The 72,089-nt window shown below is 40.6% G+C and overlaps 4 protein-coding genes across 4 annotated transcripts; all 4 read right to left on the reverse strand.

The window, feature by feature from the left end:
- Positions 1-16,083: 16,083 nt before the first annotated feature.
- On the reverse strand, positions 16,084-18,285 carry LOC121638668 (perforin-1-like). The gene is made up of 3 exons (XM_041983582.1): positions 18,272-18,285; positions 17,650-18,185; positions 16,084-17,414 (listed from the first exon to the last, which is right to left on the reverse strand). Exons 2-3 carry the CDS (start codon positions 18,183-18,185, stop codon positions 16,220-16,222), a joined length of 1,731 nt encoding a protein of 576 aa, XP_041839516.1. The 5' UTR covers positions 18,272-18,285; the 3' UTR covers positions 16,084-16,219.
- Positions 18,286-24,184: 5,899 nt separating this feature from the next.
- Positions 24,185-36,701, reverse strand: LOC121638670. Its single transcript, XM_041983585.1, has 7 exons — positions 36,645-36,701; positions 33,643-33,860; positions 32,822-32,909; positions 32,068-32,728; positions 30,221-30,380; positions 25,879-26,033; positions 24,185-24,377 (listed from the first exon to the last, which is right to left on the reverse strand). Exons 2-6 carry the CDS (start codon positions 33,857-33,859, stop codon positions 25,903-25,905), a joined length of 1,257 nt encoding a protein of 418 aa, XP_041839519.1. The 5' UTR covers position 33,860; positions 36,645-36,701; the 3' UTR covers positions 24,185-24,377; positions 25,879-25,902.
- An 11,696-nt stretch (positions 36,702-48,397) lies between these two features.
- On the reverse strand, positions 48,398-50,609 carry LOC121638669 (perforin-1-like). The gene is made up of 3 exons (XM_041983584.1): positions 50,579-50,609; positions 49,957-50,492; positions 48,398-49,731 (listed from the first exon to the last, which is right to left on the reverse strand). The coding sequence occupies exons 2-3, from the start codon at positions 50,490-50,492 to the stop codon at positions 48,588-48,590; spliced, it is 1,680 nt and encodes a 559-aa protein (XP_041839518.1). The 5' UTR covers positions 50,579-50,609; the 3' UTR covers positions 48,398-48,587.
- Positions 48,398-64,099, reverse strand: LOC121638667 (perforin-1-like). The gene is made up of 4 exons (XM_041983581.1): positions 63,564-64,099; positions 61,914-63,299; positions 58,374-58,377; positions 48,398-48,603 (listed from the first exon to the last, which is right to left on the reverse strand). Exons 1-2 carry the CDS (start codon positions 64,097-64,099, stop codon positions 62,105-62,107), a joined length of 1,731 nt encoding a protein of 576 aa, XP_041839515.1. The 3' UTR covers positions 48,398-48,603; positions 58,374-58,377; positions 61,914-62,104.
- Between the last annotated feature and the right edge of the window lie 7,990 nt (positions 64,100-72,089).

The following is a 72,089-nucleotide window of genomic DNA, read 5'->3' on the forward strand; positions in this document are numbered from 1 at the left end:
GGTTGTTTAGTCACAGTGAGGTCAGACAATCTTTTTCTAAGTCCTTATGGACTTTTTCCGCCACTTGTCTTTAAAGGTGCAGCGTGCAACAACATCAAAAGTCAATAACAAAAAATGTATACATTATAAAAACTATGTACCTATTGGTATTTAATCAGCTTACTTAAAAAATTGTTGTGTTTTAATACTCATGAACCATTTATATCTCCTTGTCATGCTGCCATATTTGTGCTGCCATTTTAAATACGGTGTCTCTGAATGGACAAACAACATTGTGTGTGAAGTGAGAAACCTCGGCTTTAAAGCTGCAGTACTAGCTTTGTAAGGTGCCAAAGCACCGTTGGCGATAAGTAATGCTTTGACGCTCATTAATGCTCGACGTAGAAGATGGATACCCAGTCAGACGGACACTTCCGTTCATCTGCTGCTTTGTTTACAGGTTTTCAGGGGCCTTGTAGATCTGTCGCTTGATGCAGCAAACTAAGCAATACTACCAGAAATCGTGGGGCCAGTGTTGAGCAGTATAGCTGACATGCAAGTAATAAAAGGAACAAACCCGAGAAGAAGAAGAGGAACAGGAGGAAGAAAGAGAAGATGATGATGAGGACAACTGTAGAGATGGTGGGAGCTTTTGAATAAAGGCTGTGTGAGTGTGTCGGGTGTGTTGCAAACAACTTTGTAGAGGTGCATTGCTGCCACCAACCAGTGTCCAAAACTAACCTCCGATCACAGAACTGACCTCTGAATTTAACTCTGCCCATTAGTAGAGGAATTGACGTCAAAGATGCATGGGAATATCTATATAGTACGTCCATCTTTACCACTATATGCCAGTAATTATTAGACACTGTTACTTTAAAGTAGCACTTTTTACCTTTCTGACCTTTAACAATATGTGTTTCTGACTTGTTTAGACATCACAGTGACATTTTTTAAGTACCTTCCTGAGGCACTGTTGCCTGGCAACATCACGAGGCGAAGCTTTACTATTGAGTTTTGTTTGACGCACCGCGTCACGCGTTAGCTAGTGGATGCCAACACACTGGCCATTTTTAATGTGCACCGTGACTGATTCTTCAGAAAAATGCAATAGGAGAGAAAAAGACAGAGCAAAATCGTTAAATAGCGACAAGCAATCTTTCTTTTTATTTATTTATTTATTTTTTTTTTAAATTAAATTATCATATTTTGTGTATGTATTATTTTTGAGTGGTATTTTTTGGGGGTATTTTTGAATTATCTGTTGAAGAAAAAAGTTTGAATTTAAGGTTTGAGCTTTATTGACATGGATGAAAATATCAGGTGAGATGATGATGATAGTGTTTTCTATTTGGAAATGTAAAGAACTCAATGAGAAAAAAATGGTTCTGGTTGCTGTTTTAACTTGCTAACTTGATTAATTGATGCAATGCTTAGAAGTTTTTATTCTTCAGATCATCTGTGTAAATATTTGTTGTCCACTCTATAGAATATTTTCTGGAAGCCTTGAAAACACAGACTGGAGCCAAACAGAAACACCTGCATCCTGAAAGGGGCTTTATACAGTCCAGCTGTAAGAAGAATGCGTGGAAAATATTTGTAGTTTTTTCTAAAAAAAAAAAAGGTTGTGGCAACATTTCATGTTTTCACCTCAAATGAACAATAAAACATAAGAAGTTTATAAAATGAAAGCTAACAATAAATCCTGTAACTCTGATGAGGAGAGATATTTTCTTATCTGGGCCAGCAGATGGCAGCAGTTACAGGTTTTGAATCATCTTTTCAGTGTGTAGTTTTAGATATGAGGATCTTTATTAGAGGAGGTAATTTAATAATCATGATAACGTAGAGCCATCAGCTAATGCAAAGTTTAGTTCTAGATGTAAAACTATGAAACTGCCATCTAGATATAAAAAGGTAGATTTTTCTAGACTTTAGTTTGTTGTAATTCATGTTGGATAAAGTTAATAGATAAAAAGAACTTTATATGGAGTTCAGTATGTAAATGAAATTTTAAAAGAGTGTGTTTATGCAGGTGTTGCAAAGATCAACAGCAATGATCTGATCGTGTGTCTCAGTAAACCAGTCTTTAGTGTCTTCTGCACATTTAAGCCTGGACTGTTGCAGCTCACCAATCTGTGTGACAGGCACAGAGACTGAGTGGGAGTATTGTTGTTGTATCTCTGAGCTGGAAGTTGAGCTAGTCTGAGAGCCGAGTAGACACCTGTATGACTGGCAGAGCTGGCATGAAGAAAGACGGCCCACACAGGAGAGATGTTGTTGTGTTGCAGATCCTGCTTCTGATTCTGGAGTGCTAGCATGTTGAGAGGAAACACTGCTCCAGCCCTGCTTGGGTCTGTGTGAATAAGTAAATGTGAATAAAGAGGAGGTAGTCTAAGTGGAGTTAAAACTCTGTTTTCCCCACTTATATTTTATATGAAGCTATTTGAGTACAGTATATATACACACTGACCTCTGTATCAGGTGCACTTTGCTAGTACTGGGTTGGACTCACCTTTTTCCTTCAGAATGACCTTTATTCTTGGTGTCATAGATTCAACAAGGTGTTGGAAACATTCCTCAGAGGTTTTGCTCCATATAAACATGACAGCATCACACAGTTGCTGCAGGTTTGTCGGCTGCATCCATGATAAGAATCTCCCGTTCCACCACATCCCAAAGCTGCTCTACTGGACTGAGATCTGGTGACTCAACGGAGGCCGTTGGAGTCCAGTGAACTGATTGTCATGTTCTTGTTGGAAAGCAGTTGGAGATGGTCTGAGCTTTGTGACATGGTGTATTATCCTGCTAGAAGTAGCATCAGAAGATGCTACACTGTGGTCATAAAGGGATGGTCATGGTCAGCAGCAATACTCAGGTAGGCTTTGGTGTTTAAACCTGAAGTATCTAAACATAGCATTGTGTAAGACACACTTACAGTAGATTGTTTCCTTATAAGGGTCTGTCTTAAAGGACTGTACTCTGCAACTTAGAGAAGTTCCAGCACAGGATGTAAACATGAAGTTCGGAGAAGCACACCTACATCCTATATGTAAACATATGTGTCTGATGATGACTGGAGGATTCAGGACTGAGGAATGCTCTTTGTTTAAAAGCTATATAATAGAGACTCACACAGCAGGTCTTTTAGATCTTTTTTTTCTGATCCAGGACCTCCAGATCTTCTGCAGAGATTTGTTTAAGATGTCACCTTTTGCAATAAACCATATTTTTTTATACATAAAGCGGACGTCCGGAGCTCTTCTTTTACTTGAAGGTATTTTGTCACATGATGCTTAAAGTAATTTACTACAAAATAACATGATCCAATGGAGAAGATCTTCATATGATGAAGTCATCATATCAGAGAAATGACTATGAAGGCACCAAGGACACCAAAGAAGAAACAACAGTACAGCACCGAGAAGAGAGGAGTTGTGAGATGGCTTCACAAAACTACAAAATGTTGTCAAGGTCAATAAACTACAAAATGCCATCACAAACTATTTCTCCACATTACCTGCTTCCACAAAATACACCACAAACCATTGATACAAAGCAGGATGAATCAATACTTTCATAAAGCTGGATGTTGATGATTTTTTTCATTTCCAAATGCTGACTAGTAATTATAATTCCCAATCATAATTTCCAGTCAAACACATTTTATAAAGTTGGTTACAAACATTTTTTAGAGATTCAGTTCTAAATCGGACCATGAGTGGCACTCTTTGCAGCACTTTGCAGCACTTTGGGCACTAGGCCCCAGCCAGTGTGCACGCTGCACAGTGACATTAAAACATTTAATGTTCGGAAAATGATGAAAAATTCTAGTTCATCTTCAACTGCTGTTTTGACTTCAGATCCATATAAAAACTTTTTTTTCAATCTGTGTTTCTCCTTTAAATTAGACTGAATTAAATTAATATTTAATTAAATTTGGCGGTCACAACAATTTAGTTGGTCTGATTGGTCTCCCAGTCCTTAATGCAAGCAGTTTACTTCTTGATGAACTTCATCTTCACAAAACATCTCCTATAGAGGCTACAAGAGGATTTTCTTAGCAACATCCCTCCTTTCAGTTTGCTTTATGAAAGTGCAGACATTTGTTAAATTATCCACCGAGGGATGAGAAGAACCAGAAGTTGGTTTTGAAATCTCCATGATGGAAATGCACTTCCATGTTATGTATGTTCAAATTTTAGATTAAAAGCAGATTGCTGGAAGCATAAACTAGTGTACCCGCATTGTTTGTGTTCCAGTGGGACTTTACTTGATGGATGGGTGCAAATACTTCTATGTTGTTCTTGTTTGTGTTTCTTGTGTATGTGTGTGTGTGCTTGCCTGCATGTAGTCATGTGGGCATGTAGCAACCTCTACCAAGCCTTTCCCCTTTGCCTCAGTTCCATGGGAACCTGTGTGCAGCTAATCCTCCTTTCTTTTTTTGGAGAAGGCTTCTCCAAACAAATCACCCAGTTCTAAGACCCACTGCTCCTCAAGTGGGCTCCTGGCTCTCTTTGCCAAGTCCCACCATAAAAAAAAACAAAAAGAGAAAACCTCTTTTTTCATATGCTACACATAAAACAGCTACCTACCGTGAGGCAAATCCCTCAACTCTTTCTCTTTTCTTTTAAGAGGAATGGCAGGAGAAAGGAATGGGGTGTGGATAAGCCGGACCAGCAGGAGACTGTCAAGTTGAAGGACTAAGATGACCTGGTTTAGAAGCAGGGGTGAGTCTGAATAATGGCTGCTCATGAAGGGGGTCATTGTGTGATAGCAGACTGAAGGAAAGTGAGGATAAAGGCATGGATCTCAATACTTTGATGTGGCTCTGTCTGCTTTCCTTCATTATGCATCACAGTGTGTGTGTCTGTATACAGTATAAATCCCTCCGTTGTGTCTGTTTACAGTACAGACCTGAGCCAGACTTGTTTCCTCTGCTGTGCCCATTATTTTTGTATAAAGGACACCTTGGGAAGAATCTATATGTATGCAAAATCAGTGAGCATTTACCGCTATAGATACAAGCAGTAATTATCATTGTTTGGTCATTTCTACACATTTAAGTTCATTTCCACCCCAAGTTTTACAAATTGTTTAATTTGAATTCATACAGCTAGTAATTAGGCCTCCTTTGCACAAACAAAAAGAGAAAGGGGTGAAAAAAATCCCCAAACTGTCATCTGTGTCCTCGTAGCCACATTTGCACTAATGTCATAAAGACAAAAAGATAAATACTTGTTCATCCCCTTGGTGAAAATTTGAATTGTCCTGCAGCTCACAGATTTACACATATGCACATATTTGCAACAAGATAAGTAATTAAAATGAATGAAATAAGCATATTAGTAAAGGATGTGAGAGATATACGAGTGATAGTTGCCCATTACAGGTTATGTTGTACAGTCTAATGGCTGTGCTGACAAAGGATTTCCTAAACCTCTCAGTCCTGCAGCCTCTCACTGCAGCTGCCTGTCTGTCTTGTCATGGAGGGGGTGTTTATTAGTTTCCAAAATGGATGCTGGTTTATATACTTTTCTTAATTTATTATTGCTATACTTTTATCTCTTTATACAATCTCTTAAACTCTGTTAGCCCTAAAAACACTCACTTCCATCATTCAAATCACAACTTAAAACTCATCTGTTTAAACTGGCCTTCTCACCTTAATGTTTTTAACTGTCTGCTGCATGATGTTTGTTTTGATGTTTTGTCTTATGTTTTAACTGATTTTAATTGTCTTTTGTGAGGTGACCTTGGGTCTTGAAAGGCGCCTTGAAAATAAAATTTATTATTATTATTATTATTATTATTAAAAATGCTTTTATAAAGTAAATTAATAATTGCTCCACAATGATAAGGCTCATATGTTCTTGGTATCATTTAAGGACCTCAGAGACGGGAAAGGGTGTCTATATTACTGTCTGAATAAACTGCATTAAAACAAAGGACAAAATGTAAATTTTTATTGATGCCTGATTGATTTTCCCTATTTGACAGGATAATGCCATGCTAGCAATGATACCAAGCTATTTTTTCATAGTAGGTGATTATATCTGTAATTGTTTCAAACTTTATGCAGGCTGAGGGCTTCAAGGGTTCAAACAAACTGTTCATGCACACGAGTCTATGCAAACAGTGATCAGTAGTTTTCTCTAAGCAGATCTAAATCTCAGTTTTTAATATGTGATAAATAACTTTGTGTAATGCAGTTAGATGCATATTCAAGACCTCTGTATAAACTAAACATTTAAAAGTAATCACGTAGGCAGCAGTGTCTTTGCTGGCCATTTATGGGTAGAGTTTACAGCATACATGTTGCAAAGCAGGAGCCTAGAAATGCAAAAAATTAAAAATATTTTGGATTAAATTTAGGCAGTTACAAAAATCCAAAAATCACTTTTTTGCAGAAAATTTTAAGTACATGTTCAAAGGCAAACACAAAAACAGCAATGGTTATAAAAAGATGTTGAAATTTTAAAACTTCCCTTTATTTTTTAGAATATTTTGTACCTGACTTTCCAGAACAGCCCAGGTTTTGTCGTGGAGGACCTAAGCCAAGAATGGACTAACAGGTGTGGGAACATAATCTTGACAGTGACCACCACCAAGATTCGGGGCACACACCAATTCGTATGAAAAGAAGGTGCCGTGAATTAACATGCAGCTGTCTGTCACATTTCCTTTATGCAGATTAAATGAACACCGTCCAAGCAGATCACTGTTCCAACGTGTCCTCAACATAAATAGAGAAAATAAGCTTGTTCTTGTTTATATCAATGGAGCCAAACTCAAATAAAACTGATGGTTCTGTGGAGGTTAGGTATGGTAAACAGGTGAGGTGCACTGCCATCATGCCCAATATCACCATACAGACACAAGCACATGGGTCTCTGGGGTTGGACCTGTGGCCAGTCGGACAGCTTTCTGAACATTTTTTCCACAGTGCATTTTTCATAATATACCTCTCCACCTTTTGTTTTAGCCCTGCTCCGTCAGGATGCTCAGGAGGCAGTATGTTGTGTAGGGGCTTCAGGCTGTATTGGACCCCATCTGGTACAGTTTTCAGAGAGCTGGTCCACTTGAGGTAAACTGAAGGATCTGATTGCCCCTGAAAGAGGATGTAATGCTGGTTCACATGTCCACCAGTGACTACTGTGCTGCGGTCATTAAACAAGCTGCTAAAACTTTTATTACAATAACTGCTCATATTGTCATTAGTGAAAATACATAACATTCAGCTTAAGATCTTAAGGCTTACAATTCAAGGCCACACACTAGGTTGATGAAATGCAGTTATCAATAGTTTAGTTTAGTTAGGCATATTTTTAATTGAAAACTATGTTGTTTTTATGAGAAGGATAGGAGACCATTTGCTTGTTTGATCATTGCGCTTAATTTAATTTATTTATAGCGTGATCCAGACAGCAAGACAGGGTTAAGACACACCATCGGCCCATTTCGGTGCATTTTATTTTGAAAATGTTTTGCGTCTATAGTGGAGGTGGCCTGAGAGTGAAGCCTACACCAGCACTGTTCCCACAGTGGAGCTCTGCAGACAGTTTTGCTTCTTTTAACAACAGTCTTGAAGTCATGCTGTTGTGATGGATGCAGGGTGTGGTTTCAGCATTGTCTTGCTGAAATCTGCAAGGCTTTACCTGAAAGAGACGTCGGGAGGAGAGGAGATGTCCTAAAACCTCCATGTACTTTTCAGCATTGATAGAGCTTTACAGATTTGGAAGCTGCCCATGCCAGCACTATACTGTTGAATTCACCATGTCACTTTTGCATTGGACACCTATTTATGTTTTCCCTAGCCTACATTTTCTCAACCAGAAAATGTTGTGTGCAACATACAGTATGTGCAAAAATCCACATACCCGCATGGTTACTTAGATTAGTTTTGACATTTTTAGTTTTAGGTGGCAACATTTCTTTCTCTGTTATTTATTTTCTTATAAGCTTGACCTACTGGTCAGAAATTCTCATTAACTTCCTAAAACAATAGAGCAGTGTGTGCTGTCTGTCACTGGTAAAACACTAACTTCTTATAATTAGCCTGCTTCACACTCTTAACAATTTATATATACTATATATATATATATATATATATATATATATATATATATATATATATATATTCCTGTAACTGCTTATTAATGCAAAATTATGAACATTTTAGCTTACTTAGCATCAAGCTAAAACACAGCTGTGTCTAAAAGTCCCACCATGTGATGAAGAAGGAAGTTGGGTGGTTACGACCATCTGCAGTGGCTAAAATTGGTATTTAAGTGTCTCTTTACTTGGTACTTTAGTGCTGGATGCTGAAAAGCATTTCACAGCTTTTGTTGGGAGGTGACATCACACATAAGCAGGAGATGTAATAACAGGGAGTGTTCACACCAGCGTTTCTCACTTCTCCGTCATCAACACCACCTTTAATGGTGCAGGGTGCGCCTCTGTTGATGTAATGTACAAAATGTGATGCTGACTCTCAGAAAGTCTATGTGTTGTCTGAGGAGTTTAGTGCTAAAAGTTTCTAAAAGCTGAACAAAGTAATGTATCCATACCTTGAGATGGCCTGTTTTCACAGATGACCTTAAGTCAAGAGCTTATCGACTCATGGACATTTTCTTCTCAGGTTTTTTTTAATATTCAAACCATTTTTCTGTAAGATATTCCAGATTAATTAGAAATACTGAACAACACACACACACACACACACACACACACACACACAATACAACAAATTCTTTTGGTTGATTATGTATGGACTGGAATGTTTGCAGAAGCATTGTGAATATATGCCATTTTATCGAGTCGACCTTCTAATACCAGGTCAGACCCCTTTTTTTTCTCCAGAAATGCTTTATTCCTGGTCTCATTGATTCAGCGAAGTGATGGAAACATTTCTCAGAGGTTTTGTTTCATATTGACATGACAGCATCACACAGTTGCTGCAGGTTTGTCGACTGCATACATGAGAATCATCGTCATGTTCTGGAAAGCAGTTGGAGATGATCTGAGCTTTGTGACATGGTGCATTATCCTGCTAGAAGTAGCCATCAGAAGATGCTCCACTGTGGTCATAAAGGGATGGACATGGTCAGCAACAATGGGCTGCAGTGTTTAACACATGCTCAGCTGGTACAAAGGGACCCAAAGTGTGGGAAGAAAATACACCCCCCCCCCCATGATTTTTTCATTCTTAGGACAAATTCTGACCCTACACTCAGAAAATAAAGTATCTTATTGTACCTTGAGGGGTGCAAAGGATTGTCACTGGGGTGGTACCCTAAAAGATACTGCTTTTGTCATATTCAAAGTCAATAAAGCCCCATTTCCACCAACAAGTGCCAGGCGGGATGCATTTTTTAGCAGTTCCACACATAAAAACTGGGATGGATACCCAAATATCTGACCTGACACATCCTTCTTTTTTGGAACGATTCCATTGGGTTACCAATCTAACCGATCCAACCCGAAAGGGTGGAGCTTGACAGACTGCAATCCGTTGATTGTTTGAAAAGTAAAGTCACTAACCCGTGCGACCTGGCATAAAAACAAAACAGGAATGGCTCCTTGTTTAGAGCAACAGATTTTCTTTTCTTTTTTTTTTTTTTTGTTGTTCCTGTTGGTTGGCACCGCCAAGAAGGATGAACACAAACTGTTGGATGGCCGCCATCTTTTGTTTCTGAGTCGTGTTTTGGTTATACTTTCAGGAAGGCGTTGGCCTGCGATGGCGTCATGCTATTATGTAGCTGAGGCATCAACTGCTATCCGGCTGGTACTCCACCTCTCAGGTAAAGTTATGGTTGGCAAGGTAAGTTTATTTGTTCAGCGTAATTCAACAACAGGGTGATTTAACGTGCTTCACAGAAACATTTGAAAATAAGAAGCATGATTTAAAATTTAAAACAAAAGAGGAAAAAAAAAGATAAAAAAAAAACACTATTAAAACATGATCATGTTTAAAAATTCAAGCTCAAAAGAAACAGATGCCAATTTTTTACTTTTAAATAAAAACTACTGAAATGCAGCAGAGAACCTGGATGTAAATAAACTGTGTATTTCAGCTGATCTGAGCTTTTCTGGGAGTTTGTTCACATGTGGAGCATAGAAGCTGAATGAGGCTTCTCCATGTCCGACAGCCAGTGTAAAGACCTCAGAGTTGGACTGCTGTGGTCCACTTTCTTGCTCTTAGTGAGGACTTGAGCAGCAGAGTTCTGAATCAGCTTCAGGTGTCTAACTGATTTTTTTTTTAGGTAGACCTGCAAAGACACTGTTACAATAATCATGCCTCAGTCAAGCTCAAATCTGACTTTTTTGCCTATATGTGACCCATTTTTCATGTTTTTATTACAGTCTGAACAGCACAAATCCATCTTTTTTTTTTCAAATCTGATCCAAGCCTCTTTCATTTATGGTACCAACTTGGATACATATCCAGACTCTGCAACTCGTCCTGAGTCTAAACGGTGATCTCACTTTTCATCTGACTTTTATGTCATTTGAGTAAGACAGCCATCAAAATTCTTTGCCAGAGTATGTGGACAAAGTAAGATCACATGTAAACAAAGCACAGAAAAATGTGAATATTCTTTCCACCTTTCACTGCACCTTCAAAACTAATGCACACATGCTAACCGGTGTAGGATCAGTCTTCAAATTCAAATCCTTTATTGTCCCCAGAGGGAAACTGATTATGCAGTCAGAACACACACATAGGACAGAACCAATGGCATATGTCAAAAAGAGATTCTTCACCACCATGAACCCAGTGTGCAGCATCTTCTTCCTGTATGCATGCAGGTCACTTCAGGGCTGTGTGCAATTATCACTGACAGGTGATGGAGGTCACATTTAAATGATAATGTGAACAACCATGCAAAAAAAAACAAAACAAACAACAACAACAACAACAACAACAACAACAACAACAACAACAAAAAACAACAACGTATATATCAGATGAGCCTTAAAGCCTGCAGTGTGAGCATAGTCTTAAATTCCCTTTAACCCATTCTGATGGTCACTTTGACCTTCAAGTCATTGTGACCATGTCTACACGACTACATGCATTGAGTTGCTGCCATGCGATTGGCTGAAGAGCTATTTGTATTAACAAGCAACTAAAAGGGTGTAACTTATGAAGTTTCCGTGAGTGTATCTGTATCCGGCTACCCTCTAATGTCGTTAAGGCTCCATAAAAAAATGTATTGATGTCATTATTGATTTTAATGATTGTATCAATAGCAATTGATTGATCTAGGTTCCGCAAGTGATGTCTGGAACCCAGCACGGTGAAATTTCCCATGTGAAGTCCTGGCAGCCAAATCAGGCCTATTTATTATCGCTCCACGTTTTCATTCTTACCTTTCACTCCAGCTGCAGCTGCACCTGCATGTAACTGTGATTCTGTGATTAAAACGGATATATGAGGATTTTTTTAACAAGATGAAGCTAGTAGTCAATAATTCCAGCCAATTAAACAGCAAAAGTGAGGTTAATATTGATAAAATAGGCGCTTCCTGTTTTACAAAATAAAATACTTGCTAGTCCTGTTAGCTTGCTAACACATCTTAGCATTATGTTGAGTTCTGTTATTGTTGGATTAGCTCATAAATAGTAAGAGGTCCATTTGTAGCTGTTAGAAAAGGTGTAAATAATTATCACTCCATCACTTTTATTACTGTGACTGAGACAGGACAGGGAAAGAGAGGACAGAGACATCTGCTGAGGATGTGAGTAGGATAGACAATTAGAAGTGTTTCATGTTTTTAGGAAAGGAAGACATCAGTGTGACCTCCAAAAATATGGGGTTCTATTACTATATTTACCATATTTAAGTAATTTAAATAGCAATAATGATGTTAACTTTCCTATTAGAGATGACACAGAGACCCAGAGACAAGTTCAGCACATGTATTGAGACAGAACAGATCCAGATAGAAGAAGTAACTCCTTCCACAAGTGGGTTTGGTTTGGTAACAATGCCACAGGGGCCAAGCAGATGACACTGAATTAGCTACACATAACAGCTTTTTATCCCTTTTCATGGCAATAATAAGGTGAAGACAGCCCAGATTATAAAATCTGGGCTCATAAAATTATATCCCGGTTGAATAAATCTGCAGAGCAGCAGTTGGTGTAATTAACTTTCTTTAGACCTGCACCAGGCTGCTCGGTGGTGTAGCGGTTAGTTCTTTGAATCCTGGGATCTTGGCTGGTGTCTATGTGGAGTTTGCATGTTCTCCCTGTGCCTGCATGACTTCCTCTCAATGCCCAGAAAAGTGCATGTTAACTGGTGATTCTATATTGACACTCAAAGTGAGTGAGTGACCCCAAAAAGGATGAAGCAGGTGTAGAAGTGGATGAATAGACCTGAAAGGTATCTAATAAAGGTGGAATTAAGTGTGTGTATGTGTCTTTTAAGTTATTGGGAGAACTCAGCTGTGATCATGGTAACTTCCCTCATGTTTCACATAGTTTTGTGCCTGAAATAACATTACAGTAACTAAAAATCATTACAATAACTGCTCTTTAATGTTGCTTTTAACTCATCGTCCCTGCTTCTAATGAAACCTTTTTGTTTCCTATAACAATTATAACTAAATAATAATATTACTCATGTTTTGATAAGATGCTGCTTTAGTCACTTTGGCGTTTGTTGAGAAATTGATTATATATCTGTGTAAAATGATAATTATAATATGGATGGGGTTACATTTTAGTCTTTATAGACCCGTTAACAATTCAAATAAACATTAGACATTGTTTATGAGTTATTGTTTATCTTTGTGCTTTGTGTCTTCGCTCTTCTGTCAGTTTTTGAACTTGTGGGGTTTGACACAGGGGAGTTGATGGAGCTATCCATCATGTATTTATAACTCAGACAGCAGGTGTGCGTTACAGAGAGGCACAGTGATTGGTCGGGATCCTCAGAGGACCCTTTGTGCATGTGGAAGTACGTACAACACACATGGAACACGCCGTACTTGCATCTTCCTCCTGAAAATATGCATACATGCAAAAAGACACATATGTACTTGACTGCTTGTTTTCATCATGGTGAGTTACAGTTTCCTACTGGAAACTGGAGAAATACCCAAAAGAAGTTGTTTTAGCAAATTACCTTTAAGAGCTTCAATGGTTGAAAGAATTTAGTTGTGTTTGCGTTTCCATTTTGATAATTTAATCCTCCAATATTAGGATTAGGTTTATTAGGAGGTTGCACCTATGTAACATGTATCTGTATAGTTTTGTTCACCCTTACAAGTCTTTTTTTCCCTCTTATTTGGGTGTGCTATTGCCTTTATATTTTATTTCAACCTCTGTATTGTAAGAAATAAAAAAGAAACCCTTCCTGACATCCAAGCAAAGAATTAATACATTAACTGAAGATAATCTTATCACCCCCATGAAACTAGAGAAAGAATTTGTTTCTTACCAACGTATAGCATGCTTCGACTGACCAATATTAAGCTTGTGTAAAAACGCTCTACCTGATCAGGATCATTTTGCAATGAGCTGTTGTGGTCAATTATGCAAACCCACATTTCATGGTGATTGATTTAGAATGAAAATGTTACATTATTTCTATTTTTCTTGTCATTATTGGACATAAAAGCATTGTAAAATGCATTGCTCTATTGTATTGTGGCAACATAGATTTTACAGATCTGCTGTTGGGTTGTGCTTCAATCACTGAGCCAATGAGCAACTGTTTCATGACACTAAATATGCTGAATCAAGTGCAAAACAAAATATTGCTATTTTGACTCTTTTTTTACTTAGAAATAAACAAGTGTGCCAAATTCCCGAATAAGTGTTGCTGTGTTGTATAGAGGGTGAAGACGACATCATGCATGGTCCCTTTTAACCTTTTAATCAATGAATTAGCAAGAAAACGCCCAACATGGATGCTTTACATACAATATTTTACTTCTACAGACATATGCAGTGATGCTTTTTTATTTCTTAATAATTTACTTTTTATTTATTTGTGTATTATTTAAGTAGTTTTTGTAAATAAAATATTTATTTAATTTTTCTATAACATTAAATATTCTATAAAAATATCTGTATTATTTTCTCGACTTGTTTATTCCTTAAGCAACTTTTAGTGTGTTGGATGACTCACTGATGGCCACTGAAGCAGCAGATTTACAAATATAGTAGAATATACTAGAAAAAAGCTGTCAAACAGCTGTCTGACACTATGCATTAAAGCTTAAAGACCATGTTGTATTTTCACTCAATAAAGCTTTTTTTCCCCATGTCATCTTCTTATGGGCAAGTTTTCACCACCTGTTAGTGATCCAATAGCATGAGTCAGGTGAGCTGAAGCACAGGAGGAGAGACCTGAGCACCATGTCCTGAGTAAAATCACTAATATGTTCTCTTTCACACTTAAACACACCTTCATAAGAAGTATGGGTGGTTTATTTTGCACATACTTCTGAACTCAAAACTCATTCAATGTTTAATGCTTTGTATTAAGTGAACAAATGCAGGATGCATTTTCATGCATGCATCCTCTTACATACTTAAGAGTAATAGCATTTAAAAGAAAATAGACAGAAATAAATGTTGCACGCAAATAAATGTTAAATGAAAATGACTATATTGCAAAAGCAAAACAAGGATTGTCAGCAAAAGAAAGTTGTAAAACTGTAGGATTTCACCCTACAACTGGCTGATTTGGTACACTGCTCACCACTGTCTCATAACAGGATCCCATTTCTGGTGTAGAAGATCTTGGCCAGAGACGGGCTCATGGGGGAAGTTTTAATAGATAGTCTTGACATCGATCACCAGTAAGACTTGGTGCACAAATGACATTGTAGGTAAAATAAAGGTACCATGTTGTAACGTACAGGTATCTTGATGTACTGCTCCACCTCTTTCTCCAGTCCAGTCTTGGCACAGTGATCATTTGGCAGTATGCTGTGCAGGGGTTTTAAGTTCTATCGGACCACATCAGGTATAGTTTTTAAAGAATTTATCCACTTGATTTCCATTGGAAGAGGATTTCAGTCCCACCAATGTCTCCACTAATGACTTCTGTTCTGCGCTCATTAAACACGTGGCTAAAATCTCAACCAGGACTCCACACCTAGCACAGGAACATGAGTTCCCAGAACTCTGCCATCTTTAAAATAAATACAAAACAAAGTTTTAATAGAAGAGTTTTAGTACAGGTTGGCAGTCTTGAATACTGAATATGAACATGATAAATTACCTTGAATGTTGACAGCAAACTCTGCTCAGAGGCTCAGAAATTCAATCTGAAATACTGATGTCCAGAAGGAGGAGTTTCAATTGGTCAACTAATAATTACAATATTTAATATCTGAGTTTTTTTAATCACACATTTCTACTCAGTCCACACCCGGCATGTGTCCTAACACGTTTATTAGTGCTATAAACTTTGTGAGTTACTTACAAGGAAACAGGGTGTTTCCTGTAACATAACAGAAAACACCCCGACATTCACATGGAAGACGACAAAGGAGAAGATTATAACTTTTTCAAAAAGAGAGAGAGAGAAAAAAAAACACACAAAAAAGAGAAAATCATTTTAAGTCCCATTATAACAATAAGATTTCATGTTTTTTATATTATGCTGCAGTGTCTGTGTGAAGCATCACTGTATTTAGGCTATGCTCCCCAGATACAGGATCGTTATTATCATATCATGTGTCAACGGCACACAACCTGGAGAATTTGGCCCATTTTAGTTTTATTTAGTTTTATTTAATTTTATTTTATTTTATTTATAAGGACACACCTCCAGCTATAATGACTTTTTGGTCTCTTTTCCCCTCAAAAGTGTAATGGTACAAAATCTCTACAGACACATAATATGAAAGGATAAAAGTTTCTGCTAAATGCTTGAATGCTTTCCCCTTAAATCTTTGAAAGGTTTATGCATTTAGGACTGCATGATAAATAAATTCATGTTAAAATTATTCAGAAAATCTACTGTAATTTATAATGTACAACAATCTTCTGTTGTCTGATTATCATTCCTTATACTAAAATCAGACAGACACATGTGTTGCCTTTGTTGATGCTTTAATGCGAGATTTTGCAAACAAAAGGAAAGAAACAGCAGGTGTGTAATCATGTAATCTACAAATATATATTTAGATTCCAATCAAGACGTTTTCTTCTCTGAATATGAAAATTCAACTTATAATGATAGAAACTGCAAGCAAAGTGTAAATTTAGATCTTTATTTTCTCATTATTCCAGCAGACAGATGGTCTGAACCTGTGTCTGACTTGATGAATTTCAGCCTTGATTCTCCGAGCAGGACACCATTTCTGGTGTAGAAAACTTCAGCCAAAGAGGGGTTCATGGGTGAAGGAATGTACTCCTGACACTGACTACCACCAAGACTTGGAGCACACTCCACTAAGAAGGAAAAGAAGAAGGTACCATGATCAAACATGCAGCTGTCTGTCACTCGCCCACTACGCAGCTGAAATGAACATTCACCAAGCAGATCACTGTTCCAGTAGAAATCCTCATCATAAACAGCAAATTGAAGTTTGTTTGCCATGTTGATGACTACGGGTCCAAATTCAAATGTTTCTGGCCATTTAGGGTTGTCATTGTTACTGATGATAATTGTGCGCTTTATCTGGTTGCCATATTTAACCTCAACTGAACCATCTGTCTCTGTCCACACGTCACCATACAGATTTTTTGCATAAAGACCGAACACCTTTAATGTTGCAAGACCTTTCCCAGCAGGGCAGCAGTTTGACCTGAGATTCTGGTTACTGTTACAGACACAAGCACATGGATCTCTTTTGTTGGATCTGTGTCCAATCTGACAGGATTCAGAGCATTTCTTCAGCACTGCATTTTTCTTGATGTACTGCTCCACCTCTCGCTTCAGTCCCATCTTGGCATGGTGATTATCAAGCAGTATGGTGTGCAGGGGCTTTAAGTTGTACCGGACCACATCAGGGGTGCTTTTCAGTGAGTTGAGCCATTTGCTGCAAGTGCTAGATGGGCCTTGAAAGAGTACATCTCCATCAATATCTCCTCCAATGACTTGTGTTTCACGCTCACTAAATTCAGAGCTGAAACTTTGTCCAGAGTTCAGTTTCTTTTTCTTGTCCTGACAGTGTTTGGTCATGGCATTTACACTGCCAGTATTTACAACGTTAACAGAGGCCTCAACTGTCAAACAATCACCAACTTCTGTTGCCGTCAGTCCATTCATGGATGCCATGCAGGTCTTGAAAGAAGTCAGCGCTTTTATTTCTCCACCTAGAGACACCTGTGTTATGTAATGTGTGCCATAGGTGTCGATCAGATTGCGATAAGGTAGCAAACTGGCGATGGAATAAGGAGGAAGAGAGTTCACAGCTGATAGAAATTCATGGCTCAGCGGAGGATTTGTTCTCAGTCTGTACCTGTAGATTGAAGCACAGAAATTGTATTAAAAGAGGGTTGTTTTTCTTGGGGTTTTTTTTATATCCCACTTTTTTTTAACAATCCTTTGTGTTCTTAAATTAAACTAATGGTCTTTTTTATCAACTATTTAAAAAAGAAAAAAAAAAAATAATTTTTTTTTTTTTTTAATTTACTAAACAGATAAACTTGTGTACAACATAAAGTGTACAACATTAAATCTGTCTGCATACTCACCCGTAGAAGACACAGTTAACAGAATGCTGAACAAAGGTGTAGCGGTCTTGTTTGGACTTTTTCATACCAAATTCAGAAGCCCTGGAGTGGGAACCTCCAAGACCAACACCAACAGTGGCTGAAGGGTCCACGGGGACATCAAGACCAATTTTCCAATCATTGGAGACCGATGATGTGGAATCATTGACGAGAGTTTCAACAGAATCGTAGAGAGTACTGGAAACCTTCAAGCTGCACTGGGGGAGGACTCTCCAGTCCACCACAGAAGCTGGGACCTTCTGGATCTCTCTGTTCATGTAGGTGTTTCTGTACATTCTGCATGTGCCGTTTCCAAGATTCCATGTTTCAGTGTCGATGACGTAGGCGCCTTTCCTCTCCATTGAGACGATGTCAAAGCCTTCTCCTCCGAGGTTATAACCTGGGACAAAGTGAGCCTTCTCACACTCCTGGGATGAACCGATGAAGCTCACTGTGGATGAGAGACTCAGAGGACTCCACACCCAGCACATTAACAGGAGCTCCCAGAGTCTCGCCATCTGCATGGAAAGGGTTAAACAATGAGAGGAGATAAAATGGAAATAAATGACAAACATTTGAAGCAGACAAGAAAAGAGGGTCTTACCTTGAGTGTAGACAGCAAGTTCTGCTCAGTTTTTTACAATCTTTAATCTATATTATAGGGTCGATGTGGAGGCGGAGCCTAAAATGTTGAAGCTGTTCTCATAAATCCACAATGCCCACTTTAACACCCACACCAAGGACAGGAACATGAGTTCCCAGAACTCTGCCATCTTTAAAATAAATACAAAACAAAGTTTTAATAGAAGAGTTTTAGTACAGGTTGGCAGTCTTGAATACTGAATATGAACATGATAACTTACCTTGAATGTTGACAGCAAACTCTTCTCAGTGGCTCAGAAGGTTCAACCTGAAATACTGATGTCCAGAAGGAGGAGTTTCAATTGATCAACTAATAATTACAATATTTAATATCTGAGTTTTTTTAATCACATATTTCTACTCAGTCCACACCCGGCATGTGTCCTAACACGTTTTATTAGCGCTCTTACTTACAAGGAAACAGGTTGTTTCCTGTAACATAACAGCAAACACCCTGACATTCACATGGAAGACGACAAAGGAGAAGATTATAACTTTAAAAAAAAAAAAAACACACAAAAAAGAGAAAATCATTTTAAGTCCCATTATAACAATGAGATTTCATGTTTTTCAATACTATGCTGCAGGATCTGTTCGAAGCAACGCTGTATTTAGGCTATGCTCCCCAGATACAGGATCATTATGATCATGTCATGTGTCAACGGCACACAACCTGGAGAATTTGGCCATACAAGGAAACTCAGGAAATGTAATTACATGGTGATCAGGTTGTTGAAAACAAACAAACATAGACAAACAATCTTAAAAGTGAGAGTAGAGACAATTATCCAGTGGTTTCCAATTCTTTCTGCATAAAAATATTAAAATGCTTTTTCAGCTTTGGGTGATGTTTAAGGCAACGATGACTTGTTTTAGACAAAGCCATATTTAATCTGAACTGAACCATCTGCTCTAGTGCACCTGTCACCATACAGATTCTCCACTTTAAATCTAAACACTGTTAACGTAAAGACCTTTCCCAGCAGGGCAGCAGTTTGACCAGAGATTCTGCTCACGGTTAGAGACATGGTCTCAGAAGGGAACTTTGTTGGATCTGGGCCCAATCTGACATTTTTTCAATGTTTTGTTTCTTTATTGGTGGGCAGTATTGTGCAAAGTGGTTTTCAGTTGCACAGGACCACATAAACTTTAGTTTTCATAGAACAAAACTTTGTGATGACAAGAGAGAGAAATGGTCAGACTCTTGCAATGTTTTTAAGATGATAAAATCCAGTTTTTGTTATATTTCTGATTATTCATGTGTACAGCCAGGTGACATGAGAAAAGTATGTAAAACAGAAAGTGTGTGCTCTTTACATTATATTACATTATAGGACACGGGAGGATGTGCAGGAGGTACACAGAGCAGCAGCAGAATTCACAACAAAGATAACACGTCGTGATGCGTTCAGGGTCCTTGCTGTAGTTTTGCTACTACTGACAGCTGTTCTGAGCTCAAGCCTGGATCCAGTAGGATTCCTGTGTTAGTTAGTAAAATAAGGAATCGAACACGGTCAGCTTGTGGGGTGAATTGATCTAATCTGTTAACTGTACCTTGTATAACTCAGAATACAACAGAGACCAGTGTAAACTTCATAAAGCTGCTGTACTTAATGTTAGATCTCTGTCCAACAAGTCACTGTTAGTTAATGACTTCATCATTTCTCACAGTTTAGATTTTCTTTTTCTGACAGAAACATGGTTAACAGAAGACACAAGTGCTACAGTTCTTAATGAAACAGCACCCCCTCATTATAGTGTTATGAATAAATGTCGAAACAGTTTGGGATTTGAAATCAACAACATGCATTCTGGACATGATACCATCCGACTTTTTAAAAACAGTTTTTACCTCAGTAGAAAGTGATCTCCTACTGATAGTTAACAGCTCGCTGGCATCAGGCATTTTTCCCAAGTCACTAAAGATAGCTGCTATTAAGCCTCCTAAAGAAAAGGACTCTAGATGCCTCTATAATGAACAACTATAGACCTGTTTCTAACCTCTCTTTTATTTCCAAGATTATTGAAAAAGTTGTATTTCACTCCTTCTGACAGGGGACTCTGCCAGACGTTCCCAGCAGACCCTCACAACACGCTTGGGCCTGCCAGGCCTGACCGGCATCCTCCCCCACCATCTGAGCCAACCCACCACCAGGTGGTGATCAGTTGACAGCTCCGCCCCTCTCTTCACCCGAGTGTCCAGGACATGCGGCCGCAAGTCCGACGACACGACTACAAAGTCGATCATCGAACTGCGGCCTAGAGTGTCCTGGTGCCAAGTGCACATGTGGACACTCTTATGTCTGAACAAGGTGTTCGTTATGGACAATCCATGACGAGCACAGAAGTCCAACAACAAAACACCACTCGGATTCAGATCAGGGGGGCCGTTCCTCCCAATCACGCCCCTCCAGGTCTCGCTGTCATTGCCCACGTGAGCATTGAAGTCCCCCAGCAGAACGAGGGAGTCCCCAGAAGGAGTGCTCTCCAACACCCCCCCCAAGGACTCCAAAAAGGGTGGGTACTCTGAACTGCTATTTGGTGCATAGGCACAAACAACAGTCAGGACCCGTCCCCCCACCCGAAGGCGGAGGGAGGCTACCCTTTCGTCCACCGGGGTAAACCCCAACATACAGGCGCCAAGTTGGGGGGCAATGAGCAGGCCTACACCTGCTCGGCGCCTCTCACCGGGAGCAACTCCAGAATGGAAGAGGGTCCAGCCCCTCTCGAGGGCAGTTGTTCCAGAGCCCAAGCTATGCGTCGAGGTGAGTCCAACTATATCTAGCCGGAACCGCTCAACCTCGCGCACCAGCTCAGGCTCCTTACCCGCCAGAGAGGTGACATTCCACGTCCCTAGAGCTAGCTTTTGCAGCCGAGTCAACTGATCACCACCTGGTGGTGGGTTGGCTCAGATGGTGGGGGAGGATGCCGGTCAGGCCTGGCAGGCCCAAGCGTGTTGTGAGGGTCTGCTGGGAACGTCTGGCAGAGTCCCCTGTCAGAAGGAGTTTCAACTCCCATCTCCGGCAGAGCTTCAACCAAGTCCCGGGTGAGGCGGGGGACATTGAGTCTGAATGGGCTGTGTTCCGTGCCTCTATTGTCGAGGCGGCCAGCCGCAGCTGTGGCCGTAAGGTCGTCGGTGCCTGTCGTGGCGGTAACCCCCGAACTCGTTGGTGGACAGTAAGGGATGCCGTCAAGCTGAAGAAGGAGTCCTATCGGGCCTTTTTGGCCTGTGGGACTCCAGAGGCAGCTGATGGGTATTGGCGGGCTAAGCGGAGCGCGGCTTCGGCGGTCGCTAAGGCAAAAGCTCGGGCGTGGGAGGAGTTTGGAGAGGCCATGGAGAATGACTTCCGGACGGCTTCGAGGAGATTCTGGTCCACCATCCGGCGGCTCAGGAGGGGAAAGCAGTGCTCCGTCAACACTGTGTACAGTGGGGATGGGGGGCTGCTGACCTCGACTCGAGACGTTGTGAGGCGGTGGAGGGAATACTTCGAAGACCTCCTCAATCCCACCAACACGTCTTCTGATGAGGAAGCAGAGTCTGGGGTAGCTGGTGCTGGCTCGCCTATCTCTGGGGCTGAGGTCGCTGAGGTGGTTAAAAATCTCCTTGGTGGCAAGGCCCCGGGGGTGGATGAGGTCCGCCCAGAGTTCCTTAAGGCTCTGGATTCCGTAGGGCTGTCTTGGTTGACACGCCTCTGCGGCATCGCGTGGACATCGGGGGCAGTCCCCCTGGACTGGCAGACTGGGGTGGTGGTACCCCTCTTCAAAAAGGGGGACCGGAGGGTGTGCTCCAACTACAGGGGGATCACACTCCTCAGCCTCCCCGGTAAGGTCTATTCAGGGGTGCTGCAGAGGAGGGTCCGTCGGATAGTCGAACCTCGAATTGACCCAGCCAACATTTTTATGTGGGGCCCATGTGGGTTAGAAGTGGGCTGAAACAGGGGCCCCAAGTGGGATTGTCTGATGGGACCCATATGGTATTGTCCGCAGGTTCCATGTTGGCCCCATGCCAATTACCCATGTGGGAGTCATGCAGTCTTACACTTGGTCTTGGGTTGGTCCTATCTGGGAAAAATACACAAGACCCATCTTGGTTCTAGCTTTAAATCTTAAGTGGGTCCTAAATGGGGACGACATGGGCTGGAATCTGGGTTGCAAGTGGGATTGTCCATGGGTTTCATGTTGGCCCCAAGTTGACTGCCCATGTGGGTGTACAGTAGGATTACACTAGGTTTTAAGTGGGCCCCATCTGGGCATAACATGCAAGACCCATCTTGGTCCTAGCTTTAAAAATCAAGTGGGTCCTAAATGGGGACGACATGGGCTGGAATCTGGGTTGCAAGTGGGATTGTCCACGGGTTTCATGTTGGCCCCAAGTTGTCTGCCCATGTGGGTATCAAGTATGATTATACTAGGTTTTATGTGGGCCCCATCTGGGCATAACATGCATGACCCATCTTGGTCCTAGCTTTAAAAATCAAGTGGGTCCTTAATGGGGACGACATGGGCTGTAATCTGGGTTGCAAGTGGGATTGTCCACGGGTTTCATGTTGGCCCCAAGTTGACTGCCCATGTGGGTATCAAGTATGATTATACTAGGTTTTATGTGGGCCCCATCTGGGCATAACATGCATGACCCATCTTGGTCCTAGCTTTAAAAATCAAGTGGGTCCTTAATGGGGACGACATGGGCTGTAATCTGGGTTGCAAGTGGGATTGTCCACGGGTTTCATGTTGGCCCCAAGTTGACTGCCCATGTGGGTATCAAGTATGATTATACTAGGTTTTATGTGGGCCCCATCTGGGCATAACATGCATGACCCATCTTGGTCCTAGCTTTAAAAATCAAGTGGGTCCTTAATGGGGACGACATGGGCTGTAATCTGGGTTGCAAGTGGGATTGTCCACGGGTTTCATGTTGGCCCCATGTTGACTGCCCATGTGGGTATCAAGTAGGATTACACTAGGTTTCATGTGGGCCCCATCTGCGCAAAACATGCAAGACCCATCTTTGTCCTAGCTTTAAATGTTAGCTGGTCCTATATGAGGGCGATATGGGCTGAAATATGGGTTGTAAGTGGGTTTGTCCACAGATTCTAACGGCCCTGTTCCAATTGCAGAATTACATTGGGAGTTAAGGAAGCCCTGAGAAATATGCATAAAACCCTTCTGGGCCCCATTTTAGGCTCCATGTTGGCCCTAGCAGATTGCACATAGGTAGGTTTTACACTGGATAGATACACTGCTACACATTTACGGTGGGGTATAACTAAACCCCAGCTTTGTGAGTGAAGGTTTTTAACAGAGCAGGAGAAAACCAATCTTGACTATCAACTAATATCGGCTTCACACAATGGATTACTCATGTGTGTTAATACTTTTTGGGAATGAAAACCTGCAGCCACATACGCTCCCTGAAACAGACTTTAACATTCTTTTCTCGAGAATTTATTATGCTCACAAAACATTTCTGGGCCGCATCGCCAATCCGTGGTCTATGCTGCCCCATTGACCAGAATAAGGGTGTTTTCACACCAGGATAGTCAGAGGACTCCAAACGTACGACCCAAACAATGATCTACCCTGTTTCCTTTTACTTTAAACAGAGGGAAGCAGGGTACAGACAGAGCATGAAGAAGCTGTTTCACAGTTGGAATGTGCCACTTCTTCCTGTTCCACCACATAGTCTGTTTGCAAGTAAACTGAGACCCCCGGCTTTCAGGTGGACCAGAGTTTGCTTGTTAGGTGCCCAAAAAGATGTGTTTGGTGTTCAGACAGCACCAAAAGAAGTGGACTATCCATGGAAGCGGACCACGTGTCCGTTTAAAGTGGACCAAACAGCCGCAGGATTTGAACAACTTTCTGAGCCTAATTTATTTCCAAATTCAGCTTTTATTATACATGGACAGTATAACTTCTATCATATGAATTTTTTTAAAACAAGTTTTCAGAGGTGAATAATGACTGAACAGGACAACAGATCAACATTGCATAATCGTGAGGAACATGGATGAAACTGTAGAGGGTCTAGACAGAACCACTTTCCAGGACAGTCAGGCATGGAGCAGAAGCTGAGGGGGTAAAATGGATTAAATGCTGATTAAAACATTTGGAATTTATTAAACACACACTAAGTAAAAGATTTAGGATGAAGATTATATTAAGAGCTTAATGAAATCAAGGTATCATACAATAATTAAAGTTATACCGTGTAACTTTTTGGCTAGCATAAGCAGCAGACCTGTAGCTTCCCACCGGCACCACAACTGTTGCAAAATTAATGAGTCTCTATCTGTGTTTTGGAGTCATGTTTGCAGAGACCACTTTGAACAGCTGATTTAAAGTCATCAAGCCATAAAACAAAGCGTTTTAGGTTACATGATCCAACAAGAGATGGCCCACTCCTGCAAATTTACGATGTCTGGTTTTTGAGGATGGCAGCCTTCTCGGAGCATTAACATGCGTCAAGTGCTGCATATTGCCCTAAAAAAATCATCTATTATTACTTACATTAATCATTATATTATGATATACTACATTTTTCTTATATTTAGGTCAAAAGTTACATGGTATAACTTTAATACAAAGCAATAATAATTAATGCAATGACACCAGTTATTTTAGTTTTAAGTTACAATTTGTAACTGAGTAACATTTTAAGAACATAACTATACTTGAGTGAAAATTTCCTGTACTTCTACTACCGTTTAAAATGGCATCAACTCTTTTTACATGACAGATTAAAGGAACTATACCTGATTTTATCTCGCTCAGAACGTTTTTTTACATGGTATATTTTCTGGTAAAAGGATTATTCGATAAATATAAATAACTCATTGATAACTTATAACTCATAACTTAAAACTCATATGTACGAGTCCAGGCCTTTTTAGATGGCAAAGCTGCCAATGGCGTGACGCTCTCTCTGCCAATGGGGTAATTCTAGAGATCTTCCGGTTTACAATCAGCCTGTAAGAGCGTTCCCTAACGAGGGGTGTTCTCTCCCAGCGCATGCGCAACAAATCTTGTAAACAGAACAGCATGGCTACCGAGAGGAAAGCTAGGATATCTCAACGGGATGTTACTGTATATACGGCAAAACAGACTAAACGGATTAAAACTGGGCGAGAAAAGAAAGATCTGGAACACAAGTGGGACCAAAATAGGAATAGAGCTCGTGTAATTCTCGGTTTAGCCAACTGGATGTGGACAGCATTTCGAGATGCCTGTGACTGAATTTGGACTCAAAACTGGCTGTAGTCCTCCTAGACAGGGATCTGTTTATTACTTTCTTCTTTAGGAATGTTTCATGAGGAACGTTTAGTATTTTTGCTATAAATGTAGGAGTGTCTCTTCCTGGGGAAAATTGTCAAGGGCGGGGCGTGAAGTTCAAACTAAACTGTTTTCCTCGTTCACGGTTCAAAATTGTGCAAGATCAGGTATAGCTCTTTTAATGATTAAAACAATAACAGATCAAAGCAGATTACATCAAAGCAATACAATTCAATAAAATGGATTAGCACCTGTACTTTTAAATGAGTAATAAGTAATAAGATCAATTTAATAACATACCTGTACCCGAGAACACATTTCTGTTTAAGTTTGCATTGGCTGTCTGGACGCCCTTCGTCCTCCTCTGTCTCTTGCCCCAGTGAACCATTTTGACAGTGCCCTCTCAGCTTCCTGCTGGTTCACTTGTGCCGTCAATGTGTTCTTCTTAAGAGCCTCTGTAAAACAAACGCATCACCCATTACCATGGTACCCAGACGCCATTCTAGCATATGTCTCAGTCTGTCAGTAGTATTGAGGATTTGCAGCTACGTCACAAAAACCACGTGACTGTATACTGCCATGCCCCCATGGTAGACAATTTTGGTAGGCTGTAAGCATAGAGAGCACTGCAAGTATAGCGTGGAAAGCGTTCAGTTTTCTAGAAATATCAATTAGTATGAAGCGGAGTGTCTATATAGCCATGGTTACCACATGTGTAGCAGTGGGTTGTCATAACAGAAAAGATAAGAGATCATAGAAGTCTGATTACTGATTTCCAGCCGAACACGAAAAAAAATAATTGTGTATCGCAGCGGAGGACGGTCCGTGTATAATCTGTCCATGTTATCTTATTTTCTACTGAAAACAAATGATAAACAGGGAAACTAAATTGAGATAATACATCTAATATTTGTGTTTCTGAGATGTGCCAGAAAGTGATGATCTGCCAGAACCCGATGAAGCCACCGCAGGTCTGTTGCTGTTCCTCGCCACAAAACCCACAGGACACTAAAATCCAGGTGACAACGTGTCCTGTTAAACAGAAAACGCACGTTGTGTTTACAGATTAATAACAGCAGATGAGGAGATGTGCTGTAATGAGAAACTATATTCGGACATGTTGCTCACCGTGACTGGAGCACCGACAGAAACTGAGCGACCCACGGCCGCTTGTTACATTTCGGGCAGATGATCACTTCCAATCGTAGACATAACATGCATAGATTTTATCCGCTTAAATAAGGTCCAGCGATGTTCTTGATTTATGCAATTTTCCATCTGGAAAAAGCATCATGGTACCAGTAAGCCCCTTATACTGTGCATGTTTCATGAACGAGGATCACAATGAACCTGTTCATACCGCCCGCCGGTATAATATATATATATATATTAAAAAAAAGATACTGAACTCAAACGCTGAACACGAATGACTGGATCTGCATACAGGCTTGTCTACGCTTCCATCCAGCAGTGTGGGAGGATTATGAATAATATAAACAAGTAATATCGTCGGGTAGCAAACTGGTTAGTTAGCTGCACTCGAGACTGCTGTGATCGTATTCAATTGGCTTTATTTTCTCCAGATAACGGGAGAATGTCGATTATTCAGATACTTGGTGTTGTCAGGAAGAGAAATAACAATGAGAATAATTTGTGCTGCTATTTTCAGGGGGTGGGAGAAAAAGGAAAACGAAGAACGCATCCAAATGTACACTAGTGAATACACTATTGGGAAAGCTTGCCTACCAATGTGGCGGACATGGCAAGGTCACGTGATTCGTGACGACACGTGCAAATCCTCAATATATGTGTCAGTAGTATATTAATGGTTAGCTATAGCAGTCACTCTAACATAAGGTGGAGGATTTTTTTTCTCCACCTCCTTCACCTGAAAGCACGAACCACAGTGATGATACTGAGGACAGACACTCCTTCCTCTGCTCTGCAGTTCTTTACCCGGAGAGCCAGAGTATGTATGTATGTGTGTACATGTGTACTAGACTTGCACGGGACTGTTTTTTCAATCCCACACCTGCTTGCTCCCGCAAATTCTGCGCCCATATCCACCCACTCCAGCCTGCACCCACTGGCCCATGTGTACGAAAATTGGTGTAAGTATACATTGTGCACGGTGGTGTGGTGGTTAGCACCGCAGCCTCACAGCAAGAAGGTCGCTGGTTCGAATCTTGGCTGGGGGGAGGTTCGAACCTTGAGGGCGGTGGCCTTTCTGTGTGAAGTTTGCATGTTCTCCCCGTGTATGTGTGGGTTCTCTCCGGGTTCTCCGGCTTCCTCCCACCGTCCAAAGGCATGCATGATAGGTTAATTGGACACTCCAAATTCTCCCTAGGAGTGTGTGTGTGTGAATGGTTGTTTGTCTATCTGTGTTGGCCCTGCGACAGACTGGTAACTTGTCCAGGGTGTACCTGCCTCTCACCTGTTAAAATGCTGGGATAGGCTCCAGTTCACCCGCGACCCGAAATGGAAAAGCGGTCAAGATAATGGATGGATGTTTGACTTAATGATAAATGCAGTTTGCAGTATTTAGGCGAATCAGAGATCCATATAAATATGGAATAGAAAGCTTTTGTTTTACAGGTGATGCGGAGCCACACACAAATACTCATGTTCTTATATTGGGACATTAGCGAAGCTCCACAGTTTAGATTTTGAAAATCAGAAGCAGAATATCAATCTGAACATCAATATCATGCACCTGCGTGACAGCTGGTGTATCATTGGTCCGACTGTCCTGATCAAGAAAATTATGTGAGAAATCATCTGATTTTCCTTGTATATGATGTATGAGCATATTTTTTACCAGTTCAGCTGAAACAATGATAAAAAACAAAATCAAATAGAAAACATATTTGTTAAGATCTATCTTTCAGCTATGTTACACTTCAGTGTGATAGATTACAAATAAATAAGAATATTATCATGAAAATATTAAAAATGTAAAAAATAGTACGATAGCCTCTCTTTACTGTGTCTCCCAAAACTGATGATGAAAATGATGAAAATTGCCATGGCCACCATAGCTAGATAGCTAGATAGATATTGGTCAGAAATTTGAAGGGTGTTGAAACACAAACAATTTCTTTTTCTTAGAGTAATTTCAATTTAGCTATTTCATGGTTTTGTTACAAAAATATAAAAAATAGACTCGGTGATGCTCCAACCAGTACAGCTGCACCGGCCACCCAGACGCCGTCAATGGAATCATCATGACTGTTCATCAGCGGGTCTCTAGATAGGTCTCTGCCCAGCCAGCAGTGCTAATTTTAGGCATGGCTCAGTCTCATCGTACTGGTACTGCTTCGCCTGACGAAGGAATTTAGGGAGAGAAATCACCCGATCCTCTGAGCTTTTGATATCTCTGATAGTGCTAGAGCCTTGCGCATTAACTCTTCATCATCTACTGACCACAGACAGCGTTAAAACTGCTACTGCATGAAAAATCCAAATTTAATGCAGAATTCAGTGAGAGAATGCTAAACTGGGAAAGAAGCTGCTGCTTCAAAGTGTTGAATGGGAATCATATATAAACACTGTAGCCTTCTTATTCTGGATATAAGCCCTAGCCAGTGGGACTGAAGGCAAGGCAAGATAAGTTTATTTGTATAGCACAGTTCATGTACAGGATAATTTAAAGTGCTTTACATAAAACATTAAAAGCATTACAGGAAAGAATGCAAAAGAATATGTTTCTTTTTACGCTAGTGGTGTTGAAAGTGGATGGATTATGAAGGACTCTGGATACCGACCTGGTGTTAAAAAAGGTTTAGTATGAAAAGTCAAGAATCTAAAAATAGAAAAACTGATCTGCAGAACCTGGTAAATTTCTAAGGCCAATGAAGAAATCCCCTGAACTAAAGGATAATCACCACTTATATAGACTAACCCAAATGGTTACTATCTGGAATGAGTTAAGCTGTGGGACGGGCATGCATACACAAAAATGTGTGTACCTGCAGCTAAGGTTGTTCACTTAGCTGTGAAAAACTGGGATTTTGTGTGAGGAGTTTCATTGTTTTTGCCCTTGGTGGAGAAAAGTCATCCCCCAACCAGGACAGGAACTTCACGGCTGCCACACTGCCCCTCTCTTTGGCTCTGTGTTCCTCAAAGAAATTTGTGAAATGGCCACAGTGATCGTAATTTTGAATCTGCCTCATATGAATCGCTGGAGTCCACATCGGGCTGAACAGCGATCAGCTGATAGACGGCAGTGGAAAACGCTGCTTGATTTTACTGATCTGTACAATCCAATTTAATAATTTTGGGTGGATAAAAACTCATCTATATGCTCAACTGAGTTTCTAATTGTCCTCTTTCATCAAAGAGTCTCAGGCTTCCAGTATATTATGGACCTGGCGACTCTCTGCCCCCTGACCACTGCCTCCCCTCTCCTCTTCCACTCCAGCAGTTTTGGGCATTTTTCAAAATTTGGCAGTGGGCGAAGTTATGCCACAGTTAGGGGGTATAGTTACACTTTATAATATTAATACAAATGCTTGCCATACCTTCCAATAAACTGGTGTCATTACTATACAAGTTTCAGCGCATCTTATTCCAAAAAGAAAGAATAAGGTTGTTTACACATTGACATTTTCATCTTGTGACAGTTCTTTTCCAAATTACTTACCATATACAACACTGAAAAGACGCAAGTCCTTAAACTTCTTTTTTCCGTGACGGCCGAACAGGTTGTAGTCCAATGCCAGCTCGTTTGACAGAAGGAATTTCATCATTCGCCTTGTTGCGTCATCTACACTTGTGCCCCCTACATCTGCTACCACGGCAGCCTAAGGATGAGAGCCAAAAGGAGGAAAAAGAAAGGTTTAGACTAACTGCAAAGACAACAAGAAAATGCTGTTATTGCAAACGGCAAACAGCAGTGTGAATGCGTTTATGCTGAAGGTGTTACACTGAAATGAAAATGAAATAGCTTAAGATGGTGTAATATTGTTAAAAATGGTAGAAAGATGTCTGAACCGTTTGTTTGTTGAAGAATTAGCAGAAGTAATGACACTGAAAACATGCTGGAAGCATAAAAAGGTCAAACTGGTGTATTAATAAAAAAACAGTACAGTATACTTAAATAATTGTAAAAGGCAGGAAGACAGCTAAAACAAAGTTTAAGTGGAAATTGAATGAGGTTCATCATCTAGCTGAACAGGACTGAACCGAAGTCATTGTGAAGTTTAAGGGGCAAACACATACAATGAACATATCTATTCACCTCATTACATGTATGTGTTTTATGTTACACGTGTGTGAGAGCGATAGAGAACAGCTACATTTGTATATAGACACTAAATGACACCATATCAGCACTGTTCAAGGAATGCCACCTGCTGCTGATTAGAGAGAGGATAGCTAGATAGAGGCATTGTAGATAGAAAGATAGCTAGATGAGACTGATGGACACAGAGAGAGATGAGACAAAGACAGATATGCAGACAGACAGTGGAGAGATAGTTATTCTGAGAGTCTTTACAATAGAAGTCTATGGGAGACTTTTTGTCATTTGGAGCAGAATCGCTCAAAATCTGTACATTGCAGCAATTTTAAAGGGGACATATGCAAAATCCACTTTTTTAAGCCCTTAAATACAAGTTTTTGTGTTCTTTGAGGGTTTAGAAGTGCAGAAAAATGTAATTTATTCTCACCTGGTGCTGCGTATATATCTTAGTATTCTTTTTGGTCATATTTTTCAATCTGTTTAGCTTTCTCCATTCGGTATTACATTTTTTTGCCTATTACGTCGCAATATTTGCTGCGGGTCCGCTAAATATGGTCATGGACGTCCGGGTAAACAGTTTCATGATCCACCATTTTTTCCGCTCGCTTCGATTTTGTAGTCCAGGTTTAATCATGCCGAAGTTGCAAGCAGACAAGTCAAAATGTCCGGTTGTTGGGTGTATTAACCCACATCCCCTTACATCGTCCCCTGTCATCAGAGCCTCTGCTAAATGCCTGGTTCCATTTTTTTTTTTTTATTGGAAATGTACCTGCATCGGTGGGTAAAAGCCTCCTTGTTTGTGCAAAGCTCTTTGGACTAATGCTTCAGCAATCTCCGCCAGTATCAAGAGGTTGTGTGGAGCCATACTAATGACAATTTCAGACCAAAGGATTGCAGTTCTACTCTATATAAACCATAAATGATTGATTCACATGTGAAAAGGGAGGATTTAAAAGCATATGTCAACTTTAAAAGAAAGATAGAAGAAAATAGAAGAAAACTATAGCGTAAATGCTGAACGCATTAACCATAACTATAACGAAAAACAGGAAAAAGACATAAGAAAAAAAAGGGAAACTATAATGTGAATGCTTAATGCATTCACACAACAAGCATTAAAGATTCAGCTGGAATGTCAAACAAACATATTTGAAGTTGTAGCCTTTATGTAATTTATTGTAATGCAATACATATTTTAGCCTAGAGCAAATCACTTTGGAGAAAAAAATAAATAAATGTAAACTTACAACAGTAGACATTAGACTGCGGTCTTTCAGTTTCTCATCGAGAGCCTCAACATCAGCTTGAGTTTGCAGAGGGAAGGCCACTCCTTCAGGAACCTCCATCACTGGTGCCTCTTGCTTCTTCAGTAGGGCATTTAATATCTTACTGTGAACCCGCTGGGTCTCCTTCACTTCTTCTAGAATTGTAAGAAGTTTAGAGAACATGGCTTCACAACCGGGGGTTGCAAGACTCTGGGCAGTGGGGCTGGCGCCCTGCTGGATAGTGGAACTGGCAACTCGCTGGGCAGTGGGGCTGGCGCCCTGCTGGATAGTGGAACTGGCAACTCGCTGGGCAGTGGGGCTGGCGCCCTGCTGGATAGTGGAACTGGCAACTCGCTGGGCAGTGGGGCTGGCGCCCTGCTGGATAGTGGAACTGGCAACTCGCTGGGCAGTGGGGCTGGCGCCCTGCTGGATAGTGGAACTGGCAACTCGCTGGGCAGTGGGGCTGGCGCCCTGCTGGATAGTGGAACTGGCAACTCGCTGGGCAGTGGGGCTGATCATTTGCTTTGCTGCTAGCCCAAGGAGTTTTTCAGGGGGAGTGGGTGGAAATTCCTCCTCCGAATCAGAATTCTCAGTTGATTCTAGTTGCTTGCTCTTTTGGCTTTCGAAGAGTTTTGCACTTCCCCTATAGAGGTTAACATAAACTAATCCATATAAACTGCCTCCACATTATTTCTAGAGGAAATGGCCCTTAACCCGCATTTCCCAAAACACTTACTTTCTCTTTCTCAAGCGATCGTCAGTGTCTGTCAGGTCTGATGTATATTCAGCTTGATGGAGTTTCACCCTGGCATCTGTAAAAGTGGCTGTAATACAACGACACAAAATAAAAGGAGTGAGGCAAATATTTAAACAGAACTATATTTACATTGGTGATAAAACAAAGGGCTGCTATTGATCACAAAATGCATGGTTCACATCGTACCACAGTTTTGAGTCTCAGCACATATAATTTTTCTGAGGTGGGTATTTGATATATAATGCACTAAGCAAAAAGCGCATCCCTCTACTTATCTGAACACTATTCAGTGGCTTGAAGCCTTAAACAATAGCAAATCAATAACATTATGCAGTGCTTTATTCTTTTTTTTAAATAAGAGTACATGTTTGTGTCAGCTACTACTTATTTGTTGTTGCATTACTGTTGATAGCCTATGAGTTGACATTAAACATCATTTAAAACCCTTCATTCCAAAATATTTTCAACCATTATAATGTAATCAATAAGGTCTAATCAAGCTCCTTATACCCCTCCGAAGATGTCAAAAAGAAAATATTTTTCCAGAATACATTAGATTAACTTGTTAAAAAAAAAAAAAAAAAAAAAAAAAACTAAGCCATGTGAGGACAGAGAATGAAAAGAAGCAGAGAACTGTGTAGAAAGACATGAGATCAGAGAGAACAGAGAGGACAACCGAGTGCACAGAGTGGAGAAGAAAGCATCCAGAGTGGACTAGCACAGAGAGGAAAAAGAGAAGGACAATATAGAGAAATTGATGCAAACTGACAGGAAAAAAATAAATTAATTGGAAAAGTTACCTGCGTCTCCCATAGCACGCACATTGCAGAGAATCCAGTTTTTGGCTGGTGGTGTTCCCTCTTTCACAGCCTTGGTTACATTCAGGAGCGTGGCTGGTGGCCACCAGCATAATTTTCTGTCGGTGCCCTTGAACCACTCTAATGGAATAATATCCACTTTTTTGCAGCCATCAGAGTCAACTTCATCCACAAACTCCACTATACTGAATGAGGGCATCCTGCAAAGTTCATCAAGTTATGTACTATGTAGCAGAGGCAAAGCTACAAACATATTCTGAAGAGGCAATAAAAGCAGTGGTCTTGTGAAGTCTTTTACCAAAGCACTGGCAAGCTGACCAGACATTTCTGATAACAACTTAATTCCAAGAGCTGTTGAATCAATGGGGTAGTTGAAAAAACATGCCCCCATCCCCAAAAGTTCATATACCACATGTGTTTCTCCAGTGGAGTGCACAATGTTCCTCACAATCACAACTCTGCCCCCCAGTACAAAACAATTGGTACCACTGGAGTTTGAGATTATTGTGTCTTTGTATTCACACATCTTGTATTGTACACCCTGATGCATGGAAAAATCTCTCAGTGTTGGTCCAGTTGCATGGGGCTTTTTCAGCTGAATACCTTCAGGCATTTCTCTAGACATGTGAGGAAATAATTGCCTTTCATTGACACGCCTGACAATTTGCTGCACAGGACCCTGTGGTCTTCTCACCATTTTTTTCAATTGTCCCAAATAATTCTCAAAGGGAAAGCACGATACTGAGTCCAAAGGGCCGTATTTTTCAGCATCATCTGCTAAATGTATAAGATTGTGAGTATTGTTAACTAGAAATTTAGTCCCATATATCTTAGCAAAGTTAGTAACAAAGCATCTTAACAATTTTCTTGCATAACCACAGTACTCTCTACACAGAGGTGACAAAAGTATTCTCATAGCACATGACAAAACAAGGAAGTTTTTGTAATGTTGATTGGGCAATCTTTGAAAAAGCACAACTGGCCCTGTATATAATAAAAACTGCCTAAATTCTGTTGCCTTCCACTGGCTGTACTCAGTCAAAGATCTTGGCTTTCTGGAGAAGCTCCGGGGTAAGCTTTGTCTGCACAGTTTCAAGTGATCAGAGATGGCGGATAAAACAGAGGATGGAACACGGCAATGCAGTGGTCCTTTAAACCACAGAGCAATCATTTTACGCACAATGCCCAAACAAACTAAGTGCATATAATCCAGAGGAAAAGCAGAGACCATACCAATGCCTAGGCCATGGAGAGGTGATTTAGAGTGATGGTGGTCTTCATCAGACATTTGTTCAAACTGAGTGTCTGTCCTCAGGCTGGAATGCATGTCTGGAAAAACAACTCTACCTTCAACATAAATCCCATACTGTGTGCAACGCTCACAAGAACTGTAGCCACCATGACCTTTGATGCATTTTAAAAAAGCTCTTGCTGGAGTGTCGCAGATAAAAGCATCTGGAAATGCCACATTGTACCGTTTGGCATTTAACATTACACCAGTTGTTGTGATGACTTTTAAATCTTCAATAAAATCATGCATGTAGTCATTTGCAGATTCAGGTTTACAGGGACCTGCATAGACACCTATGATGAACACATTTGCTTTGGGTAGTTCAACTATTTTACCTAAAATAGGCCATAGCTGCATATTAGAGCTCCTTGAAAGAGGCAGTCCATCCACATTCACACGAATGGTTAATGTGTCTGTTGTCAGTTCTTGTTCATGTGTCATTTTCAGTTCTGACAGCAATGCACTTGCAAGCCCAAAGTGGTAGTAACTTCCTTTTCCCATCTCTTTTAACTCACAACCTTTCAGTGTACCAAGGAGAGTTCTGGGATCCTTCGGTACATCCAGACCTAGCTCCAAAAGTATAGCTAGTAGCTCTGACAGTGCAGAATGAGACACATGTCGATTAGCTGCCCATTCAGCAAGTTTCCTCTTGGCAGGATCTTCATCACAGTCACTTTCCATGAACATGTCATCAACATCACTGTCAAAGTCCAACTCCAGATTTAAAGTCTCTTCAGCACTGTTCTCCATATCGTCCTTGACTTCCACTTCCTGGTCCACTGCCTGCACTTTCCAGTCCACAGCCTGATCGGCCCGATCCACAGCCTGATCGGCCAGATCCACAGCCTGATCGGCCAGATCCACAGCCTGATCGGCCCGATCCACAGCCTGATCGGCCTGGTCCACAGCTTCCATGGCAAGGCTCATTAAATGCTGTCGCACTCTAGCTTTGATTCTCCTCCTCCTTGTCCTTGAATTGCCATGGAAGTTATCCATTTCACTAAAAAGGAAAAAGAAAAAAATCTTTGCACTATATCTTGATTGCACTGCCTTCATCTTGTGAATGATGTATGTTTTTTTTCTCCACTTCTTCTCCCTCTTACTTTTTATCATCTTGTACTCTCTTCTTGTTCTTCTTTTAACTATTATCAGTTCAACCTGCTTAAGGACTACAAAAATAAATTAGCCATGGGCTACAATCTGGCATATACATTTTTCTAAAAATGCACTGTCCCTATTTTTGTACATAAATAAAAATGTAGTTAAAAAATAAAAAATAAAATAAAAAAAAAACAATAAATGCCCAGCATTGGTCAGTAACATTCTACTACACTCAGTAAAACCAAACAAAACAGGCTTTGTTCCCTTTTTTAATACATGTGAGATGTAAAGATATCAGAAGTTTATTTTTTGGCCATCAACCAAAACCCTAGCACTGGTAAGTCTGTTGACACTTGTTTCCTCGTATACATACGTACATACATACATGAATGAATGGATGAATGAAACTGAACAGAATGAGACAGTGACTGTCCACCCTGATGTTTTTAACATGGCTTCTGGCCTGTTAAAGTTATTACCATTGTTGGGCTTGCAAGTGCAGTGATTTCAGAACTGAAAGGACAAATGAGCATGAACTGGCAAAACATATAAATGTGAATACATGGCAAAATATTAAATTCAAATTACTTACGTGGCAAAGAAGAATGCAGCGTGTGATGTTGTGATAGTAACAGTGATCTGAACAACTCTATAGGGAAAACAATGTAGAAGGGAGAAAGAAAATATGAAAGAAGTTAACAGGAGTCACTTTTAAATTATGTTCTTGCACACATACATATTTATTGTATGATTAAAGTTTACTCACCAACTACAAAACAACATTATTTCCTTGCAGAAATTCACAATTTTAACACACTTGTACATGAAAATTAAATAGTCAGCGCACAAATAAAACAATGAGAAAGAAATTAGAAATTTTGTTTGGATTTGTGTCATTTCTTCATAGAAATTATGTCAAGTCCATTCACACATGTAATCCAATCACACCATTTACTGATGAGATTTTAATTCATTTCCTTGATTTCACACCTTTGCAGCTGTGAACAGATATACTTGACTATATATACAAAATAAAGAGCTCGGATAAACACTGATGTGTTAAGATGGGTAGTTGTTAGATGTCTGTACAGTTAAGCTGTAAGAACTATCAGTTAAATCAATCCAATATGATGCACTTAAATGTTGATGTTTAGCCTTTATGCAGAGAATATTAACAATTTGTCAGAGTATTCTCCTAAAAAACCACAGTACTACATAAAGATACAAAGTTAAAATCAATAATAAATTGAAAAGAACACATTTTACTTTATGAAAGTATGTCATTAACATGAACAAACGAGGAGAAAATATTTTCTTGTATTCAAAATGAGAAGGATTAATATCTCAAATTTAAATTAAAACACTGTATACAATGCTGCTCTCTGGTGCGCCAAACACAGCACATCAGCTCTCTGTACAGTTTATCAGCGCGCACAGACTCATGGCACAGTGCGTGTGACAGGTTTTGGACTGTCGGCAACTTTACTTAAAATCATCACTCGTCATAAATTCTGACAGCTTAGTAAAAAAGTTAATGGTTAGTAATTGTCATACAGCAAATCTACGGATCTTGGCGGAAGTTGAATGGCAGGTTAATGCAGTTTAAACTTAGCAACAGATGGGTTGACTTCTCCACGAAGTGTCGGTAATGCCAGCAGGAGCAACCGTAAAGCAGGCAGGCCGCGCTTCAGTAGCAGTCCTTGAGATGTGGAGTAATGGGTTCACTTGCGTTACTCGATACTCGCGCAAGTAAAGCGGGGGGAGGGGGGGGAAGCATGCGGTCGAACTTGGGCCTGTATAGCCAAAGACCTAGTTACCTAGATAGGTAAATAAATAGCTAACTAACTAAGCGCAAGCTTGAATGTGTGAGCAATTTACTGACATTGCTTGCACGAGCTATTCACTATCTTAAACACTCTCTAGAGATTAGTTGTGTTCAAATCTTTATCGAGGTTCAAATAAGCAATGTAGCAAAATTCCCCAGTGTCAACTTACTATACTTCCTTAATAGTGGTGGTTTAATACATTTTACATGATAGATAGTCAAATTGGCAGCTACTCACCAGCAGCTGCAGCCGCTCATTCCTGGTCCACTGGCTGTTATGAGGAAAATTCAAAAGACCGATGGCGCCCAGTGGGAAGGTAACGTTGGCCTACCCATGATCCTCAGCGAGAGACAGTTAGGTGACGCAAGATTAAACTTTATGCACAATCTACATGTTATTTTTTTTATTGTTATTGTTGTTTAATTTACTTGTCCTAGTTCATTTTTTGTAGGCATTAGGGTTGCCAACTCCCAAAAGTAAAAGGAATCCCACCCCTCTCTTTTAATTTATAAAATAATATTATGGAATTTTATTTATTATTTATTCTTTTATTTATTTATTATATTATATTATATTATATTATATTATATTATATTATATTATATTATATTTGAAACGTCATGTGCATTCACCTATTTCTGTAAGTGTTGCTCAAAACCTGTAAACTGTCTGTAAAAAAAAGAAAGAAAAAAGAATTTCCTCTAAAAAAAAATAAACATGCAGTAGGCCTGTACATTTTCTTGTAGTGAAATTCTGCTTAGTAAATCCAGTAAATCCTCTACATTTTAAATCATGGATCTGTCTTCAATGTTTTTCAGGCAAAGGACCCCCAAACTGATGAAGAAATTAAGCAGATGCCCCAATAGCTGCAAAAAGCAGAAAAAAATTGTCATAATATTTCAGATATATTATTTATGTTTCATGGATAAATGAACAATGTTATTGTGCATTTAAAGCTGTTAAAATAATACAGTTTCAAATATGATTATTTCTCATGTCAAATCAACCAGAATTTCTGCTATCCCCCTCCACAGAACCCCGTTGAAAACCTCTGTTTTAGATTGTTTTTCCATTCTTTTAATGAGGCTTTTATCAGCCCTTTTTGGTTTTAAAGGAGTTTTCTAAGTTAGTTTTTTTTTTATATTCATTGTGCCCAATCGTATCACTCTTCTTACCGTGCGTTCACACCGGACGCTGAAAAAATTGTTCGCGTGTACAAACTCAATGTAAAGTCAATGTACAGCCGCGGAAAAATGTGAGTTTGCTTGTTTATTGAGTTTGATATAAGGGATAGGCTCCAGCCCACCTACCGCAACCCAATTGGATTAAGCCATACAGAAAATGAATGAATGAATGAACAACACCTCAGTAGACAAATAATGGCATTTACAAAGATTTCCTAGTACACATGGCATATATTAATAATAATAATAGCAGTCCAAAGTATTTATGACCAACATGCAGCCACCAGCTACTTTTAAGCAGTATGAAGTACAATTACAGTAGCTAAAAGACTGCTGAAATTCTAAACATGTTAAAAACAAAATTTAAAAGGCTGATCTGGGGCCCATGTTGTTTAACCCATGTGGGGCCTAAACCCGGTACCAGCCTATGCCTACATTGCCCACGTTCATTCTCCATGGGGCCCATTTAGTAGGCCCACATGGGTTTACTATGTGGGCCCATTTTACTGAAACCATATGGTTCCAAAATAATGTTACCCAGTTACAGCCAATGCCCGCTGAGCCCATAAAGATCCCTTATTGAGCCCATTTAGTCAACCCACGTGGGCTTCCAATCTGGGGCCCATGTAGCTATACCCATGTGGGGCCTAAATAATGCAACCCAATACTAGCCTATGCCTTGATTGCCCAATTATATCCTCCATGGGGCCCATTTAGTAGGCCCACATGGGTTTACTATGTGGGCCCATTTTACTGAAACCATATGGTTCCAAAATAATGTTACCCAGTTACAGCCAATGCCCGCTGAGCCCATAAAGATCCCTTATTGAGCCCATTTAGTCAACCCACGTGGGCTTCCAATCTGGGGCCCATGTAGCTATACCCATGTGGGGCCCAAATAATGCAACCCAATACTAGCCTATGCCTTGATTGCCCAATTATATCCTCCATGGGGCCCATTGAGTTGCCCCACATGGGTTTACTATGTGGGCCCATTTTACTAAAACCATATGGGTCCCAAAAATGTTACCCAGTTAAAGCCCATGCCCGTTGACCCCATATAAATCCCGTATTGGGCCCATTTAGTCAACCCACGTGGGCTTCCAATCTGGGGCCCATGTAGCTATACCCATGTGGGGCCTAAATAATGCAACCCAATACTAGCCTATGCCTTGATTGCCCAATTATATCCTCCATGGGGCCCATTTAGTAGGCCCACATGGGTTTACAATGTGGGCCCATGTTACTGAAACCATATGGTTCCAAACTAATGTTACCCAGTTACAGCCCATGCCCGCTGAGCCCATAAAGTTCCCTTACTGAGCCCATTTAGTCAACCCACGTGGGCTTCCAATCTGGGGCCCATGTAGCTATACCCATGTGGGGCCTAAATAATGCAACCCAATACTAGCCTATGCCTTGATTGCCCAATTATATCCTCCATGGGGCCCATTGAGTTGCCCCACATGGGTTTACTATGTGGGCCCATTTTACTAAAACCATATGGGTCCCAATAATGTTACCCAGTTACAGCCCATGCCCGTTGACCCCATATAAATCCCGTATTGGGCCCATTTAGTCAACCCACGTGGGCTTCCAATCTAGGGCCCATGTTGCTAAACCCATGTGGGGCCCAAATAATGCAACCCAATACTATCCTATACATTCATTGCCCAATTATATCCTTCATGGGGCCCATTGAGTTGCCCCACATGGGTTTACTATGTGGGCCCATGTTACTGGAACCATATGGGTCCCAATAATGTTACCCAGTTACAGCCCATGCCCGCTGAGTCCACATAGATCCCTTATTGAGCCCATTTAGTCAACCCACGTGGGCTTCCAATCTAGGGCCCATGTTGCTATACCCATGTGGGGCCTAAATAATGCAACCCAATACTATCCTATACATTCATTGCCCAATTATATCCTTCATGGGGCCCATTGAGTTGCCCCACATGGGTTTACTATGTGGGCCCATGTTACTGGAACCATATGGGTCCCAATAATGTTACCCAGTTAAAGCCCATGCCCATTGAGCCCACATAGATCCCTTATTGAGCCCATTTAGTCAACCCACATGGGCTTCCAATCTAGGGCCCATGTTGCTAAACCCATGTGGGGCCTAAATAATGCAACCCAATACTATCCTATACATTCATTGCCCAATTATATCCTTCATGGGGCCCATTGAGTTGCCCCACATGGGTTTACTATGTGGGCCCATGTTACTGGAACCATATGGGTCCCAATAATGTTACCCAGTTACAGCCCATGCCCGCTGGGTCCACATAGATCCCTTATTGAGCCCATTTAGTCAACCCACATGGGCTTCCAATCTAGGGCCCATGTTGCTATACCCATGTGGGGCCTAAATAATGCAACCCAATACTAGCCTATGCCTTGATTGCCCAATTATATCCTCCATGGGGCCCATTGAGTTGCCCCATATGGGTTTACTATGTGGGCCCATGTTACTGGAACCATATGGGTCCCAATAATGTTACCCAGTTACAGCCCATGCCCGTTGACCCCATATAAATCCTGTATTGGGCCCATTTAGTCAACCCACGTGGGCTTCCAATCTGGGGCCCATGTAGCCATACCCATGTGGGGCTCATAAAATTTGCCCAGTTGGAGCCCATGCCCGGATGGTACCCAAGTTACCTATTTATAACCCATATGGGGCCAAAAAGACATGTTGGCTGGGGAGGAGGAGCAGTGTGGTTTTCGTCCCGGTCGTGGAACAGTGGACCAGCTCTACACCCTCTTTGGGGTCCTCGAGGGGGCATGGGAGTTTGCCCAACCAATCTACATGTGTTTTGTGGATTTGGAGAAGGCATTTGACCGTGTTCCCCGGGGACTCCTGTGGGGGGTACTCCGGGAGTATGGAGTGCCGGACTCGCTTGTAAGAGCTGTCCGGTCCCTATACGACCGGTGTCAGAGCTTGGTCCGCATTGCCGGCAGTAAATCAGAATCGTTTCCAGTGCGGGTTGGACTCCGCCAAGGCTGTCCTTTGTCACCGATTCTGTTCATAACTTTTATGGATAGAATTTCTAGGCGCAGCCGAGGTGTCGAGGGGATCCGGTTCGGTGGCCTCAGGATTGGGTCTCTGCTCTTTGCAGATGACGTGGTTCTGTTGGCTTCATCGGGACGTGATCTTCAGCTCGCACTGGAGCGATTCGCAGCCGAGTGTGAAGCGGCTGGGATGAGAATCAGCACCTCCAAATCCGAGACCATGGTCCTCAGCCGGAAAAGGGTGGAGTGCTCTCTCCGGGTCTGCGATGGGGTCCTGCCCCAAGTGGAGGAGTTTACATATCTCGGGGTCTTGTTCACGAGTGAGGGAAGGATGGAGCGAGAGATCGACAGGCGGATCGGTGCGGCGTCCGCAGTGATGCGGGCTCTGCATCGGTCTGTCGTGGTGAAGAGAGAGCTGAGCCGAAAGGCAAGGCTCTCGATTTACCGGTCGATCTACGTTCCTACCCTCACCTATGGTCATGAGCTGTGGGTAATGACCGAAAGAACGAGATCTCGAATACAAGCGGCCGAAATGAGTTTCCTCCGCAGGGTGGCCGGGCTCTCCCTTAGAGATAGGGTGAGAAGCTCGGTGATCCGGGAGGGGCTCAGAGTAGAGCCGCTTCTCCTCCACATCGAGAGGAGCCAGATGAGGTGGCTCGGGCATCTGGTTAGGATGCCTCCTGGACGCCTCCCTGGTGAGGTGTTCCGGGCACGTCCCACCGGAAGGAGGCACGGGGCAGACCCAGGACACGCTGGACAGACTACATCTCTCGGCTGGCCTGGGAACGCCTCGGGATCCCTTCGGATGAGCTGGTGAATGTGGCCGGGGAGAGGGAAGTCTGGGTTTCCCTGCTTAGGCAGCTGCCCCCGCGACCCGACTCCGGATAAGCGGAAGAGAATGGATGGATGGATGGATGTATTTCACCAGCTTCATGACTTTTTAAATGAAAGTGGAAATCTTGATAAATTTCTGTCCGGCTTCCGACCTCATCACAGCACTGAAACAGCTCTGGTCAAACTGCTAAATGACATTAGGTTGAATATTGATTCTGGTCAAGTATCAGTTCTGGTTCTGTTGGATCTCAGTGCTGCGTTTGATACTGTAGATCACAGAATCCTGTTGCACAGGCTGGAAAACTGGGTTGGACTTTCTGAAACGGTCCATAACTGGTTCAGGTCCTGTTTAGAAGGCCAGAGTTATTTTGTTACGATCGGCAGCTATGAATCTGAGCGAGTGGCCATGACTTGTGGAGTCCCACAGGGGTCAGTCCTTGGACCTCTTATGTTCAACTTGTATATGCTTCCTTTGAGTCAAATATTACAGAACTATAGCATTAATTATCAAAGTTATGCTGATGATACACAACTTTATGTGTCTCTGTCACCAGATGACTGCAGTCCAATAGACTTATTGTGTCAGTGTCTGGAGCAAATAAACACCTGGATGAAGGAGAATTTTCTACAATTAAATGAAGACAAAACTGAGATTATTCTGTTTGGTAGCAAAGAGAAGAGGGTCAGCATTGGCAAACACCTGGAGACTCGGACTCTTAAAATCACCAATCAAGTTCATAACCTGGGAGTGTTGATAGACTCAGACCTGACTTTCAGCAGCCACATCAAAGCTGTCACTAAGACAGCTTTTTACCAGCTCAGAAACATCAACAGAATTAAAAGTTTAGTCTCCCAGAAAGACCAAGAGAAACTCATCCATGCATTCACCTTCAGTAGGCTGGATTACTGTAATGGTCTTTTAACAGGACTTCCTAAAAAGAGCATTAAACATCTGCAGCTCATCCAGAATGCTGCTGCTAGAGTTTTAACCAGGACTAAGAGATCTGAACACATCACACCAGTTTTAAAATCTTTATACTGGCTTCCAGTCAGTCACAGAATAGATGTTAAAACCCTTCTGATTGTTTACAAATCCCAGAATGGTTTAGGCCCAGAATACATCTGTGATATGTTCAGAGAATATAAACTTAGCAGAGCTCTTAGATCCAAAGACTCTGGTCAATTAGTCCAGACCAGAGTCCAGACTAAACATGGAGAAGCAGCATTTAGCTGTTATGCTGCAAACAAGTGGAACAAACTGCCGGTGGAGATTAAACTTTCACCAAATGTAGACATTTTTAAATCCAGGTTAAAAACATTTCTTTTCTCATGCGCCTATGCATGAAATCTGCACGGAAACTTTTTAACTTATCTTGCTTTTAATCATTTTAATGTAATTTATTATTTTATTGTTATTATGTGTTGATGCCTTTTACTATTCTAAATGTCTGTAATGCCTTTGTTTTATGTAAAGCCCTTTGAATTGTCCTGTACATGAAATGTGCTATACAAATAAACCGCCTTGCCTTGCCTTGTCTTGCCTTACATATCAGGACATAATGATATAAGCAAAAATGTGGTCTTTACCTGGGGGGTATTCCACAAAGCTGGATTAAAAGAAAGCTGGGCTTATTTTGATGAGTCTGGTTCATTGAAGAAAGAGTTTTGTTCCATCAGTGTGGCTTATGTGAATTCCTGCTGAGTAACCATGGTAACTCATGCACCAGAACTAGCCTGCTTGGGGGCAGGCTAACGTTCAAGCTTAGCTTAGCTGTGTTTCAAAGGACTGATATAGACTCCCAAAAGAAAGTTCCACCTGGTAGAATGCTGCACTCCCGCCACTCATTCTTGTATAAAGGTAAAAGAAAAGAAAGAAAAAAAGATAAACTTCTTTGACTGTCTTGAATAATCAATAAATCTGTCAGTGCCAATGTAACTAAAGAAACACAACTACTGTATATAAGTGCAGAACAAGAAATTGAATGAAAAAGAACATGGTACTCATTAAATCTAATATTTTATTAAACCAGCTCCCCAATTTCAAGAACACCCGACCTACACTGCCTCTGGTTGGCTAACAGTAAAACTGGAATCAGTTGAGCCCAGGCCATACAGGCCTAGGGTATTTACAGAGCGAGACAGAGAAAGAGAAAGCTAATCTAAAGAGATGGACGGAGAAAGATATAGAAAAATAGAGACAGGGTTTCTTTTTGGTTACCATGGATTGGCCTTTTATTGATGACCCTGCAGAGGGTGCACGGTTAATTCAAAAGGCATTCGGCCACCAGCCCCATGGGTTTTCTGGGGGAGGACCCCCACCAGTAGCAGTGGTCTCTGACGTAAATTTTTTTATTAGGAGCACAGTGGCCCCTAACTTAAATTTTTAGCAGAAAATTTAGGGGCGCACTCTGAAATTGACTTACAAAGCAAATATTCACATTTCCTCTCATTTTGACTGTATTAGTGATAAATACTTGAACAATAAATTTAGAAATTACAGTGTTCACAATTCACATTTTTTGTGCAGCAGTTGACACAACATAAAATAAAAACATCTTACTGGCCACACTAAATCAAAACAAGTAGACACAGAAGCTGTCAAATCAAATCAAATCAGATTTGAGGATTTTATTTGATTCACTTTGTAGTCGAAGCACAACAGCAACTTTGTCACCATGGTATGACTTGGCCATCTAGTTCCTGGCAACAAACAGCTTCAGGGACTGATACTCCTCTCCAGCCACTGTTCCCACTCCTCAGTAAGAAAATTAGCTAATGGCTGTCCTGAAAGTCACTAGAAGTCACTAATAAGCATAATCAGCCTAGTACATATAGTTGTATAAAGTTGTATACAGTTGTATATAATATAGTTGCCATAAAGAGGGATGTAGCAGGAAAGGCATAAATTGATTTAAAACAAAAAGACAACCTAAAAATGTTCAGAACAGCAATAAATAAATCAAATGAATCAAATTAAATAATAATTCTGTCAATATTTTCTTTACTTTTTTTTGGTTCAGTTTTTTTAAAGTGTATTTTGTTTTTTAATTAGGAGTCTGGAACATTTCACAACACTTTTAACTTTTAGTTTGATTTGATTTGATTTGAGAGACCTGTCATGATAAAAAAGAAAAAAAAAGAAAAAAGAACATGAAATAAATAATATTTTCCACCTGTATTAAAAATGTATTTTCAGTATGACTCTACACACACACACACACACCAAAAAAAAAAAAAAAAAAAAAAAAAAAGAAGCTGAATTTGAGGATTTCTCCATCAAATACGGGGCAGAAATCCCGGATGGGGCAGTAATGAGCTGTGCCTCTTCTCTGACTTTGTGATCCAAGACAAACTGGGTTGCATCACGTTTGTCCATTTCTGGACAGAAAATATTTATTATACACCATGACTCTCCCTGCAGATGTGTAATGTCTGTGTGAGAGAATTATTTCTGCTTATCGTACAATAAAGTGCAGAAAAGTCAGCAGGTGAGACAGGCAGTACTCTGCCTCACCTCAAGGGGGCTAGTTGCATGCTGTTAGATGAATAGTGAAATAAGATGCACTTTTCGGTTCTTACAATTGTAAATCTGACTCCAGAGGAGTCAATGCCTCACCACAGGTCACTGATCTCCATCAGCATTCTTTGTTCAGCTGCTGAGAAAATGACAGCGCTCAGCTTGCTCTCTTTTTTTCTGCAGCTCCTCTTTTCCACCATCCACTCATCAGGGCTTCCTGTGTTCCTCAGGACCTCCCACATAGCCAGGCTATGTAAGCCTCGCTTGAATTAGCCTCAATTAAATGCAGCTGAAATGTGTTAGTGGAACAGCTTGAGCCTTAACTCAGAGATGGTGTTAGTTCAAGCGAGGCTTTCCCGATACAGCCTGGCTTTCTTTAGCTACGTTGGTGGAATACCCCCAGGTTTTAAATTTGGTAAATACACCGCAGGAAATTAGCAACATATGACAAGAACTACTGCATATCATTATTTATTTAGCAAAAACCAAGCCACAATGCAGAAGTAGTGTGTAAAACTTAACCCACCCTTCCTGTTTCCATGGTAATGAAGAGGGAAGTAGCAGCCAGGTGCTGCTGATCAAATAGATTTGATGAATTGATTATGTCTGTGAGTGTGTGCGTGTGCAATTGTATGTGAACTGTATGTGAGACTAATATGAGGTGTATTTTAATTTTCTGTTCTATGTTCTGATGTGTGAAGGCTTTTGAATTTTGTTTTTAATATCCATATTTTTTTTTTTTGTGTGTGTTTGTAAAGCACTTTGTGTTGCTTTGTGCATGAAAAGGGCTCTATAAATAAAATTTGATTTAATTTGATTTATTTGATTTGACTTCATTATTATCGGTGTTATCGCCTCTATAAAGGCAGATGTTTTTAAGCAGCTGATTTAATAAATAATTAAATAAATCAGCAATAAAAGTAAAAGTTTAATGGACAGTTAAGAGTTGATTTGGAGAAGAGACGTAAATGCAGGACTAAAAGGCAGGAGGCAGACAGACATAGAGACTAAGAGTCATTAAAATTAACTAGGTCTTCAACAAAAACTAAAATAAAAAAAACTCTTAGCTGCCTTACAAAGTAAGGGAACAAGGAACTGGCAAGGAGCAAAGAAACCAAAGAGGATTTATACAGAGGGAGCTAACAACTTGTGATGGAGCAGGTGTGGTAATCTGCAATAAAGGGTCATGTGTAAGATGGAATCAGGAATACTTGAATTTAAGGACAACCTGAACTGAAACGTCAAGAACAGACTGAAGAAATAACACCAGCAATGTCAGATTAACTTAAACAAAAACAGAACCAAAACTTTCTTTTTAAAGCATATGCCTAAAGGCCTTAGATTGCTACTTTGCATAATAAACAGAAAAAATTAACATAGTGTGAACACGCTAATGCATGCAGCTATTCCAACCAGTAGCATATACTCACACACCCCACCTAATATGGTATTATATTAATATGTTACATAGATGAACACAGAATGATGAGCTTTATAGCTACTAGCATGAAATTTAAAATGTATCTACATGGATGTGCAACGCTATCTGCATTTCTTATTCGATTGTCTGATTTCTTATTTTTTCATTTTAGCTCTCTTTCCTCATTACGTTCAACTCGCCAGCCGCTTTGTTCCTCTGCCATTATTGATGGCTTATTTTCCTCACAAATTTTCTAACATCACTGGTAGTCATGTTCATTTCTTTCTAACTCCACTCCATTGGTATAATTTTATTTATATGGACACACCTCCAGCTATAATGCTTTCCCCTTAAATCTTTGAAAGGTTTGTGCATTTAGGACTGCATGATAAATTCATGTTAATATTATTCAGAAAAACTTATATAGATACTTCTATATATATTACAATTACTTTACAGTGAATCTACTGTAATTTATAATGTCCAACAATCTTCTTTTTTCTAATTTGTCCTTCCTTATACTAAAATCAGACAGACACATGTTGCCTTTGTTGATGCTTTTAATGCAAGATTTTGCAAATAAAAGGAAAGAAACAGCAGGTGTGTAATCATGTAATCGTACAAATATATATTTAGATTCCAAAAAAGATGTTTTTTCTCTGAACATGAAAATTAAACTTATACTGATAGAAATTGCAAGCAAAGTGTAAATTTAGACATTGATTTTCTCATTATTTCAGCTGACAGATGGTCTTGATTCTCCAAGCAGGACACCATTTCTGGTGTAGAAAACTTCAGCCAAAGAGGGATTCATGGGTGAAGGAATGTACTCCTGACACTGACCACCACCAAGACTTGGAGCACACTCCACTAAGTAGGAAAAGAAGAAGGTACCATGATCAAACATGCAGCTGTCTGTCACTCGCCCACTACGCAGCTGAAATGAACATTCACCGAGCAGATCACTGTTCCAGTAGGAATCCTCATCATAAACAGCAAATTGAAGTTTGTTTGCCATGTTGATGACTACGGGTCCAAATTCAAATGTTTCTGGCCATTGAGGGTTGTCATTGTTACTGATGATAATTGTGCGCTTTATCTGGTTGCCATATTTAACCTCAACTGAACCATCTGTCTCTGTCCACATGTCACCATACAGATTCTCTGCATAAAGACCGAACACCTTTAATGTTGCAAGACCTTTCCCAGCAGGGCAGCAGTTTGACCTGAGATTCTGGTTACTGTTACAGACACAAGCACATGGATCTCTTTTGTTGGATCTGTGTCCAATCTGACAGGATTCAGAGCATTTCTTCAGCACTGCATTTTTCTTGATGTACTGCTCCACCTCTTGCTTCAGTCCCATCTTGGCATGGTGATTATCAAGCAGTATGGTGTGCAGGGGCTTTAAGTTGTACCGGACCACATCAGGGGTGCTTTTCAGTGAGTTGAGCCATTTGCTGCAAGTGCTAGATGGGCCTTGAAAGAGTACATCTCCATCAATATCTCCTCCAATGACTTGTGTTTCACGCTCACTAAATGCAGAGCTGAAACTTTGTTCAGAGTTCAGTTTCTTTTTCAGGTCCTGACAGTGTTTGGTCGTGGCATTTACACTGCTAGTATTTACCTTAACAGAGGCCTCAACTGTCAAACAATCACTAACTTCTGTTGCCGTCAGTCCATTCATGGATGCCATGCAGGTCTTGAAAGAAGTCAGCGCTTTTATTTCTCCACCTAGAGACACCTGTGTTATGTAATGTGTGCCATAGGTGTCGATCAGATTGCGATAAGGTAGCGAATTGGAGATGCAATAAGGAGGAAGAGAGTTCACAGCTGATAGAAATTCATGGCTCAGCGGAGGATTTGTTCTCAGTCTGTACCTGTAGATTGAAGCACAGAAATTGTATTAAAAGAGGGTTGTTTTTCTTGGAGTTTATTTTATATCCCACTTTTATTTAAAAAACCTTTGTGTTCTTCAATTAAACTTATGGTCTTTTTTATCAACTATTTAAAAAAGAAAAAAAAACAACAAAGGTTTTCTTTTTTAAATTTACTAAGCAGATAAACTAAGAAGTGTAAAACATTGAATCTGTCTGCATACTCACCCGTAGTAGACACAGTTAACAGAATGCTGAACAAAGGTGTAGCGGTCTTGTTTGGACTTTTTCATACCAAATTTAGAAGCCCTGGAGTGGGAACCTCCAAGACCAACACCAACAGTGACTGAAGGGTCCACACGGACATCAAGACCAATTTTCCAATCATTGGAGACCGATGATGTGGAATCATTGACGAGAGTTTCAACAGAATCGTAGAGAGTACTGGAAACCTTCAAGTTGCACTGGGGGAGGACTCTCCAGTCCACCACAGAAACTGGGACCTTCTGGATCTCTCTGTTCATGTAGGTGTTTCTGTACATTCTGCATGTGCCGTTTCCAAGATTCCATGTTTCAGTGTCGATGACGTAGGCGCCTTTCCTCTCCATTGAGACGATGTCAAAGCCTTCTCCTCCGAGGTTATAACCTGGGACAAAGTGAGCCTTCTCACACTCCTGGGATGAACCGATGAAGCTCACTGTGGATGAGAGACTCAGAGGACTCCACACCCAGCACATTAACAGGAACTCCCAGAGTCTTGCCATCTGCATGGAAAGGGTTAAACAATGAGAGGAGATAAAATGGAAATAAATGACAAACATTTGAAGCAGACAAGAAAAGAGGGTCTTACCTTGAGTGTAGACAGCAAGTTCTGCTCAGTTTTTTACAATCTTTAATCTATATTATAGGGTCGATTTGGAGGCGGAGCCTAAAATGTTGAAGCTGTTCTCATGAATCCACAATGCCCACTTTAACACCCACACTGCAAACATGTGCTATTTTTTAACTCACTTCACACATTTGTGTGTGACAACTGTTGTCAGCGCTTGAACACGGTTGTTTAGTTCTGACATCTTAACATGTCAAAGAGACTAAAGTTTTACATAAAGTAGATAAAACTCGTACACAACGTTTTCAGTCACTCTGAAGATGTCAGCTTTTGTTGTGTATAAAACTAATATTAAACTGAGCTCATTCATCTGTTTTATCTATCAATCTCCACACACATGTCCAAATTTACAGGATACATTGATCCAGGGTTTTATTATGTGCTTATTTAGAGTCTTAGCCTTCCAAAGAGAATCATAACTTTTTTTTTTTTATATAAGGTACTGCTTCACGTCATTGTCACCTGTGTGTTATTTTACATGCAAGACCAAAACTGTTTTAGTTACCATGCCACTGCCAAACTGTCTGTCACTGGAAATGTACACAATTGAACAATTACAAAGACGGAGGAAAATCTTCAGGAACAAAAACACATAAAGTCAGATAGGAAAAAAAAACAAACAAACAAACAAAAATAAGAACAGGCATAAGAATGTGTTGTCATTCCATATGTTGCATGAATCTGAGATCCTCTGAAGGATTTTCTTCAAACACGATATTTCAGCACATTTTAAACTCAACATCACCCTTAGAAGTACTTAGGTATAAGATGATTGACACAACAGTAATAATGGGTGGTTTCACATCTGGCTAAGAAGGTTAGAGGCAAATATCAATGCAACACATGGCAAGGCACATTTTTATTTGTATAGCACATTTCATGTACAAGACAATTAAAGTGTTTTACAGAAAACATTAAAATCATTACAGCAGGGTGCTGGAAGCAACAACAAGTGCAAATCCTGGAACCATGGAGCCGGGAAAGGAGAGATGACAAGTCCATGCAGATGCAAACGCTAAGGTCCGACAAGGAATCAGTGCTGCGCTGGAGTATATATGTCCGGCACAGGTGTAGATGATCAGGAATCCTGAGACTGACAGGCTGGAACAGGTGCGGATGATCAGGAGATTGATTACTGGAGAGTATGGCTGGACAGAGTGCGACAGAAACTGGTGCAGGTGTGACAATGAGTGACGAGTCTAGGCTTTTACTTTTTCAGTAGTGGCTTGATGACGGCTGTTTTTAGGATCTGACATTCAGCTTCTAGGCCTCTGGCAGACAAACCTAATCTTGAAAAGAAGGGCAACTGTCTACATCCAAGATTGGGTGTATGCATTTTATAAAATATGTATTTTATTAAAATGTCACACTTTTCTTGGTCACTCCCTCTCATCAGTGCAGCTGCTTTCACCTGATGACATAATCTGCTTTCCATTTCCCAGCTAAGCGAGTATAAAGACAGGCCTGTTTCACTCACTCTGCCAGATTGTCTTTGCTTCCATGTCTGACTTTCCAGCATCTGTTCCTACACTGATTCCCTGGTTCCAACCCTGCCTGTTCGTGACCATTGCCTTATGTCTTATATTGCCTTATGGATCTGTATTTGTGGATTTGTCTGAACTACGTTCCAAAAGGACAATCTATCACAGTCCCCTTGTTGCTATTGGGTCCACTCAATCCATGTTACAATAAACCAATTTAGGTGCCTATATAGCCTAAAACATAGTGCACCATTTTTTCCTCTAGCTATAGTGGTCTTATGGATAAAAAAGTCATTCTTTGTCACCAGTGATTACACATAAATCTAACATAAATGGTTTTAACTTTGTCAAGGCAAGCAAGCAAAATAATGATAAAATTAAACTTCCTGTTTCTAGTAAATGAGACCACACAGAAATGTTTTAAGTGGTGAAGGAAGTACAGTTAAGATCTAGTGTTTTGAAACTGTAAACTTATGATTTCTTATTCTAAATACCTTAAGAAGAGTTATTTCTACTACTTTAAACTATGTGAATTGAAAAAGGATTTACTCTTTTGCAATAAATCATTTCTTTTTCTTTTTACATTAGAGGGTAAATTTTCAGCTACCTGTTGAGATGGCAGGGATCTTCTTTATTATATCCTGTAAAAAGCTGCAGCTCTGTGAGATTCCTGCTCAGATTCCTCAGAGGCATCTGCTTTTCTGAGATTTTCCACAGAAGTTCAATAATAGTGAGGTCAAAAGGCACTGATGGCTGTGACGATTCTTCACTCTGCACTTCTTAAAGGCATAATTACACATGATCTGCTTTCCACATTAAACTGTGACCCACCATGTCACTCTAATGTGAGTGCTTGTTAGTTCACAAAATAAAATGTGGCTGAGACAGTATTTTCTAAATAAAATAAATAGAAAATGAAGCAGAAATAGTCCCTATTGATAAATGACAATGACACATACCAGGATGCATGGAAACTTCCTGTGTTATATAATAGAAATGTGTTTCATACCTTTGGTCATAACTTTGGAAATGTACTGTTTCACAGAAATGGAGGGACATCAGCTGGAATTGTTTAATTAGATCTTTTATCACACCCTCTCAGAAATTCCATGAAACCACCTGGGTGTGTTGGAGGAAGTGTAATAATCAAAATGCAAACCACTATCATGTCTTTTGGGACAGCCTGATAATTAGAGATTATTGGAAAGGGATACACAAGACCTTGCAAGGTATTGTTAAAAACATGACACCTTTTGAAATGAAAAGCATGTTCTTTGAAATTATACCCCAGAACTCGTCGAAAAAGGACACATTCTGCTGGTTGCAGCTAAAGAAGCTATAACCAGGAAATTACTTTTACAGAAAAAAATAATTTAATTTAATTTATTATTGTGTTGTTTCAGGTCATTCTATTAGGAAGTGAGTGCATGAAATGAAATGTGTTGTATGCTAAAATGCATGCTGCTAAACCTAAAAAAAAAAAGAAATGTTTCAAGGCCAAAATGCATGCTGCTTATAAACACTAAGGTTAGTCAGATCAGTTAAGCTGCTCATGCTGCTTAAAGGTACTCATACATTATAGGTTTAGTGACTGAATTATCTGAAATATATCAGATTAGCAAATAAAATCTTCTACTAAGGTAGTACAACATGAAGTATTGTCTTATTGCAAACATGTTTTGCTAGATTAACTTTAACTATGATGTTAGTGTGGAATAAGAAGTCTGAGTGGACAGTTTCACTGCACATCTATGCATCTGCATGTCTTTCACACATCTTTTAACACATATTTCACTCAATGCCTGTCTGGTTTTCCTTATTAACTAGAATGAGGAAGTTTTTATCAGATTTTTGTGAGTTGTCACATATAACTTTTTTACAGAGTTGTCTTTCTTGAGAATTTTAAAGCAATTTATGTTAGATTTGAATTTATAATCACTGCTAAAATTGTAGCGTTAGTCAAAATTCCTGTCAAAGAAGCATATTTAACACTTAATCACCCTTAAGCACATATAGGTGTTTTTGCATTTTAATTTCTAGCATATTTAATATTTCCCCTTACAAATTTTAAAGATGAGGGATGCAAAAGAATGCATTTTTTATGATCTTAATTTTTTCAAGTGTAATTTTATTTTTACTCCACATTTGCACCCTAAGCACAAAAATTTGTACATTAAAACCTATTTAAATGACTATTTTTGATCCCGTTCAAATAAAAAGTATAAAACATGCATTTTCTATTCAAATATCCACTTCATTTGAATCTATGGGCTTTCCTACTGTGCTTGAAGAGATTCCCTCCCCAATGACATAATTTTTAAAAGTTATGCCAAGCATGGAAAATACCCACTTTATCTGCTAAGGAGAGTTTGCACTGCATACTCTGTCCTCTGCACACCACACATGCTCCTCAGCTTTAGATTTGTGTGTGTGTGTGTGTGTGTGTGTGGGTGTGTGTGTGTGTGTGTGTGTGTGTGTGTGTGTGTGTGTGTGTGTGTGTGTGTGTGTGTGTGTATTTGAATTTGTGTTTCTGTGCACACACATTTGTCAACAGCGTGCATGATGTATTACATTCGTATGGCACATCATCCGGGGACTTTCAGTGCACTGAGTTTTTACTGAAATTTCTGTGTCAGCGCACTAAGCACTTAAATGTAGTGTTCGAAGTATAGAAGTGCGCGGATTGGGACACACCCATGATGATAGTTATATTTATTTGCTTATATTTACCATGCTGGTAATTGTTGTGCTTTCAACTTTGAACATTTTACCTCCATTTTGTATTAATGAGGGTAAAAGGGCTCCGCTTCCGTCAATGTCTGTGATTGCTAACCTGCCTATAAGAAGCAGTGTTGGTTGGGATTTAAATCTACCACAAACCAGTGAACAGCCAAGTAGAAGAAAAGAACAAGGAAACCCAGTTGGACAGAGGAACGGTGTTTGCACCTGGCTCAGTTGGACAAGGAGCATAAAAGTGTTATGTGGGGTAGATTTACAAACAACCACAAAAATTATTCCTGCACCATTCAATCTGTAACATTTAATTAATTCACTGTCATCCAGTTTTTGGAGAATATCTCTCCGGCCTCTTCCATCCACCATTCTGTCCTCTGCGAACTCTTAGGCCGCTTAGAAGTCCTCTTCCCTGCTCTTAACAGATCTCACCTTAGGAGCTCTCTTAAGGGCTGAGATTCTTTAGGAATAGCTTATATCTTTACTAGGATCTACCCTTTACTTTTAGAGGAAATTCTAAGAAAACATCATGATTCTAAGAATTTTCTTAGAATTTGGCCGCTAGGAGCAACTCTTTGCACTAAGAATCTTTAGGAATACGGGCCCTGGTCTGATTTACAGGAAGTGAAAAGAACACGGAACAGGAAACTCGACAGGACTGAGACAATGAAAACCAAAAGGACAGTAGTATAACAAGAACCAAACTTAAAGCTCACAGATCGTCACACCCACTGTGTAACTGTCAGGGATAATTTCTTTGAGCACTTTTAGCACAGTGTCTGTGTTTATTGAGCATCTTCTGGTTGTCAAGGATGCATAAACTGGAGAATTTGACCATACAAGGAACACCAAATGTAGAAGTCAATACTGAGTTAAGGATAGTTGAGATTTTTATTTTATGAAATAGTGTATTTTTGGTAAATTTTTGTACTTTGGGATTTGTTGTGCTACACTATTACTGCCTTTTTTTGTTTAACTGTCAAATGTCCCATAACACCTGAAGTAGGCACTGCGTTCTCAGTATCAACTGAGAACCGTCGTGAAACCCAAGAGAAACTTGGATATATACCAATGAAAATATACTTGAATACAACATAAACTAAAACCACAAAACATGACCTGAGTCTTCAGTGATTTCTGAGTAAGGAGCGGTGACACATTTACAAGTCAAGCCAATCAAACCTCGCCTCCTGTTAACAGTTTATAGTGGCTTGGAAATAAGATTAGTGTTTGCCACTGCACCATCAATGCATGGGCGTTTTCAGGTTTCTCCAGAGACGTTCTGCTTGGTCCAGGTGGACACTAGCTGGGTCACATGGGGTCTTAATTGCTAACATTGTTCCATTTAAAAGAAAGGCAAGGCCAATTTATTTGTAAAGCACATTTCATGTAAAAGACCATTCAAAGTGCTTTACATAAATGTAAAAACATTACAGCAAGGTGCAGGGGAAGAAAAAAAAACAAGTTAATTAGAAAAACAAAGATTAAAAAGATAAAATTGATTACATAAAAACAGCAAGAAAAAGCTCAGATAAAGAAATAAAATTAAGATTTCAGTGTAAAAGAACCAAATGCAGATCTGGACTTCTAAATAAAAACTAGTGAAATGCAGCAGAGAACAGGTGGGTCTTCAACTTTGATTTAAATAAACTGAGTGTTTTAGCTGATATGAGGCTTTCTGGGAGTTTGTTCCAGACACTGGAACATAGAAGCTGAATGCAGCTTCTCCATGTCTGGTTCTGACTCTGGGGACTGATAAGAAACTGGATTCAGATGAGCTGAAGGTTCTGGTAGGTGCATACTGGGTCAAGCGGTCACTGATGTATTTTGGTCCTAAACCATTCAGAGCTTTATAGACCAGCAGCAGAACTTTAAAGTCTATTCTCTGGCAAACAGGCAGCCAGTGTAAAGACCTCAGAGCTGGACTGATGTGATCCACTTTCTTGGTTTTAGTGTGGACTCAAACAGCAGAGTTCTGAATAAGCTGCAGTTATCTAATTGATTTTTTAGGTAGACCTGTGAAGATACTGTTACAATAATCAAGCCGACTAAAGATGAAAGCATGGACTAGTTTTTCTAAGTCTTGCGGGGACATGAGATCTTTTATCCTTGATATGTTCTTGAGGTGATAGTAGGCTGATTTTGTAATTCCCTTAATGTGTTTCTCAAAGTTAAGGTCTGAGTCCATCATTACACCCAGATTTCTGGCCTGGTTGGTGGTTTTTAGTTGTATAGACTGAAGCCCTGTGGTGACACTTAATCATTTCTCTTTGGCTCCAAAAACCATCACCTCAGTTTTGTTTTTGTTTAACTGGAGAAAGTTCAGACACATCCAGCCATTAATCTCTTCAATGCATTTCCCAAGAGCCTGTACAGGGCCTCCATCCTGGTGACATTGTAATATATATCTGTGCGTCATCTGCATAGCTATGGTAACTAATTTTGTTTTTCTTTATGATCTGTGCCAGTGGGAGCATGTAAATGTTAAACAGAAGAGGCCCCAGGATGGAACCTTGGGGAACTCCACATGTAATTCTTGCCTGCTCAGATGTAAAGTTAACTTCTGACACAAAGTACTTTCTATTCTCTAAATAAGATTTAAACCAGAGTAGTGCAGTGCCAGAGAGGCCCACCCAGTTTTGCAGTCGTTTAAGTAATATATTGTGGTCAACTGTATCAAATGCAGCACTGAGGTCCAGTAAGACTAAGACTGACATTTTTCCATCCATCCATCCATCCATCCATCCATCCATTTATTTTCTTCCGCTTATCCGGAGTCGGGTCACGGGGGCAGCTGCCTAAGCAGGGAAACCCAGACTTCCCTCTCCCCGGCCACATTCACCAGCTCATCCGGAGGGATCCCGAGGCGTTCCCAGGCCAGCCGAGAAATGTATCCCCTCCAGCGTATCCCAGTGATTGTGAACTTTTTTAATGCTACATTTTTTATGTTCTGCTCCACGTTTTGCTTCAGTCTGATCCTAGTACAATGATCAGTGGACAGTATGTTGGATAGGTTTTAGTTTTAAAAAAGATCAACTAGTTCTCATAAACATGGTGGTCTAAATGCCATAAGAAGTGCACCTTTGTTGTCCCTTCACTGACTGTTTCTGCCACACTCCTAACTTCAGTACTAATGGCAGTGTTGGCACATGGCCTTAACACTGGCACATTTTACTGAGTGAACAGAGACCTCAACTGACCATCACAGCCATTGCAGTGAGTCCATTCATGAATGGCTTGCAGGTTGAAACACCTGTGTGATGTAATACGGGACATAGACATCCATCAGATTGTGATATTATAGGACAAGAAAGAGTTCACAGTTAATAGATAAGCACTCATGGGAGGATTTATTGTCATTCTGTACTGTTTAACATAGAAAGCACACAAAAAAGTTGTTTTAATTTTTTTCAGTCATTTTAAGTCTTTTCTTCACCTTTGTTGGCATTCTTCTGTGAAATTGCTGCCATTGTTGGCTACTATCAGGAACCCTAGTCCTCAAGGCCCACTATCCTGCTGCATGTCTCCCTGCTGCAACACACCTGACTCAAATTAAATGACTCTCTCACAAGCTCTGCACAGTCTGCTAATGAGCCATTAATTTGACCTGCAGGATAGTGGGCCTTGAGGACCAGGGTTGGAAATCCCATTGGGATTAGAAGTTGGTATTAGTCCATCACATGGTTCAGTGGTTCCTAACCTGGGGTCTGAGACCCTCAAAGGGTCCACCAAAGAGCACAGGAGCACCCTGAGGCTTTGAACAATAAGAATCATTATGATCAAAATCCACACATTGTCACTATTTTAAGAAAAAAGTAAGGCTAAATGTTAATTAACTTAATATAACCATGGCTTTATCGAAGGACAAGCCAACATTATTTATGTTGATCTCACTCATGATTTCACGTTTGAAAGCATAAAACCAAGTTTGGTTTCAGTATGGGATGGGACAGGGGGTCCATGGTGTTTTAGTATGCATGAGGAGGGTCCCTCAGGAAAAAAGGGTTGGGAACCACTGACATAGAGCACAGCAACAAACCTGTGGAACAACAAGGCCATCTCCTCTACCTCAACCACAAGTCTTTTCTTCCTCAAGAAATCTTCAATAAAAGATGCTGTTACAAAGAAAAGTACCACCTTAAAATGTCACAAATGGCCAATGATCTTATCCATGATCACTTTTAGCAAAACAAAAATTAAGTGCTATATCAATTTTACCCCTTACATTAAGAAATATTTCTTTTCCCCATAAAACGGACAAAGACATTCATGTAGAATCTGTTGTACTGGATGTCCACTTGGTGGTGGTATTGTCTTGTGCAAGGATTTGTACTTTTCAGCTGACATCAGATTCAGGGCTCTGCAAACCTTCTGGATATCTTACCTGTTCACCTACCAGGACACTATTTCAATTTTAAGATTTTACATATTAAAACATAAAATAATGTGGTCAAAACTGGCCATCAATCAAGTTTAAAAACGTAAGTACATACTCTTCAGAAAATTAGCAGTATTGACAAGGTCTTGAAACAAACCTAACAATGAAACTCTTTCAACAGAAAAAGAACAGAACAGAAAACAACACTGTGAACACACTTATGTATGCTACTCATGTACAGAATGTGGATGATGGGAGTACACACTCACTCACGCCCTCCTAATATAATGTACTATTAAAGTTTTATATAACACATATTTCAGTCATACTGAATTTTATTTTTAACAGCTGAAATGTTAAATGTTTCTGCGTGGATGTCTAGCATTACCTGCAATGAGAACATGCCCATGCCAACGAGTCAAAATCTTTGACTTTGTTTGTCATTGGCAGGTCATACGTACCATGTGACCACGTACCTGCTCACACAGAGCAGCAGTCTTTGATTGTCTATTTAAACACGAACTGAGGTGACTGACAAACATTTTGTCATTTGCCCTGACAAAGGCCTTTTAGGCTGAAAGAAGCACCCCATGCATGTTGGTTTTTTTTCATACATTATTAGTTTGTTTCCAATTTCCTGATTTAACTCGGTTTCCTCATTACCTTCCACTTGCCCTCTTCTACACAACTTTCTCTGGCATTAGCGGTGCTTTCATTTCCTCCCACATTTACTGACATCTCTGGTAGTTATGTTCACTTCATTCTAACGTTACTTTTGATATTCATAGGGATGCTTGTGTTGTAACATACATCCAGCTATGATGACATTTTGGTTCTTTTTTTTACCCTTAAAAAAATGAAAAAAAACGACCTGTTGGCTTATATGAACATGGAGAAGCAGCATTTAGCTGTTATGCTGCAAACAAGTGGAAAAAACTGCCAGTGGAGATTAAACTTTCACCAAATGTAGACACTTTAAAATCCAGGTTAAAAACATTTAAATTCTTACACATTGTACAAATATGATTAAGTAAACTAAATTATTTTTATAATTTTTAATTAACTAAATCAGACAGACACACGTGTTGCTTTTGTTGATACTTTAATGAGAGATTTTGCAAATAAAAGGAAAGAAACAGAAGGTGTGTAATCATTTTCACTTCTTACAGAGTTAGATACATTTGAGACTAAATTATTCTTGATTATCTCTGAACACAAATGTAAAAAGAGAAGGCTAAAGGCTACAAGCAAAGTGTAAATTTAGATCTTTATTACGTCCACTGGGGTAAACCCCAACATACAGGCGCCAAGTCGGGGGGCAATGAGCATGCACACCTGCTTGGTGCTTCTCACCGGGAGCAATTTCAGAATGGAAGAGGTTCCAGCCCCTCTCAAGGACAGTGGTTCCAGAGCCCAAGCCGTGCGTCGAGGTGAGTCTAACTATATCTAGCCGGAACCGTTCAACCTCGCGCACCAGCTCAGGCTCCTTCTCCGCCAGAGAGGTGACATTCCACGTCCCTAGAGCTAGCTTTTGCAGCCGAGGATCAGACTGCCAGGGTCCCCGCCTCTGGCAGCCACCCAGCTGACACTGCACCCGGACCCTATCGCCCCTCCTGCAAGTGGTGCGCCCACGGGAGGAGATTTTTTGAAGTTGTCAGTTAAAATAATTATATGTAAGTTGTTACATATAATTATTTTACAGAGTCTTCTTTCTTGACAATGTTAAAGCAGTTTATGTTAGATTTGAATATATTATCACTGCTAAAGCAGCAATGTATTAATTGAAATTCCTGGCAAAAAAGCAACGCACATTTAAGACTTGACCTTCGGCACATTTTCATACAGAAGGTCATTTAAGCTAAACAGTGCACTATATTTCAGGGCAAATACACACCTAAATAGATTAATTAAGTAATTAAGTTCAAAGATTGAGGCATTGCCTTTACAAATTTTTGATTCACAAACATAAAATGGGGCAGAAACTATCCCTGGTAAATTTTATTAGTTGTTTCATCTTGTAAAACTGCAAGTAAACTTCATACATGTGCGTCAGTAAAAGAAAAAATATTTATTTTACTTTGTTGTCTTGTTTTTTATTCTTCATTCAAATTTCACCTATGCTGGCTTACAAATGAAACAGAATTTTAAACAGGATGTTCAGGAATAAAAAGAAAAGACATCCGCTCACCAAAGACTTTAATGTAAAACCAAATGCTTTCACATTTCCTCCATACCATGCATAGTAAACAGACAACAGAAAAACAGACCAATACACACACACACACACACACGCACACACACACACACACACGCACACACACATACAAACGTAGCCAGGGTTCTGTATTGTCATGGACCATGTAGTAATGTGCATCAATACTAGCAACTAAATTATATAGTATTCTGTTAATGTTTTCTGCTAATGAATGACCATTTTTGTAATTAGCAGTCTGAAATCTTTAATGCTTTTGGATGGAAGTCTAATGCCGTCTATTCTGCAATGTTGTTTCTCTGCTCTTACCGACAGTTTCATTTCCTCTCACATTTTCTCACTTCTCTGGCAGACATGTTCATTTTATTCTAACTTCACGTTAGTATGTTTTAATAGTATTGTCCTTTTCTACACCCCCACCTCCAAAAGGTAGATAAAATAAGAAGAAAGTTTCTGCTCAGATAAATGATTAATGGACAAAATCAGACAGACACATGTGTTGCCTTTGTTGATGCTTTAATGTGAGATTTTGCAAATAAAAGGAAACAAACAGCAGGTATGTAATCATTTTCACTTCTTACAGAGTTAGATACATTTGAGACTAAATTATTCTTGATTATCTCTGAACACAAATGTCATATAAAGACGGCTAAAAGCTACAAGCAAAGTGTAAATTTAGATCTTTATTTTCTCATTGTTTCAGCAGACAGACGGTCTGAACCTGTGTCTGACTTGATGAATTTCAGCCTTGATTCTCCAAGAAGGACACCATTTCTGGTGTAGAAAACTTCAGCCAAAGAGGGGTTCATGGGTGAAGGCATGTACTCCTGACACTGACTACCACCAAGACTTGGAGCACACTCCACTAAGTAGGAAAAGAAGAAGGTACCATGATCAAACATGCAGCTGTCTGTCACTCGCCCACTACGCAGCTGAAATGAACATTCACCGAGCAGATCACTGTCCCAGTAGGAATCCTCATCATAAACAGTAAATTGAAGTTTGTTTGCCATGTTGATGACTACGGGTCCAAATTCAAATGTGTCTGGCCATTTAGGGTTGTCATTGTTACTGATGATAATTGTGCGCTTTATCTGGTTGCCATATTTAACCTCAACTGAACCATCTGTCTCTGTCCACTTGTCACCATACAGATTTTTTGCATAAAGACCGAACACCTTTAATGTTGCAAGACCTTTCCCAGCAGGGCAGCAGTTTGACCTGAGATTCTGGTTACTGTTACAGACACAATCACATGGATCTCTTTTGTTGGATCTGTGTCCAATCTGACAGGATTCAGAGCATTTCTTCAGCACTGCATTTTTCTTGATGTACTGCTCCACCTCTCGCTTCAGTCCCATCTTGGCATGGTGATTATCAGGCAGTATGGTGTGCAGGGGCTTTAAGTTGTACCGGACCACATCAGGGGTGCTTTTCAGTGAGTTGAGCCATTTGCTGCAAGTGCTAGATGGGCCTTGAAAGAGTAAATCTCCATCAATATCTCCTCCACTGACTTGTGTTTCACGCTCACTAAATTCAGAGCTGAAACTTTGTCCAGAGTTCAGTTTCTTTTTCTTGTCCTGACAGTGTTTGGTCATGGCATTTACACTGCCAGTATTTACAACGTTAACAGAGGCCTCAACTGTCAAACAATCACCAACTTCTGTTGCCGTCAGTCCATTCATGGATGCCATGCAGGTCTTGAAAGAAGTCAGTGCTTTTATTTCTCCACCTAGAGACACCTGTGTTATGTAATGTGTGCCATAGGTGTCGATCAGATTGCGATAAGGTAGCGAACTGGCGATGGAATAAGGAGGAAGAGAGTTCACAGCTGATAGAAATTCATGGCTCAGCGGAGGATTTGTTGTCAGTCTGTACCTGTAGATTGAAGCACAGAAGTTGCATTTAAGAGGTTTATTTTGTTTGTTTGATTTTATATTACACTTTTATTAAACAATCCTTGGAGTTCTTAAGTAAAACTTATATAAAAAAAATCTATCTATCTATCTATCTATTTATATATATATATATATATATATATATATATATATATATACACATTACAAACAATCAAGGCATTTCTTAATTTACTGATCAGATAAACTAAGAAGTGTACAGCATTAAATCTGTCTGCATACTCACCCGTAGAAGACACAGTTAACAGAATGCTGAACAAAGGTGTAGCGGTCTTGTTTGGACTTTGTCATACCAAATTCAGAAGCCCTGGAGTGGGAACCTCCAAGACCAACACCAACAGTGGCTGAAGGGTTTACGGGGACATCAAGACCAATTTTCCAATCATTGGAGACCGATGATGTGGAATCATTGACGAGAGTTTCAACAGAATCGTAGAGAGTACTGGAAACCTTCAAGCTGCACTTAGGAAGGACTCTCCAGTCCACCACAGAAACTGGGACCTTCTGGATCTCTCTGTTCATGTAGGTGTTTCTGTACATTCTGCATGTGCCGTTTCCAAGATTCCATGTTTCAGTGTCGATGACGTAGGCGCCTTTCCTCTCCACTGAGACGATGTCAAAACCTTCTCCTCCGAGGTTATAACCTGGGACAAAGTTAGCCTTCTCACACTCCTGGGATGAACCGATGAAGCTCACTGTGGATGAGAGACTCAGAGGACTCCACACCCAGCACATTAATAGGAGCTCCCACAGTCTCGCCATCTGCATGGAAAGGGTTAAACAATGAGAGGAGATAAAATGGAAATAAATGACAAACATTTGAAGCAGACAAGAAAAGAGGGTCTTACCTTGAGTGTAGACAGCAAGTTCTGCTCAGTTTTTTACAATCTTTAATCTATTTTAAAGAATTGATGTGGAGGCGGAGCCTAAAATGTTGAAGTTGTTCTCACAGATTTTATTTTCATCAATTCACAATATGCACTTTATCACCCACACTGCAAATATGTGCCATATTTGAACTCACTTCACACATTTGTGTGTGACAACTGTTGTCAGCTCTTGAACACGGTTGTTTAGTTCTGACATCTTAACATGTTAAAGAGACAAAAGTTTTACATAAAGTAGATAAAACTTGTACACAACGTTTTCAGTCCCTCTCAAGATGTCAGCTTTTGTTGTGTATAAAACTAATATTAAACTGAGCTCATTCATCTTTTTATCTATAAATCTACACACAAATTTACATGATACATTGATCAAGCGTTTTCTTAAGTGCTTGTTTAGATTCTCAGCCTTCCATGTATCCAAAGAGTATCATATCTCACTTTGTAAGGTACTGCTTCAAGTTATTGTCACCTGTATATTATTTTACATGCAAGGCCAAAACTGTTTTGGTTACCATGCCACAGTCAAACTGTCTGTCACTGGAAATTTACACAATTGAACAATGTCAAGGAAAAACTTAAGGAAAGAAAACACAAACAAAACAAGGACAGACACAAGAATGTGTTGTCATTCCATGTGTTGCATGAATCTGAGAACCTCAGTAGGATTTTCTCCAGACGCAATATTCCATCACAGTTTAAACTCAACATCACCCTTAGATGGACTTAGTTATAAGATGATACGTTAAGCTGCAGCTCTGTGAGATTCCTCAGAGGCATTTTTTTTTTCTGAGATTTTCCACAAGAGTTCACTAATGGTGACGTTGAGGTCAGTGGGCATGGACGGCTGTGACGATTCTTCACTCTACATTTCTTAATGGTGTAATTACAAATGATCTGCTTCTCAAATGTCACCCTGATGTCAGTGCTTTTTAATTCACAGAATAAATGAGACTGAACCATCATTCTAAAAAAAATATATGATCAATGACAGTGACACGTGCCAGGATGCATGGAAACTTGCTGTGTGATATAATAGAAATGTGTTTTATATCTTTGGAAATGTACTGGTTCACAGAAATGGAGGGAATACAGCTGCAAATGTTTTATTTTATTTGTGTATTTTTTTTTTTTTTTTTTTTACACCCGTCTTGTCCATCAGGGGCCTGATTTGTGGAGGTCGGCCCAGAGGCTGAACAGACAGGCGCTGGATCTCTGGAGGCCAAGCAGACAGCAAACTTGGTTCAGGGGGATGGCCGGGAGGCCGCATGGACTGGAGCAGGACCTCTGGACAGCGCGTAGATTGGAGCAGGATCTTGGGACGACGTGCTGACAGGAGCTGGACCTCATGAAGGTGCACTGACAGGAGCTGGACCTCAAGAAGGCACGCTGACAGGAGCTGGACCTCAAGAAGGCGTGCTGACAGGAGTTGGACCTCGGGATGGCACCATGAGTGGAGCTGGGTCTTTGGAAGGCAGACAAACTGGAGCGGAATCTCTTGAAGACAAGCAGGTGTTAACATGCTCTCTGGAGGGCAACTGGGGGTCACACAGATAAGAGCAAAGTCTCCGGAGGATGACCAGGAGGTCGCACAGACAGGAGCAGGGTCTCTGTAGGGCGACAGGGAGGTTGTACAGACAAGAGCTGAGTCTCTGGGGTTTGGCCAGGAAACCTAGCCGACAGGTGCAGAATCTCTGGAAGGAGCGTAGACTGGAGCTGGATCATTGGAAGGCAAGCATACATCAACATAATCTCTGGAGGGCGACCAAAAGGCCACAGAGACAGGGTCTGTGGAGAGTCCTGTAGCATCCATCCCTTGAAGAACCCTATTGCAAGGGACGGGAGCGGAGTGACCTCTTCAGCAGCACAGACCACAAGCGGAGTGTCTTGACCTGAGACCCCCTCAGAGCCGGGAACCAGAAGTGGGTGAGGAGCATCTCGACCAGAAAACCCCTAGGAGCCAGAGATCAGAGGCGGGTAAGGAGTGTTTCAACCAGAGACCCCCTAGGAGCCGGGACCAGAAGCGGGTGAGGAGCATCTCGACCTGGGAACCCCTCGGATCCAGGGACCACTGAAGGCAGCGTGAACCTGGGCATTGGCGTCAGATGCTGAAGAGCCGGGCAGGACCAGGGCACTGGTGTTGGACGCTGAAGAGCTGGACAGGACCGGGGTGCAGGCATCAGATACTGAGGAGCCTGGCAGGATTAGGGCACAGATGTCGGACACTAAAGGACGGGAGCAGTAGACGACACCAGAGATGTAGACCTGGGAGCTGGTGATGACACCGGAGACATGGACCTCAGAGCTGGTGGTGACACACGAGATGTGAGGCATGGAGCCGGCGGAGACTCTGGATATGTGAGGCGTGGAGCCGGGAGACTGGAGACCAGGGCAGTGAAGCCGGCAGGGACACTGGAGATGTGAACTGGCAGCTGGGGGCCTGGATGCTGACATCAGGGTCATGGGTGATCTTGGAACCAATTGACTTAAGAGCTCCAAGTAACTTGTCGAGACCCTATTTCACCATTGTCATTAAGTCCACTGCGCCTCGAAGACTGAGGTACTAGGGTTTGGTCGTCAGTGGATTAATGACCCTCCCAGCAGTAGGCAGAACAGCGCTGGTAAAAAGGTTAATTTACAAAACCTCAGGAACAGGGAATCACACAAAACAGGCATAAACCACAAGGATCTGACAAAAGCAAACTGAACACCATGGGGTATATACAGTCATGGACAAAATTGTTGGTACCCTTCGGTTAATGAAAGAAAATATCACAATGGTCACAGAAATAACTTGAATCTCACAAAAGTAATAATAAATAAAAATTCTATGAAATTTAACCAATGAAAGTCAGGCACTGCTTTTCAACCATGTTTCAACAGAATTATTTAAAAAAATAAACTCATGAAACAGGCCTGGACAAAAATGATGGTACCCTTAACTTAATATTTTGTTGCACAACCTTTTGAGGCAATCACTGCAATCAAACAATTCCTGTAACTGTCAGTGAGACTTCTGCACCTCTCAGCAGGTATTTTGGTCCACTCCTCATAAGCAAACTGCTCCAGTTGTCTCAGGTTTGAAGGGAGCCTTTTCCAGACGGCATGTTTCAGCTCCTCCCAAAGATGCTCAATACGATTTAGGTCAGGGCTCATAGAAGGCCACTTTAGAATAGTCCAATGTTTCGTTCTTAGCCATTCTTGGGTGATTTTAGCTGTGTTTTGGGTCATTGTCCTGTTGCAAGACCCATAACCTGCGACTGAGACCAAGCTTTCTGACACTGGCCAGCACATTTCTCTCTAGAATCTCTTGATAGTCTTGAGATTTCATTGTACCGGCACAGATTCAAGACACCCTGTGCCAGATGCAGCAAAGCAGCCCCAGAACATAACAGAGCCTCCTCCATGTTTCAAAGTAGGGACGGTGTTCTTTTCTTCATATGCTTCATTTTTCCATCTGTAAACATAGAGCTGATGAGCCTTGGCAAAAAGTTCCATTTTTGTCTCATCTGTCCATAGGACATTCTCCCAGAAGCTTTGTGGCTTGTCAACATGTAGTTTGGCTTTTTTATGATTTGTTTTCAACAATGGTGTCCTCCTTGGTCGTCTCCCATTAAGTCCACTTTGGCTCAAACGACGACGGATGGTGCGATCTGACACTGATGTTCCTTGAGCTTGAAGTTGACCTTTATTCTCTTTAAAAGTTTTTCTGGGCTCTTTTGTTACCGTTCGTATTATCCGTCTGTTTGATTTGTCATCAGTTTTCCTCCTGCGGCCACGTCCAGGGAGGTTGGCTACAGTCCCATGGATCTTAAATTTCTGAATAATATGTGCAACTGTAGTCACAGGAACATCAAGCTGCTTGGAGATGGTCTTATAGCCTTTACCTTTAACATGCTTATCTATAATTTTCTTTCTAATCTCCTGAGACAACTCTTTCCTTTGCTTCCTCTGGTCCATATTGAGTGTGGTACACACCATGTCACCAAACAGCACAGTGACTACCTGTAGCTTATATATAGGCCCATTGACTGGTTACAAGATCGTAGACACCTGTAATGCCAATTAGTGGACACACCTTGGATTAACACGTCCCTTTGGTCACATTATTTTCAGTCTTTTGTAGGGGTACCATCATTTTTGTCCAGGCCTGTTTCATGAGTTTATTTTTTTAAATAATTCTGTTGAAACATGGTTGAAAAGCAATGTCTGACTTTCATTGGTTAAATTTCATAGAATTTTTATTTATTATTACTTTTGTGAGATTCAAGTTATTTCTGTGACCATTGTGATATTTTCTTTCATGAACCGAAGGGTACCAACAATTTTGTCCATGACTGTATACACAGAGGAAGTAATAAGGAACAGGTGAAGCGAATGAGTAATCAGACCAGGTGAACTAATGAGCCAGAAACAGAAACCACAGGAGCACAAAAGGAAAAACAGAAAAACTGAACTAAACATGACAAAACCCAGAACTACAAACCAAAAATCAAGACTAAAATTAAAACATGACACAAACGATGATCTTTCCAGAAAACTAAACAAGACAAAAACCAGAACTAGAAACCAAGATCAAAACAGAACTAAACATGACAAACCAAAACCCTAAACCATGATCAACACTGAAATAAAACCTGACAACCAATAACTATAAACCAAAACCATGACAGAACTATAAAACACACCAAAACCCCAAAAACCTAAACCATAATCATAACAGAATCATGACAAACACCAGGAGGGTACTCCACGAAACTGGATTAAGGAAAAGCTTGGCTTATCTTGATAAGTCCCAAATTTCCCTGAGGACTCTCCAAAGGGATTAATAAAGTATTTCTATTCTATTCTATTCTAAGTCTGGCTCATTTAAGCCAGAGTTCCGTTCCATCAATGTGGCTTATTTGAATGCCTGCTGAGTAACCATGGTAACTTATGCACCAGAACTAGCCTGTTTTTTTGGCAAGCTAACGTTCAAGCTTAGTTAGCTGTGTCTCAAAGTTCTGATACAGACTCCAAAAGTAAGTTCCACCTGGTAGAATGCTGTGCTCCCGCCACTCATACTGGTATAAAAGTAAAACAAACCACTTATCATTTGACTACTTTGACTGTCTTGAACAATCAATAAATCTGTCAGTGCCACTGTAACTAAAGAAACACAACTATACAAGTACTGAACATGAAATTAAATTAAAAGGAACACGGTATTCATTAAAAATAATTAATACCTTATTAAATTCCCTAACCAATTTCACAAACACCCGACCTACACTGCCTCATGTTGGCTAACAGTAAAACTGGGATAAGCTGAGCCCCGTCCATACAGGCCTAGGGTATTTAAAGAGAGTGATAGAGAAAGCTAATCTAAAGAGATAGACGGAGAAAGATATAAATAGATCAAGACAGGGTTCCTTTTTGGTTACCATGGCTTGGCCTTTCATAAATGTCCCTGCAGAGAGTGCACAGTTAATTCAAAGCGCATTCAGGCCACCAGCCCCACGGGTTTTCAGGGCGAGGACCCCCACCAGCAGCACTGGCCTCTGACGTTGTCTTGGTATCTACAGTGCAACATTTTTACAGCTCAAGACATCCACCCATCCATCCATTTTCTTCTGCTTATCCGGAGTCGGGTCATAGGGGCAGCTGCCTAAGCAGGGAAACCCAGACTTCCCTCTCCCCGGCCACATTCACCAGCTCATCCAAAGGGATCCCGAGGCGTTCCCAGGCCAGCCGAGAGATGTAGTCCGTCCAGCGTGTCCTGGGTCTGCCCTGGGGCCTCTCTCCGGTGGGACGTGCCCAGAACACCTCACCAGGGAGGCGTCCAGGAGGCATCCTAACCAGATGCCCGAGCCACCTCATCTGGCTCCTCTCGATGTGGAGGAGCAGCGGCTCTACTCTGAGCCCCTCCCGGATCACCGAGCTTCTCACCCTATCTCTAAGGGAGAGCCCTGCCACCCTGCGGAGAAAACTTATTTCGGCCGTTGTATTCGCAATCTTGTTCGTTCGGTCATTAGCCACAGCTCGTGAACATAGGTGAGGGTAGGAACGTAGATCGACCGGTCAATCGAGAGCTTTGCCTTTTGGCTCAGCTCCTTCTTCACCACGACAGATTGATGCAGAGTCTGCACCACTGCAGACGCCGCACCGATCTGCCTGTCAATCTCCCGCTCCATCCTTCCCACAAGACCCCGAGATACGTGAACTACTCCACTTGGGGCAGGACCCTATTGCAGACCCGTAGAGAGAGCACTCCACCCTTTTCTGGCTGAGGACCATGGTCTCGGACTTGGAGGTGCTGATTCTCATCCCAGCCGCTTCACACTTGGCTGCGAATCACTCAAGTGAGAGCTGAAGATCACGGCTCAATGAAGCCAACAGAACCACATCATCCGCAAAGAGCAGAGACCCAATCCTGAGACCACCGCACCGGATCCCGTCAACACCTCGACTGAGCCTAGAAATTCTGTCCAAAAAAAGTTATGAACAGAATCGGTGACAAAGGGCAGCTTTGGCAGAGTCCAACCCGCACTGGAAACGATTCTGATTTACTGCCAGCAATGCGGACCAAGCTTTGACACCGGTTGTACAGGAACCAGACAGCTTGTACAAGTGAATCCGGCACGCCATACTCCCAGAGTACCCCTCACAGGAGTCCCCGGGGGACACGATCGAATGCCTTCTCCAAGTCCACAAAGCACATGTAGATTGGTTGCACAAACTCCCATGCCCCCTCAAAGACCCTGAAGAGGGTGTAGAGCTGGTCTAGTGTTCCACGACCGGGACGAAAACCACACTGCTCCTCCTCAATCCAAGGTTCGACTATCCGATGGACCCTCCCCTCCAGCACCCCTGAATAGACCTTACCGGGGAGGCTGAGGAGTGTAATCCCCCTGTAGTTGGAGCACACCCTCCGGTCCCCTTTTTGAAGAGGGGGACCACCACCTATGACAGAAATTTTGCTGCAAATGGTAATCACTCATATATACTCATATAATAATCACATGTATATTCAGTTTTCTTTACTAATTTAATATTGTTAATCCATTCCCTTTTAATTTTTCATATTGTGTGTTCCCATTTTACAGAATACTGAAGTTACAGTTTTCATTGTGTATGCGTGTGTGAGGTCAGACTCATTACTTTCTTCCCAGAGCTCTGATATGGCAGAGTTGAGACTGGTTTTCACACCTGCTAGATAGCAATAGTTGTTTGGGATACCAACTATACAAGATTAAAAATATTATAGGAAAAATATAGATAAAAAAGGATAAACCTGAGCAGTCAGTGCAAATTCTAGTAAATGTTTTGGATAGAACTCACAGTATTTGTTTCAAAACAATACTCTCTGCCCACAGATGCTTCACATGAATGGCGCGTGCTGGACATCAGACTTCTATGATGTCACAAATGTTATTTATTTTATTTCCATTGTACTCAAATGTACTACTTCTTATTTACTTATTTATGCATTTATTTATTCATTCAGTCATTTTTAGCTGGAAGGGGGGGTGGCCTTTTTATTCTTACGTTTTTAATCATATAAAGAACTTTGTGTTGCCTATGGCATGAAAAGTACTTTACAAATAAAGTTTGATTTGATTTGATGAAGGCAGTGTCAAAAATTTGTATATATATATATATATATATATATATATATATATATATATATTTTATTTTTTTTTTTTTTTTTTTTTCTTTACTTGTCCTGTCCAGCATCATAGCAAGCAAAATCATAATCTGGTTGCTGTATCGTGCTGAACAAATTTGCTCTGCCAAGGGGAGGCCTATGGGTAAGGCTCCTCTTGATAATCTGATTCATTTATTTATTTATTTACTTTGAATCACGGAATCTATGTAATCTTGCTGGA

Source organism: Melanotaenia boesemani, chromosome 4, assembly GCF_017639745.1.
Source record: "Melanotaenia boesemani isolate fMelBoe1 chromosome 4, fMelBoe1.pri, whole genome shotgun sequence".
Taxonomy (NCBI): domain Eukaryota; kingdom Metazoa; phylum Chordata; class Actinopteri; order Atheriniformes; family Melanotaeniidae; genus Melanotaenia; species Melanotaenia boesemani.

Excerpts from the sequence above, each read along its gene's own strand:
- LOC121638667 (XM_041983581.1), bottom strand. The coding sequence starts at position 64,099 with ATGGCGAGACTGTGGGAGCTCCTATTAATGTGCTGGGTGTGGAGTCCT. Across the intron at positions 63,300-63,563 it reads GTTAACTGTGTCTTCTACGG|GTACAGACTGACAACAAATC; the intron begins GTGAGTATGCAG and ends TTCAATCTACAG.
- LOC121638669 (XM_041983584.1), bottom strand. The coding sequence starts at position 50,492 with ATGGCAAGACTCTGGGAGTTCCTGTTAATGTGCTGGGTGTGGAGTCCT. Across the intron at positions 49,732-49,956 it reads GTTAACTGTGTCTACTACGG|GTACAGACTGAGAACAAATC; the intron begins GTGAGTATGCAG and ends TTCAATCTACAG.
- LOC121638668 (XM_041983582.1), bottom strand. The coding sequence starts at position 18,185 with ATGGCGAGACTCTGGGAGCTCCTGTTAATGTGCTGGGTGTGGAGTCCT. Across the intron at positions 17,415-17,649 it reads GTTAACTGTGTCTTCTACGG|GTACAGACTGAGAACAAATC; the intron begins GTGAGTATGCAG and ends TTCAATCTACAG.
- LOC121638670 (XM_041983585.1), bottom strand. The coding sequence starts at position 33,859 with ATGCCCTCATTCAGTATAGTGGAGTTTGTGGATGAAGTTGACTCTGAT. Across the intron at positions 32,729-32,821 it reads GATCGCTTGAGAAAGAGAAA|GGGAAGTGCAAAACTCTTCG; the intron begins GTAAGTGTTTTG and ends TAACCTCTATAG. Across the intron at positions 30,381-32,067 it reads GCAGTCTAATGTCTACTGTT|GCTGCCGTGGTAGCAGATGT; the intron begins GTAAGTTTACAT and ends TCTCATCCTTAG.